Genomic DNA, 70,766 nt, shown 5'->3' with positions numbered 1-70,766 from the left:
GGGCTACAGGGCATAATTCAGATCACATGATAAGTTTTGATACAGTGAATGGGTCATTTGACCAAGAAAATGTTATTTATGGTTCAACTGGACGGGTAAAAATAGGGTCTCGGTGAGATGAAAAGTTAAGAAAAAAAATTCATACAAACCATTATATCTCCTCTTCTTCATTATCTTTTCCCATTTCCCATTACAAACCCATTTTTCTTCATTACCTTCGTCCTCTTCCCCGTCAAAACCAGATCCAAACTTCCTCCGAGTTCTCCACCATCACCATCGACAAACAAGACCATCATTGTCACCACCATAAACACTAACACCACCAAGCTCTCTTGGATTCATCACTGCCACCTTCACCATTACAAATATCAACTGGATTACAGATCGTCACCATCATTATTGAATGAACTCCATCATCGACACAGCCACCTCCATTACCGATTGTGATTTATGTTCTTCTAATTCGCTAATTTGTTGAAACGAATAATATTATGTTGTTATCATCCATCCATTCAAGACGAATACATGTAAGTTTCTTAACCTTAATTCAAGTTTTTGATCTTGATTTTAGGAAAAACATGTTTTTTGATTATGAGATTTAGTTTAACTAGCTTAATTTACAATGAATTGAGATTTTTTGTTGTGCGTTAATTTCATGAAAGATATATGTATTGATATAGTTTATTTTGAAATTGATTTCATCAATGTTTGATAGTAAGATGAAATTGGTTTCATCTGTTATGGATTGACATGAAATTGTTTTTATCCATGTTATACTAGGATGAAACCAATATCATCCTGTTTTGGATTGACCTGAAATTATTTTCATCCATGTTATACTAGGATGAAACTTGTTTCATCTAGTTATAATTGTATTTTCGTCAAGATACTCAGGGTGAAACCAGTTTCATATAGTTTACTCATTAAGAAAACTTAATTTCGTCAAAATACTCAGGATGAAACCAATTTCATCTAGTTATAGAATGTAATATGACTTTATTTTCGTTAAAATATGCAGGAGGATACCAATTTCATCTAGTCATAGACTATGATATAATTGTATTTTTTATCGGAATATGCATGATGAAAATCAGTTTCATCCAGTTTTAAACTGTGAAAGACGGTTAGAATATGTTATTCCATTGCTCCCTGCAGTCCTCTTGTTTAATTCTTTGTTTCAAGCAGTGGTCTTATAACAATGTAATGATGACATTTGCAGATATGTGGTTTCGATAACCATAAGGAATGTGCTTGGTTTTGTGCTTCTTACATTGATCTGGAAATATGAGTTCCCACCTTTCATCTGGTAATAGCTATATTGAACGATGGTAAGGATTCATCCCTGTAGTTCCTGTATACAAAGGAAATTATCTAGTCTTCCCTTGACGTTTGAGTGGATCTGGTTCCTGCTTCAAGGTACCATTATGACGATATCCAAAGACGAGGCGTCATGGGGTTTGAAGAGAAATCAGTTGATTCTGGTATTGTTTGCTCATCGGGTGTAGTCTGAGTTGTAGGTGGACATGATATAAAGGGTGTTGATGTTTGTTTGATGCGGTAGTTGAAGAATTATTGTCTTGCTGTTGTGGTGGGGCTTAAATAGAAGATTGACTTGAGTTTGTTTCAGGTGGGTAATTGAAGTTGCAGGTCATAGTGATATTTATGAAGTTTCAGTCGATGGTAAAAAACAAAGTTCGGTGTTTCAAAATCTATTTCCTTTGTTTAAGGGATATTTTAAACAAACAATTTTTATTTTTTTATTTTATTTTTCTGGGTAGATTGCGCAAATTGGTTAATAGAACAATATTTTTTTTGATTCATGTCCATATAAACAATATCTAATTTTACAAGCCCGTTTCACTCAGGAATTGTTGATTTCGGTTTTTTTAACCAATTTTGTGTTTTTGATAACAAGATAGATTTAGATGGATGACACTATTTTATTTTTATTTTTATTCTTTTTGACGGGTGGAATACTGATTCCTTAAATTATATCCAAACTCGTTCGAATAAAATTTATTTAATAAATATGAGGTTTGAACTCTTACCTCCCTGATTTAAGAGAGTGAAACCATGAGCCCATGAGACTACTTGATGCATGGAAGATTCTAAATCACGAAGTAAATTTTTGCCACCGCGCATATATTTGGCCAAAAGAGTTGACACTAGTAGATTTTGGGTAATTACCTGCAAGCAGATTTTAGATCCAATGATCTTCCCAAAATACCCAAAATAGCAGTAGATTCAGATAAGTGAACAGAATATTTTTACAATCATTTGTCTTAATTAAGCTAACTTACACTTAGATGCAATACCATATTTATTACTATTAAGATAATGAATCTGAGGAATCTAACAGCGAAGTATTAACAAACAATCAATGATTCAACCACAATACAAGGACAATTTCGTCATTCTGGCAACAAATAGTTAGTTATCACTTATCTGCTCAATAATTAGTAGTTAACGTGTTTAATTAATACTTAATTATGTGAATTTGGTCGTCGTCTAGCTAAGCTTCTGTACATGTATATATATCTGCATCACGACTAAGTTCTCCTCATCGTTGATCGATACAAAATTATTCTTTGATCGTCGTCAAAGCGTAAACGAGTCACCAGAGAAGAAATTTACCGGAAAATCGGCCGGAGCGGGAAGAAATTAAATCATGGGCAACAGTTTAAGATGTTGTTTGGCGTGTGTAATTCCTTGTGGAGCTCTAGATGTGATCAGAATTGTTCATTTGAACGGTCAAGTCGAAGAAATTACGCGTACGATCTCAGCCGGTGAAGTTCTTAAAGCGAATCCGAATTACGTATTAAGTAAACCATCGTCTCAAGGCGTTGTTCGTAAAATTTTAATTCTTTCTCCGGAATCCGATCTCAAAAGAGGTAATATCTATTTCTTAATACCATCTTCTTCTGTTCCGGCCGAAAAGAAGAAAAACAACAACACCACCATCAAAACTGTCGCAAACACCAAAACCGTGGTCTCTACCGTCGCCGATGTTAAAAAGCAGTGTGTTGATGATATGAAGAATGTTGTTGTCCATAAAACAGCAACGAATGATCTACATCTACCTATCGTTAATAAAGAAGTCCCTGCAGATTGTAAACAATTTGTAACGGAGAAGATTCAACCGGAAAAGAAAACCACACGACACCGGAGACGGACGAGTGCTAGTCGAGCAAGCCGAGATTGGAGGCCTCATCTTGAGAGCATTTCTGAGGATTCAAGACAATTTTCCATCCCCAATATAATGCAGTAAAAAATTATGCTTATTGAAATTGGATAATTACTTTTTATCCATTCAATTTCTGGGATAATTATTTTATCCCAATATAGGTTCAACTTTTTTTTTTCTTTTCTTCCAATCCAAATTTTATGAGTTTTTTGAATTTGTCATTTATATGTGGATAAAAATAATCAATGTATTCTTTTTTTTCTTTTCAAATTTATAATTTTAGAATATATCCAATTACTATTTGTGGGGATTCTCTAAATTTCTTTTGTGTTGCGTTGCCTAATCTTTTATAATCACGATTTACTTTATTTGGATACTGAGATAAAACTCGCCATTTTACGAGAAATTTTTCGATGGGATGCTTTTTGAAGAGAGCATAGGGACCAATGATATGTTGACATGTGCACTTGATATTAATGAATTATATTTTCCAAAAATATAAAAGAAGCGTATTTTTGGAGAGAAAATTTATTTTTTTAATTGGTGTTGGTATTTTTGGAAACATAATTCATTATATCAAGTGCACGTCTCGACATATCATTGGTCCCCATGCCTCCTTCAAAAAAAGCCCTCATCAAAAATTTTCTGCCATTTTACTCTTAAAAATGCAGAAAAAAATAAAAATACAATCGCATTTGGACGAGTCAAAGCAACTCATACAGTTTTCTAGACAACTTTGAATGTAAAAACAAGTAAGATTTGAACGAATCAGATTCAGAAGAGTCAAATAAAGATGAATCAGTTAAACCAGATCCAAAAGAGTTATTACTCACCAACAGCTGAACACCTTATATTTATTGTTAATCTTTAAAACTAATAATTTCTCCTACTAAATCCAGGCTTTCATTTTACTTTTGTTTATTTAGGAAGACATTGAATCGCACATGGATGAGCATAATTAAATAAATATAACAATGTATTAGTTAAATTACAAAAATTAATTAGGTTAAGAAATATGCATTTAATTTGTCCACTTCTGTCTAGTTAGATAGAAACCAAAATTTGATTAATAATGCAACCCATTGGTTAGATTCCCGTAAACAAAACAACTATTCTCAACACCACCACGCTTGATGTTATGAGAAATTCTGTTGCATAAAAGTTGGATTTTCACATGATTAAGAAATCACTAATCAGGAATTTTGATTGTAAATACTTATGATTATGGTTCAATGTTCCAACATAATCCGATTGCTAAGCTAAACGGTCAGGTGTATAAATATGTGATTAAGTACTTGATTATCCAAATGTTTGGTTAACATAATTTTCAAAACTTAATATTGATCAGAGATTTAATCATTCTAATGAATACTCTACGACGGTGACCGGTTTCCTCGTTGTCATTAATGAGTTTAAAATGAAGAGATATTTTGACTTTGGGTCACATAAAAGTGATCAGATGTGCGTTTGGGTCACAGGAAAATTTTAATTAGAGTTTGGGTCACATGACCACGGTTGACCGCGTTGACGGTTATGATATTGGTTAAGTGAGTAAATGACCAATATAATATTAAAGTTTGATTTATTTACTAACCTATCCCGTTCCTCTTCTATTAGTCCCGGCCGCTTCAATCCTGCCAAACTGTTGGGTCTTCGACTCTTTTTCCATCGATCTTCCTTATACTTCTCCATTTCCAGAGGTACCAGATTCAATTTAGTAGAAACCTTCGGTAATTTTGTTAGGGAACCCCGATGGGAAGCATAACCATAGCTCAAGAAAAACTGAGCAACATGATTTTTTATATATCAACATCATAATTGGAAAAGGAAGACAATGAACGGATGACTCATGTTGGTTTGAATTTAGATGATGGATCAAATTCTGTCAATTTTACGAAAGGGTTTGTGATAATTAATTTGATGCATGTTGGTAACTTAAATTGTTCAATTAAAGTTGTTTTATGTTAATTTGGGGATGATTTCTTCCAAATAGGGTTCTTAAGAAATTTGGTGGTTTTCTCATATTCCATTTCTTTTGTTAATTCATGAAATAGGCTGTTGTTTACTCATCGGTATTGACGACTCCTCAGCCGTAAAATTGAACGGCATCAACCATGTGTTCTTCACTGTGTACGGCAAACAGCAACATGCCTTCACTTATATACTCTTCTTTGTTCTTAGTTTCTATAGTGTTTGTCCTAACCCTACCTTTTCAATGCACCTTTCCATCTTACCAACAAAAAACAATTTCCATAAACATCCAAACATGATCAGAACAAGATCAAATTTTGGAGTTTAGTTGGATTGGAGCAACGATATCTTTCCGTTCTCCGTTCTCCTGATATGTATGTTCTTGAGTTCATGAATGATATATGATTAGGAGTGTTGTATAGTTATGGAATGTTGAAATTTCTCATGGGAAGGAGGTGGAGGAGGGTGGTGGTGGTGTTGCTTCTAGAAGTGAAGGAGGCCGAGGTTGTACCGGTTATGGTGGTGGCGATGATTATGTTAACGGCCACTAACGGAGTTAAATAATTGAAATTGGTTTTAAAAAATAAATAATTAACTAACCGTCAACACAGTCAACTCCCATCGTGTGACCCAAATTTTGATTAAAATTTTTCTGTGAACCAAACCTAAATCTGGTCACTTTTATGTGATCCAAAATCAAAATGCCCTAAAATGAAAATGAAAAGATAATTAAGTTAAGAAATGCAAACATTTAGACAGATAACGAAGACGATCAGAAACAGCATATATTTGTATTTCATGGCCGAACACATACCGTTGATGTTCAAATTATGACATTACATCCGAAACACCGAATGCACTGAGTTATAAACAATTATTAAAAACATTACGAAACTACGTGTTTAAAATTACATTTCATGATTTGTATTATTTTACTTTGTACGTGCAAGTGTTAATGAAAAAAAGAGGATACTTCTCCAGTTTAGATACTTTCTGTGTCTGTTAAAACAGATTCAACAGATCCCAAAATATTATGACATTCAGACCTAAACGTTAACAGTTGTCCTGAAAGGGTATTACGGGATGCCTTTTGGGATTTCCTGCAATAAGTGGTGATAAAAGACGGAAAAATTGACAACAATTCAAGGCTTGGGGGGCTTCCATGCATTAACAAAGTGATCAACAGGTTGAACAAGGTAGCAGGGCTGGAAAAACGAACACATTGTTCTTTCTTATGAATTTGATTTGGCATCAGATTCGGCCTCAGTTATACGTCACATAGTTTATTTTTTTTCCAATTTTTTGATGCTTGACTCGAGGTCTGATTCACAGCATATATATCTGACTCTAGCAATATTCAAAATTGTACTCGACTGGCTGGGTATCTAGGATTCAAAAGTTTTCTATCACCCTTAAAGAATAAATGGACCCTGAAACCAGACTCCACGGACACACTATAAAATGGAGCTTTGATATTGTTTTTCTGGTGCTTGCTTTTTCTCGGTCCGTTGAGAACTGTTGATGACATTCAACAATTTTTGGGTCAAATGTGCGTACTAAACCAGACTCATATGTGATCAGTTAGGAGAACAAACAAAAATCCAAGAAGACCCATATTTTCTCATCTGTTCGTCAAATGTCTTACTCGTGAATGACTCCGAACAACAAGAGTCAGTCGAGTGACATGCAGCCGAGCAAGCAATAAACTAATGTCCTCCAAATTCGATGACTGACTGAAAATGGGTAACTACCAACTACTTTTTACATGTATCTACAAAAATCTAAAAGACTAAACACTAAGAACAGAACTGATGAAAAGAAAAACATTAGCACCACAGCTAGAAATGAAAGCCCTACCAATTCCCCATCAGCTTTGTCGTTGCCATCACAACAAGTGACCATGAGGTCTTGGGATCGAACTTGGTATGTCAATTGGAGAAATGAAAGCCCTATTGTTGCACAACTAGAACTGAAAACTTTCCCGGTGAATTAGAGGTCGCGAAAAGGTCTCCAATAACACCAAGCTCTTTGTACACACACCATTCATCAAGCCCTAATAAGATCCGCGAACTATTATCATGTCTTCTTCCCACCATTATGAAGTCATAGCTGGTTTCAATGGCTTTGAGTTTACAAGCTGTATCGGCACCATCTGTTACCTCTTCTTCTTTGTACATAATATTGTCCACGTCCATGATTTTATCCCACAAATCCTGTATCACGTCATCGTCTTTCTTCGTTTTCTTGACCTATCCATCCGAACTCGAAAGTGTTAATCTAAAAACTGTGAGGTTTACGTTAGAATTCATCGCCATTCTCATACTTAATGTTAGTGCCTCTCGGTCATCAGGCCCTACGATGAAAATCAAGGCCACATTTTCATATTTTATGCCAATATCGAAAATAGATCTCGAACCATTTATGTGGTCAAAGAGGATACCCACTGAACAAGGTGCTTTCTGCAATGCACTCTGGGTGACTAGCCGAAAGGGATGCTCAACTGACTCATGGAAGGGTATGATCACCAGCGCGGCCCTCTTATCCATTATTAGGTGACATACATCATTGTACATACCTGAGAATTGTGAGATTGTTGTGAAGGCTTGTCCTATGAGGAAGCCTGGATTATGTTGTTCAAAGTGGTGGAAGGCTTTAATAATTTTCTCTGACGTATTCCTAGCTCTACTGGAGTATCTATTTTTACGCTGCTTATGGGTGACCAGGACAGATGCTGCACGCCCAACTAGCTCAACGAGGTGCAGAACATAGATGCATAGGGTGCAATCTTGTACTGGATTAATGGCTTCAAGGAAATTAAGTATGCCCGGAACCGTGTCTTCGTCGTAAACACAAGCAACTATGCGGAGCTCTCCCAGGCTTACAAGATCTTGGATGCTTTGCCTCTTGTAACCTGCATACCTCCTTGAAGGATCATACAGACGTTTCACTAATGGTGTGGCTATCATTGATATCCAAGCTTTCGTGAGGATCATAATAGTGTAAGATTCCTTATCAAGCCACTGCATTGCGGAAATGAAAATAACATGGTCAAAAAGATGGCAAGGGTATAAGTTGCTGGCAGAAATTACGTACCTTCATCTCAAGTAAACGAGTCATAAGCAAAAGAGTAAATATGCCATCACAGTTCATGATGAGACTGATAGAGAGAGCGTCCGGAAAACGCATCCCGCAGTAGAGAGAAGGCAGCAATACTGCAATGAGTTTCACAAAGAAACCAATGCAAACTAGCAACTCTATAATTGCAAAATTCCTCATGCGGATGTTGAACACATCTACCGGATAACATGATACAATGAAAAAAGCTGGCAAGAGCACAAGAGTAACGAAGAACTCGAGCTTTCTTTCAATAGCAGCTCCTATAGGTGTCCCAACAGGTACCACCAATCCCATGAGAACGGCTCCAAACAGGGCCTTTTCCCCAATATACTCGGTGTAAAATGCTGCTACCAAGACGAGAAGGAGGATCAAGATGACATAACCCTCCTTCAAATTGTCTCCTTCCGGGGTGTTTCTAATCATCCATAAATATAATGGACGGACAAAAAATAGGACCAAGGAAAATAAAAGAGCTTTACTCATCCATGAAAACATCACTATATGTGGATCTAAAGTATTGAATTCTTTTAATGAGAAGACGGTGAACAGGATTGCCCAACTGCAAAACCCATTGACAAATGAAATGGATAGGGATATACGGCCGATCTCTGAGTTGAGCAGATTTAAGTCGTCTAGGACACAAGAGGTATCATAGAAGGCAGTTAGAGACAATACCAATGCAATGTTCGGGAGGGAATGATGCATTCTTCGGTCCATGTCTATGAACCTCTCCATCAGCAAAGAAACACTTGCATTGACGATTAAAGGAAAGACGAAAGTGAAACAGCCTATGAAAAATGTTTTTCTCTTTGTGCTCAGAAGCATAGCCAGGTCTATTTTGATTCCGACAAGGAACGTAAAATAGACTAACCCGAAAAGTGTAGTAACACCCATGAGTGCTTGTGTTTCATAAACCATAGTTTTGAATGTTCCTCAAAGATTCTAAGGAATTGATTTTATTAATCTCACACACTACAGATTGTTCTACACTAAGTATTTATACAAGTTACAAGGAATGAAAGACCTAACAGATAGAACGAGTTTACAGGGCTTGTTATAATAACTAAAGATGCATAGGACTCGGATTTACAACAGGTTCAATAACCATATTCCTGAAGACTTGGACTATACATGGACTGACGGTGCAGACTATATACACATCTAATACCTCCCCTCAAGTTGGAGGCTGAGGACCATCTGCACGAAGACCCAACTTGCTAGAAAGGCGAAGAAAATGATCCACTCCCAACGGCTTCGTGAAAAGATCGGCTAATTGTAATGCTGACGGTAGATAAGTAGGTTTGATTAGACCAGAAAGGAGTTTGTCACGTACGAAGTAGCAATCTATTTCAATATGTTTAGTTCGTTCGTGAAAAACAGGATTAGCAGAAATATGAATGGCAGCTTGATTATCGCAATAAATGGGAATAGGTTTTCGAATAGTGATACGAAGATCAGTGAAAAGATAATGCAACCATTGCAGTTCAGAAGTAAGTCGTGCAAGAGCACGATATTCTGCTTCAGCAGAAGAAAGAGATATTGTTGGTTGCTTCTTGGACTTCCAAGAAATAGGGCTGTCCCCTAACATCGTAAAATAACCTGTCGTTGATCGACGAGTTGTAGGGCAGCCTGCCCAATCAGAATCGGTGTAACCCGAGAGAGACAAAGAGCTTGAGGAAGATAAAAAAATACCATGACTAACGGTACCTTTAAGATAACGAACAATACGATGTGCAGCAGCCAAATGACCAGAGCATGGTTGTTGCATGAATTGACTTAAATAATTAACAGAAAATGTGATATCAGGACGTGTTACCTGAAGATACAAGAGACGACCTATGAGACGCCGATAAATACTGGGATCAGATAGAGGATCACCAGAGGATGGCAGTAGTTTAAGATGTTGCTCCATTGGAGAAGGAGAAGGCTTAGCTCCCAAAAGACCACAGTCAGTCACAATGTCTATTAGTCCCGGCGGCTTCAATCCTACCAAACTGTTGAGTCTTCGACTCTTTTTCCATTGATCTTCTTTATACTTCTCCATTTCCAGAGGTACCAGATTCAATTTAGTAGAAACCTTCGGTAATTTTGTTAGGGAACCCCGATGGGAAGCATAACCATAGCTCAAGAAAAACTGAGCAACATGATTTTTTATATATCAACATCATAATTGGAAGAAGAAGACAATGAACGGATGACTCATGTTGGTTTGAATTTAGATGATGGATCAAATTCTGTCAATTTTACGAAAGGGTTTGTGATAATTAATTTGATGCATGTTGGTAACTTAAATTGTTCAATTAAAGTTGTTTTATGTTAATTTGGGGATGATTTCTTCTAATTAGGGTTCTTAAGAAATTTGGTGGTTTTCTCATATTCCATTTCTTTTGTTAATTCATGAAATAGGCTGTTGTTTACTCATCGGTATTGACGACTCCTCAGCCGTAAAATTGAACGGCATCAACCATGTGTTCTTCACTGTGTACGGCAAACAGCAACATGCCTTCGCATATATACTCTTCTTTGTTCTTAGTTTCTATAGTGTTTGTCCTAACCCTACCTTTTCAATGCACCTTTCCATCTTACCAACAAAAATCAATTTCCATAAACATCCAAACATGATCAGAACAAGATCAACTTTTGGAGTTTAGTTGGATTGGAGCAACGATATCTTTGTTGGCGCAATGCGGAAATGTGATGGGTTTATGGAAATGAATTTAGGAAGAGAGGTTGGTTAATTGAAAGGTGAGGCTTATATTAATATGAAAATGAAAATGAAAATATTACAAGAGGCTTGTGTAGCAACTTTGGCTTACACTAGTTGTTTACAAAGAGGCACTTTGGCTCTTACTCTAAACTCTAGCTCTCACTCTAACTCTTGTTAACTCACTTGAGTTTTTGATTGTTGTTGGATGATCCCAAATGAATCCATCCTATGCCTATTTATAGGCTTCATGACCAACTACTTACTTCTCTAGATAGTTCTATCTAGACTCTTCCTTACACTCTCAACTTAGATATTACAAGAAAATTCTAGAGAAAAGAATTCTCTAGATAATACTTGATGTAAAGAAGGCCTAGAAGATTCTAGTATTGGGCTTTACTTACTGTAGATGATTATTTGGGCTTTACTTATTGGGTTTTCACAAATTATGTTTTTAACACTCCCTCTTAATTTGTGATGTTAAATTTTTCTCTAAAATGATTGAATTTGTCCAATGTGACTGCTTTTGTGAAGATGTCAGCATTTTGTTCTTGTGTTGGACAAAATTGGAGCTCAATTTCCTTGTTTTCGACCAGCTCTCTGATAAAGTGATGTCGTAGCTCTATGTGCTTCGTCCGTCCGTGAAAGACTGGATTTTTTGTCATTGCAATTGTAGACATATTGTCACAGTAGATAGTCGTCGGCTGCTTTTGCCTTTGTTGTAGGTCGGTCATTATTCTTCTCAACCATACTGCTCACATGCTGCACTTGTTGATGCTATGTACTCTGCTTCGGCTGACGATAGTGCCACCGTACTTTGTTTTTAGAACTCCAAGAGATAACTTTTGTTCCCATACAGAAAACATAGCCTGATGTGCTCTTTCGGTCTTCAATAGAACCTGCCCAATCGCTATCTGTGAAGCCAATTAAATCATTATCTTTTTCTCTTGTATACTTGATGCCAAAATCTTGTTCCCTTGATATACGAAGAATTCTCTTTGCGGCTGCATAGTGTAACTTGCTTGGCTCGCTCATAAACCGAGAAACAATACTGGTTGCATTGACGATGTCTGGCCTTGTATTTGTTAAGTAGATCAGTGAGCCGACTAGACTTCTGAATAAGGTTGGATCAACTTTTGTCGCTCCATCATTTTTTACCAATTTCTCATTGGTACCCATTGGAGTTGCAATTGGTTTGCAATCCATCATGTTGAACCTTTTCAGTAAGTCTTCTGCATATTTTTCTTGGAAATGAATATTTCTTCTGGAGATTGTTTTACTTGAATCCCAAGAAAATATCGCATAAGTCCTAAGTCTGTCATCTCATATTCTTTCATCATCCCTTCTTAAATTTTTCTGCCATCTCTTGTTTTGTACTGGCATAAATTAAATCATCGACATAGAGACAGACGATTAGAAATCTGTACCTTGTTTTTGATGTAGAGTGATGGCTCACTTGGACTTTTCTCAAATCCATTATCTCGGAAATACTTGTCGATTTTGTTGTTCCATGCACGCGGTGCTTGCTTGAGACCATATAGTGCTTTGCGGAGACGATATACCATTTTTTTTTTCCTTTGCGGACATATCCTTGAGGTGTTCGACGTACACCTCTTCTTCAAGTTCTCCGTTTAGGAACGCCGACTTTACATCCAATTGGTAGACCTTCATTTTTAGTTGAGCTGCCAAAGCTAACACCATTCGGATTGTTTCCATGCGAGCGACTGGGGAATGTCTCGTAGTAGTCAATTCCTGGTTGCTGGGAATATCCTTTTGCAACTAGCCTTGCCTTGCTTTTGAATTGAACCATCTTCATTATATTTGTCTTGTAGACCCATTTCAGACCAATTATTTCTTTATCAATTGGCTGATTGACAAGCTCCCATGTCTTATTTTTCTCGATCACTCGCATTTCTTCGTCCATGGCATGTCTCCATTTTTCTTCTTTTGCCGCTTCCTCATATTTTTGAGGTTCTAGTGCTATAAATGCACAATTAGATGTATCATAAATATATCTCTTAGGGAACGCACCTTTCTAGGTGGGGCACTTGCTTCATGAACTTGGACTTTGTTGTGTTGGACTAGGAGATCGCGGGCTTGCTGGTGGAGTACTTTCTTCTTGACGTGGATGATCTGTCGTCTTCGATGAGTAGTGGCAACTCGTGTTGTCTGCTTCATCATTCCAATCCCATGATTTGAATTCATCAAAATAACATCTCTTGAATTACCAGTTCCTTTGTATCTGGCTTTAGAAGTCTATATGCTTTAGACTCTTCGCTGTATCCGATGAATATTAGCTTTTCTCCTTTTTCATCGAACTTTTCTCTATGTTGGGATGGAATATGTGAGTATGCTACGCAACCAAAATTCTGAAAGAAGTTACCTCGGCTTTTTCTTATGCCATTCATATGGAGTTTTGTTGAGAACTGCTTTTTTGGCGAACGATTAAGGATGTAGACCGCCGTGTTGACTGCTTCTGCCCAGTAACTGTTGGGTAGCTTCCTTGCTTTCAACATGTGCGAGCCATTTCCACGATCGTACGATTTTTTCTTTCCGCGACGCCGTTTTGTTGTGGAGTGTATCGGACGGTAAGCTCCTTCTTAATACCGTTTTCTTTGCAGTAGTTGATAAACTCATTTGAGGTAAATTCTCCACCACGGTCTGTACGGAAAACCTTTAGTTGGTGACCACTTTGCTTCTCTGCCACGCCTTGAACTCTAGGAATTTAGGGAATGCCTCGGACTTTTGCTCGAGAATATACACCCACATCATCCTGGTATAATCATCCACGAATAGGAAAATATCTTCTGTTGTTGAGTGAAGTTGTTCTTGTCGGACCGCAGATATCGCGTGCACCAATTCGAGGGGCCTTCTTGCTCTCCACGATTTTTTGTAATGGAAGTCTATGGAACTTCCCAAGAATACAACCTTCACATATTTATCTCCACCGTGATATTGGAAGACCAATTACCATGTTCTTTGATTTTAGAACCTTCAAGGATCTGTAGTTGAGATGCCCGTATCTCATGCCATAGCTTGCATTCATCTATATGATTGGTACTCATTGCACAATTTTCAATTGATGGCATAGATAAGGGAAAGACAAAATTTCCTGACATTTTTACTTTTGCCACCAATTGTTTATTAATTTTATCATAAATTGTGCATTCTCCGTCTTCGAAATATAGTGAGTACCCTTTTCTTATAAGTTGTCCAACACTTAATAAATTTTGAGCTAGGCCGGGAACATAAATAACATCAGATATGTATCGAGTTTTACCTGACCTTGTACGTACGGATGTGACTCCTCTTCCTTCAATATTCTGGAACGTTCCATCTCCGAGCTTGACTGGTGGAATCTCTTGCTCCTCCAATTTTACGAAATATTCTTTGTTTCCTGTCATATGGATGCTGCATCCGCTGTCGACATACCATATACCTTGCGCTTCTTGTTGCGAGGTGAGGCAGGAATAAAATACTTGATTTTGAGAATCATTTTTCTCGAAATAGTTGGCTTCATTATTTTTAAGCCAACAATCTTTTTCCATGTGATTTAAGTTATCACATTTGGTGCACTTGTACTTGCAATTTTCAGTTGCATGGCCAAACCTTTTGCAAACACTGCATCGAAGATTTGAGGAGTAATTTTTTCCGTACCTTTTGTTGTTGTTTCTATAACCTCCTTTTCCTCTTCCACGTCTGCGGTAGAAAGTATTGGGCCCTTGATTTGATGTCGACCCTTTCTCGTGAGGTGATGTTTATGACGATCCCCCTCTGGAGCTTTCTTTTCTGGCTTCCGTATTTTTCTTTTCACTGAAATTTATTTTTGATTGAAACGCCTGATCCAACGGTTGCTCCGCGAACCTATTTATCCTTTTCTCGTGCGCCTCGAGTGAACCCATTAAATCGTGTACCGAGAGAGTCAATAAATCTTTGGACTCTTCAATGGCAGCGACGATGTGATCGAATTTGAACGGTAAGCTCCTTAAAATCTTTTCTACAACTCTTTTATTTTCTATGGTATCTCCATAACTACTAATTTGATTTACTATACCAGTAACTCTTGAAAAGAAATTCTGGATAGTTTCATTTTCTTTCATAAGTAGATTATCAAAATCTCGCCATAAGTTTTGTAGTTTAATGGAGATTTCCTTTTCTGATCCTTGGAATCCTACTTTGAGAATATTCCAGGCCTCCTTCGAAGTTTTCGCCACCGAAATTCGAGGAAAAATAGTTTTGCTTACCCCTTGTTGTACAAATAGTAGTGCTTTAGCATCCTTCTTCTTGTTTTCCTTGTACTCCTTTTTCTCTGCATCCGTCCATGACGATAGAGCTTCTGCCGACTCGGGTACCTTATAACCGTCTTCTACAAAATCCCATAGGTCTTGTGAAATGAATAATGTCTTCATTTGTAGACTCCCATAATCATAACTCTCACCATAAAAAATTGGAATTAGACTTTGGGCATAATTAAAACCTTGAATACTTTGGTTAATTGCCATGGGTAGAGTTTTAGGATTACTGGGTTAGGTTTGCTCTGATACCAAATTTGTTGGCGCAATACGGAAATGTGATGGGTTTATGGAAATGAATTTAGGAAGAGAGGTTGGTTAATTGAAAGGTGGGGCTTATATTAATATGAAAATGAAAATATTACAAGAGGCTTGTGTAGCAACTTCGTCTTACACTAGTTGTTTACAAAGAGACACTTTGGCTCTTACTCTAAACTCTAGCTCTCACTCTAACTCTTGTTTACTCACTTGAGTTTTTGATTGTTGTTGGACGATCCCAAATGAATCCATCCTATGCCTATTTATAGGCTTCATGACCAACTACTTACTTCTCTAGATAGTTCTATCTAGACTCTTCTTTACACTCTCAACTTAGATATTACAAGAAAATTCTAAAGAAAAGAATTCTCTAGATAATACTTGATGTAAAGAAGGCCTAGAAGATTCTAGTATTGGGCTTTACTTAGTGTAGATGATTATTTGGGCTTTACTTATTGGGTTCTCACAAATTATATTTTTAACAATATTTCCGTTCTCCGTTCTCCTGATATGTATGTTCTTGAGTTCATGAATGATATATGATTAGGAGTGTTGTATAGTTATGGAATGTTGAAATTTCTCATGGTAAGGAGGTGGAGGAGGGTGGTGGTGTTGTTGCTTCTAGAAGTGAAGAAGGTCGAGGTTGTACCGGTTATGGTGGTGGCAATGATTATGTTAACGGCGACTAACGGAGTTACATAATTGAAATTGGTTTTAAAAAATAAATAATTAGCTAACCGTCGAGACGGTCAACTCCGATCGTGTGACCCAAATTTTAATTAAAATTTTCTTGTGACCCAGACGCTAATCTGGTCATTTTTATGTGACCCAAAATCAAAATGTCCCTCAAAATGAAAATGAAAAGGTAATTAAGTTAAGAAATGCAAACATTTAGACAGATAACGAAGACGATCAGAAACAACATATATTTGTATTTCATGGCCGAACACACACCGTTGATGTTCAAATTATGACATTACATCCGAAACACCGAATGCACTGAGTTATAAACAATTATTAAAAACATTACGAAACTACGTGTTTAAAATTACATTTCATGATTTGTATTATTTTACTTTGTACGTGCAAGTGTTAATGAAAAAAAGAGGATACTTCTCCAGTTTAGATACTTTATGTGTCTGTTAAAACATATTCAACAGATCCCAAAATATCATGACATTCAGACCTAAACGTTAACAGTTGTCCTGAAAGGGTATTACGGAATGCCTTTTGGGATTTCCTGCAATAAGTGGTGATAAAAGAAGGAAAAATTGACAACAATTCAAGGCTTGGGGGGCTTCCATGTATTAACAAAGTGATCAACAGGTTGAACAAGGTAGCAGGGCTGAAAAACGAACACATTGTTCTTGTGAAAACTACAGCCACACCCATTTTATCACCTTCCACCACTGTCAAACCCACGCGTGTAAAAGTTCACACGCGCACCCAAAATCGACGTATAAATTCTGCCGAAACCCAAAATTTTCAAAATTCAGTTTTCTTTTTATTTTATTTCCAAGTTTAACCTCACTTTATGTTTTGAGATTTTGTATTGAGATTTTTTCTGAGAAATTGAGATAGAGCCGGAGCGAGAGCTAAAGTATTGAATTATCGAGAGTTGCGAAGGAGCTGATTGAGAGATTCAATTTACTCAGCAAAGATAATCTGAAATTCAAGCTCAGGTTCGTCCGTTTTATCTTTGATTCTGATCTTGTTTAACTTTGATTCTGATCTTGTTTAATATTGATTCGATTCTAGGTTTTAGTTTCTTTAAAATTATGATCTATTATTTTAAGTTACCGAGTTTAATTTAGGTTTTCGAATGGATTTTTAGATATTTTAAGCTTGTTTTTGAATTTACGATCAATGCAGATCTTTTCGATTCAATCTTTTAGTTTCGATTTCACAGGGTTCCAACTCCATTGCACTGTACTCATCTCTAAAGTTCTCCTAAAACTGCAACATAATTTAATAACACTCATCAGGGAAGACATAACTTTATATGCATAACAGGTTATGCAGATACTCTAAACAATGCATAACTTGTCATGCAGTCAATGTTGGATCTGCATAAGATGTTATGCAGTTAAACAATGCGTGATGCAGGGTATGCTTAACCAATATAATAAGGTTTTTTATATGCATAACAAGTTATGCAGATACTCTAAATAATGCATAAAAGGTCATGCAGCTATTTTTGGATCTGCATAAGATGTTATGCAGTTAAACAATGTTTGTATTTTAACTGCATAAGCAGTTATGCATAATAAGTTATGCAGTTCACCATGTTTGCTTTTACTGCATAACCAGTTATGCATAATAGCCTACGCAGTTCAGCATAGTTGCTTTTACTGCATAAGCAGTTATGCATAATAAGCTACGCAGTTATGCATAGTTGCTTTTACTGCATAACCAGTTATGCATAGCTGCTCTTACTGCATAAGCAGTTATGCATAACGTTATGCATAGCTGTTTTTACTGCATAACCAGTTATGCATAACAAGTTATGCAGATACTCTAAACAATGCATAACAGGTCATGCAGTTAATTTTGGATCTGCCTAAGATGTTATGCAGGATAGATATGATTTGATTTTTTAAATTTGATCTTTGCTGTTGTTGATTTGATATTTTAATTTTGAGTAAGAATTTTTTTTCTGAAGCAACATGCAGGATAGATATATTTGATTTTTTCTCTTTTTGTGTTTTGCAGGGTGAAATGCCTGTTATTAGTGCACTAGCTGTGATTCACTACTTCTCTGAATTCTTAGCACATCATGTTGATGTCAATTCAACTCTGGAGAATTTGAAGACAGCCGTTTGCCTGAAGTGGACTCGTTTATTACCTCATCATGTCAGTTTTTCTTTTAATGATGGAAGCAAGTTTTTGCGAGTTAATTCTGATTTTATGCTTCAGTGTTTTGTATCTCGTTGCCACTATAAAGGTCAGAAGAGCTTTGATTTACTTGTTGAAGTTGTCTCCAATTCTTTCAATTGTTCCAGCAGTCGTAGTAGAGCTTCATCAAGTATGCATTTAATAGAACCTGAACCAGAACAAGCTATGGTGAATTTCCTTGAAGATGGTTCTGTCCCTGTTAACAAGGTTCTTAGGACTGAGGGTTGGGATAAATTACTTGGTGAAGTTAGTAAAGTTTTTTTTGGAGGTGTAGCATAGGTACGTATTGCAGTGAAGAAATACGAGCTAAAGTCTGGGTATGTTCTTGTATATACTAAGAATGAACCTAGCAGGTTCTATGCAAAATGCTCTAAAGAAAATTGCCCTTGGGAGTATGAGGTTTGTGCTGTTGATGTTGAAAAAAGGATGCTTAAGGTTAAGAAATATTATAGCAGTCATCACTGTGGTGTGGGATGTCAAAGGCTTTTCCACAGGCTCAGAAGTAAATTTGTTTCTAGTCTTATCAAGGAAGAAATCATAAGTGATCCGAGTATTAAAGCTTCTGATTTGAAAAGTTTTTTAAACATAGCTACGGTATCAATATGAAATACTACCAAGCTTACAATGGAAGAGAGAAAGTGTATGAGGATATATTTGGTGATGATGCCATTTCGTATTCGCATCTGGTATGGTATGTAGATGCCATTCGCAGCACAACTCCTGGGAGTTGTATTGATTTTAAAGTTCAAAGGGATGAAACTGAATCGAACAAGGATAGTTTAACTGATTTAGAAGTTGAAGCACCTTCAAATAAGTTTGTGCGTCTTTTTATTGCTTTCTAGTTATGCAGAATAACTTGTTATGCAGTTCAAATTTAACTGCATAACTTATGCAGATAACTTTAGGTTATAATATATTATGCAGAAGTAAAAAAAAACTGAATAACTTGTTATGCAGTTAAAATTAGCTGCATAACTTGTTATGCAGAAGTAAGAATATGCTGAATAACTTGTTATGCAGTTTAAATTTAACTGCATAACTAGTTATGCAGTTCAAATTTAGATGTAGAAAAATAGTTTTAAAAGTTAAAGTGTTGGGAGATGACTTACCCAAGCATCTTCCCTCATGAATGAACACTCCGCATACTGCTGTTGAAAACTCACATTATTCTTTTCATTTTTCTGCTTCTTGAATAACATGTAACTTTAATAGCGTATAACTTGTTCTTTTAGGTATTCATTGTTCATTAGCTGCGTTATTACATCTCTGTGAATCTGAATATCCCATAAGTACGGGTCTTCTCCGTCTCTGATACTCCAAACAGTATTTCTGTAGAAGACACAATTAGTGGCATGGGTTCTTTTATTATGCATGGGTTGTTTTGAAGCATAACTTGTAATGCATTTATTATTTGAACAAGCATAGAGGTAGGTTATATATACTTACAGGCTGTTGGCATGCTCAAAGTATGTCTGCAGTACTTTCATGATGGGTGATTATATTGTATCTTTGTAATCTTTGAAACATGTCATTGTTTCCAGCGGAGGTAATTTACTGAATGGCCTGCCAACAGACGTACAGGATTGTCTTTGTTCTTCTTCTTGAACTTTATTGTCATCAGGCTTGTCTTTGTTCTTCTGCTGCTTCCCTAGTTCACAATCTTTGAGTAGTATACTGGCTGTCCTTTCTTTACTCAATGTCTTTTCCTTGATTCTCCTTACCTTGCTTCCTTGTTGGTTTGTTCCTTCTTTATGTTCATGGTACCCATCCTTTTTTCTCGAGTATTTCTTCATATTTTCCTTCTTCCCAAATTCTGTTCCAGAAAAAAATTCTTCTTCCAGGTCTTCTAAGTACTTCAGTGAAGGTTCCATAATTTCTTCTAGATCTTTATCACATGTTCCCTCATCAATGTCCATCTCAACAGTTGGTTGTTCCGGATTTTTTGTGGATTGATCTTCTGGCATCTCAACAGCGAGATGTTCTGGCTTTTCTGCGATTGTCTCTTCTGGCATCTCAACAGCTTGTTGTTGTTGCCCACCAGCATCATCTCCTTGTGAAATATGGAGATCAAATGTGGGTTGTTCATTTTCTTCAGCTTTCTTCTCAGTTTCTGAAAGAATGTAATCATCATCATCACCATCCAAAAAATCTTTCTCTTGCGCTTCAATTCTTTCCTGAGTTGTTTCAAGATTTGGTGTTGTCTCCAATTCCTCTGGTGTGTCAATTTCCTTGTAGCTGGAGAGATCAACAACTTTTTCCATGTCCATGAACTTGAAAGGTGAAGACTGGAGTCCTTGACTAGCAGTTTGCTCTTGGCTATCAAGTCTGGTAACTTCTGGAAATGCTTCTTGAGTAGGTGGTTCAGTTGAAGATACTACTTCAACATGTGTCTGATTCCTTGGAAAATTTTCACAAAGTGGGACAATAGTATCAGCTGATGATGTATTTAAGCTAGGGCCACCTGACGACTCTTCCTGCACCTCATTTATGCCTGAATCAATGAGCAAAATCTTCACATATTCATACATCTGAGAATTGAAGTCTCCTCCAGTCCGTCTATATGTCTCCTGAGTCTTCTTCATGTCTTTCAGCTTTGCTTGAATAATCTTAAACCTTGCTTCAATACTATCAGGACACTTCTCTTCTTCAATGATTTGTAACGCATATTGAAATGCTTCTTCATACTTGTCCCTGTTCTCTTCAAGATTCATTGAAACGAGTTCCAATATAGCTGACCTTTTTCTTGGTTCTCTTGGTTCACAGAGTTCCAACTCCATTGCATTGTACTCATCTCTAAAGTTCTCTTGAACCTGCAACATGATTTAATAACAATCATCAGAAAATTCATAAATTCTTATACGCATAACTACTTATGCAGATAACCTAAACAATGCATAACAGGTCATTCAGTTAATTTTGGATCTGCATAAGATGTTATGCAGTTAAACAATAAGTGACGCATTGAAGGCGTAAAAAACCTTTTATATGCATAACTACTTATGCAGATAACCTAAACAATGCATAACAGGTCATGCTGTCAATGTTGGATCTGTATAAGATGTTATGCAGTTAAACAATAAGTGACGCAGGGAAGGCGTAAAAAAAAATTTATATGCATAACTACTTATGCAGATAACCTAAACAAGGCATAACTTGTCATGCTGTCAATGTTGGATCTGCATAAGATGTTATGCATTAAAACAATAGTGACGCAGGGAAGGCGTAAAAACCCTTTTATATGCATAACTACTTATGCAGATAACCTAAACAATGCATAACTTGTCATGCTGTCAATGTTGGATCTGCATAAGATGTTATGCATTAAAACAATAAGTGACGCAGGGAATGCTTAACAAAAACAATAACACTTCTTATATGCATAACAAGTTATGCAGATACTCTAAACAATGCATAACAGGTCATGCAGTTATTTTTGGATCTGCATAAGATGTTATGCAGTTAAACAATGTTCGTATTTTATGCAGTTAAACAAGTTATGCATAATAAGTTATGCAGTTCTGCATGTTTGCTTTCATATGCTTGAAATATACATTCATTCTTAAGGTTCATAAACAAGTACCTCTAAGCTTGAAATATGCTTCTTGAGCATTGCTTTCTTCATTGCTGCAAAGTCCCACCTTGCAGCTTTTGGTGTAGCATTGGGATTGACCTTGACAATGTCTGATGATGATATTTCAGCTATGTTAGAGTCCTCAGCCAACCAAAGCTTAAAAAAAAGAAGATATTATGTACATTTATTTTATTTGTAATGCATATTTTGTTATGCACATTTTGTACTGCATAACTTTTTTTTGTACTGCATAACATGTTATGCACATTTTATTTGTACTGTATAGCTAGTTATGCAGTATAAAAATTATATGTTGATCTCTCGAATATAAAGTACTCATGTGCAGTACATTTATTTAGGTTTTAGACTCGTTTCCATCAACCTACCCTGTTTTACCATTTTTGGCAGAATCAGTTTTTTACCCTACTACAAATTGGCGACCACGGTGGGAGATTAATCTCTCGGTTGCAAATTCAATTTATTTCAATTTATGAAAAAATGGTCGATCTTGGGTCGGGTTCAGGTTGAACTACCAACCTTAATATCAATACCAACAGCGTGGCACTCCTAATGCCACTACTCCTTTCTCCAATATTGATATTCCATGTAACAATCCTTTTGTCAACAACAACGAAGGAAACATCAGAAATGCAGGTGATACCCCCTTCACCAACACTAAAATCAATGCTTATGCTATCAACTCACCTCCAATCGAGCTCATCCTACCATAGTCGATCTGATGCAGACGCAAGTCCTTGATAAGAATCAAGGAGGTATGATCACCAGAGTTACTCAATTTTATCAAGCCTATGACCGAGCAATGCTAGGAAGAGCAAGCCAAGAATGCTCAATAATCCACTGATGATCTCGGAAACTTCAAAGCTCCTATCCTAGATGTCGTTGATCGTTCATCATCAAAGGATCAATAAGAAATACAACCAACCTTTGAACTTCTATAAGTACTGAAGTAGCGGAAATCCACCGCCTCAGAGATGCAAAATCTTGCACGTGCATCCCCACCATCCCCAGTTCTGTTTTATTGATGTTTTATGAGAATCTTATCATGTGAAATGCTTTTAATTTGCAAGAGCATAATGTAACTATGGAAAATCCATAGCTACACCCAAAATTTCATTTCTACTTCCTTCCAAAATCTAAACATATTTCAACCACACATAAAAGATAAATGGCTAAAATGAAAAAGGGACACAAGATTTTACATGGCTCGATCCATAATGGGATCCACATCCATGGTTCTTCACTATAAATTGGAGTTTACATAAGACTCCATTAATGAGTTTTGGAGCTCTAGATCTAGGTTTTGAGAAGAAGATAAAGTTAGAGAAAATAAAGTCTGATCCCTTTCTCTCTCTTAGATATTCTCTTAAGTACTAGAGAGTACAAATGAATTTACAAAAATGTCTTTTACTTACAAATTAAGGAAACTAAGTTAAGATACTATGTTGACTATCCTAGGGATGTTATACTACTTCGGCCTTCATTTGGCGCCACATGTCGAGTATGGTATTTGGTATCTACATTTTTCCCTTTTTTTCCTTGAGTATGGCTTGAAGAGCAATCCTTAAGGAAAAATCCGTTTTGGTGTATTTCTTGGAGCGATACGTGTGGTGCTGGAGTGGACATCTTTGATCTTTGATGTTGAAGGAACGAGCGAAAGAATAAAAACTTGAAAAGTATATACTTGCCTCTTATTCTTTTTCGAAGTTCCGAAGCTTCGTTGTGGTACAGAAGCACCATTCCTTGATCTTGTTGTTGTCGATCATGAGTTGTTGTTGGGATCATTCATTTCTTCACTTCGATTTTGCCCTTTTATGCTTGATTGTTGATTCTTCATATTGGCGAGAAGTAGCGAGGTGTCATGTTACACGTAATGAGCTAAAATTGACGAAGTATGTCATGAGCGAGATGTCTTCGTTAACATTATCCCTTTGCTTTAGAGAAAATAATGATGCAATCTCGGGTTTTCATGGTCTACTTCTTGCATATTTATTCATCATCTCTAGCGGCCCCGTCAGTTCTATTTCCTTTTACCTTGCTGAGGCATTGCCTGTTGTTCCACTCAATGTTGACTCGATGCTATCATGTTCAATCCCTGCTTCGTTGGCTTTATACTCTGCATCTGGTGACCTCCGGCTTTATCACCTCGCAGCTTTCGATCTCTTCATAGTTACCCTTCCTGCTTTTGGTCAGTCCGCTTTGGCTTTCCTTTTGGTGTTGTTTCCAACCCTTCATGAGTCAGAGTGGTTGACATGCCCTCCTTCTCCATCCATTGCAACTTATCTTGCCTTTGTGAGTTTCCCATCTGCACCCTCAATCTTCGTAGCTCATGTCAGATTTTCTGATCTACAATCCCTCTTCTTGCTTCGTCAATGCTTCTTTCTCGCTCATTGCGTTTGCTTTCATCCTCGCGCCTTCCTCCTTCTTCGTATCTTAGCCTATGATTTTCATATCTCTCCTCCGCTAGTAGCATTCTTAGATCTCTCTCGGTCATACCTTTATAGCAGCCTTCTCTTTTGCATTCCTCGTCCGTCTTCTACTTCGTGATCTTCATAGGGCCTTACCCTCAATACAGGATCCTTTTTCAGGACGAATCTGTTATCATTGCTGAGTTTGCATCTCCTTCTTGCGAGTTTCCAAACTCCACTTCGTTGCAGCGTTCGTGCTCTTGTTGTGTCATCTGGTCGCCTCGTTTTGCCGTTCCATCTTGATTTTCCAATTGGTACCTTACTTGCCTTTTCTTTCGACGGGGTGTCTTACTTGGTTCCTTCGATGCATGTCCTCATAAACAATATCCTCCTCCACCTCTTCTCGATCCATCCCTTCCGTGATAGCCCCGGCTTTCATGATTCAGACAAGTTCCTTCATGGATTCATCTTCTATGCTCATCTTGTTTCTTCGTCGTCCTACAGTTTCTCATTCTTCATCTATTGTTGATGTCTTTTCTTTCGTTTCTTCTCTCCGGGGCTCCAACCGCTTACTCATTCTTACCATCGTTAGGGATTTCGTTCGTCTTTCTCTTCTCACGCTTAAGATTATGATCAGTCCATTCTTGATCTCTACTTGACACATCTACCAACTTCATAGATATTACGTTCGACGGCTCCCCTTTCTCGTATTTTAAGTCGTCTTCCACAACGTGTACCATTCTTGGTAAGAGCCGAAAATTTCCTTGCTAACTTGCCTATGCTTTTTCTCCAAGACTATGTATTCCTCATGATACTCCCTCAATCCGTTCATTGTTAACGAGATTCAATCGTGTAAGTTCGTTTTGATGATTTTTTTTCCACGCTTCATCTTCTTAGTTCTCATCTTTCCTCGTTGTGGCTTAACGACCTTTGATTCACATGCATTTTCCGTATATGTGTGCCTCTTTTTTCTTTGGTAGATGAAGGAACTTAAGCTATCTGAAGGAAAAGCCATATGATGCTCCTTTCTTGTCTATGTTCTTGTTTTGCTTAACTCCTTACGTTCGTTAAGTCCTGAAGGTATCGTCTCGCCTCGTGTCGTTTTTCGTTCCTCGTTTCATGGTTTTGGTTCTTCGTTCATCCATTGATCTTTGCGTTGTTTTATTCTTGATTCGCGTTGTTTTATTGTTCCTTGCATGCCCATTTTCTTTGCCTCATCGATTTCTCTTTAGTGGGCAGAGGGATCACTACTCCGTAATCCTAAATCAAATGAAATTTGGATTGTATTAAATCATCTTAGGAAATATGAACTTTGATTTCTAGCACAACACCCTAATATTCTTAAATTAGTAACTTAAAATTCTTAAATTAGTAACTCACATGAATTTGACGGGTAACCCGCGGGTTGACCCTAACCCGGCTTGTTTTTACTAGGGCTAGATATGACAACCCTAACCCGGCTTGTTTAGACAACAAGCCAAGCCGAACCGGGTTAAAACAAGCCAAGCTAGGTCCAACCCGCGGGCCGGGTTAGAAATTGACAGCTATAACGAAGCAAATGTATCCACGAAGCAAAAACCCTTCCCGAGGTGAGACACGAACCCGTGTTCTGCATCTCGCAATACAAACCCTTAGCCATCTGTGCCAACTTCTATTCGTGAAAGAAACGAGCGACACCCAACTCTTATTCGCCTTCACCCTTGGCAGTTGAAGGAAAACATGCGAAAAATGATGCACGAAGGAGGAATTGAACTCTTATTCGCCTTCACCCTTCACCCTTCGCGTTGTTTTATTGTTCCTTGCATGCCCATTTTCTTTGCCTCATCGATTTCTCTTTTGCTCCAAGTTCGCTCCATCCACGACTTCATTCAACTTTAGATCTTGCATTGCATCATTTCATTGCCTCCAAGTGTATTACTTGATAATCATATTTCTTCACTTTCATTTTATTTCTTTCTTTTCTTTTTTTTTGTTTGTTTTCTTTCTCTTGCCTCTTGTACATATTTTGTGGTTGTAAATTGTTACGGGTTAGGTTTTGTTGTCTTCTACTTGTATTTATTGGGTCTTACCATCCTGTTGAATAGGACTTAACGTGCCCTCATCTTCTACTTGTATGTGGATATACGAGGTCTTATTGCGCCTCCTAATTAAGGTCTTATTGCGCCCCACCCTGTCATTAAGGGTCTTAATTCGACGAAGTCTCAGGCGCTCGTTATTCTGGAGAATAACAATCCATCAACCTCTCCTTAACATTCTATATCGAGGTCTTACTTCGCAACAATAAGACAGGCCTAGTTATTCCCATGAATAATAGCCCCATGATATTGCCGTCTTTTTTTGTCACGCAGCTCCCTAATCTAGAGGGTGTCGTCCCTTTATGTTCCCCCTGATTTCCCCTTCAAGGAGGGTATCCCTAACATGCATGTTGGTCTCCTCACATCCAGTTATTACGACAGTCAGTTGTTTTCGTGACTTCTTATCCCTTTCACCGATATGGTTATTGGTTACGAAGTCACACCCTAGGTGGGGTTTCTTTGGGACCGAGAGCATCGTATCCAGGACTTGCCATACGGACATGGCCGGTAACGTTCCAGACGTCCCAGGAACCCGCAGCTCAACCGAATACGTCGGCGCCCTGGTCATATTTCTGCACCCTTTACCGAAGTCCATAACCAAAAGGAGGACCCTCGGAGGATAGGTCTTATCATTGCCCTAGCTTATTTCTCTGAGAGTTGTTCACGACGTGCGTTAGGATTTGCCTCTTATACTTTCGTGTGAACTAGGGTGCACGCCGTGGATTCCCAGCCTTCCTAAGAGAAGGGTTTAAGTTTCCCTGGAAACCGTTTTACTTCGTCATAATATTTCTCTTTGTTTATATGTGCCTTATTTTTGCCCTTTGATTTGCTCTTATTGACTCGTAGCTTTCTTCTCTTAATCTTTGCATATCATTCACGCTTGTAGTTTTATGTTGTTGTTGTGCTTTATTGAGCAAAAGATTATCTCGCTACGATGGGAGTTCGCTGCTGGTACATGAGATGTCATCCGCGTATAAGCGACGTCCAAGTTCAGTTCGTGTCACTCGTGCTCTTTCATTCTCTATCTCTCACTCACTTTGCTTTGCTGGACTCGAATTACTTCTTATCGTACTTGTCTTTTCCTTCGTTGTTTTTGCGGATTTATCCTTGAGCTTGTATATATCCGAATTGGATCCTCGTAGCATCGTAGTTCGTATAGTATCCAAGTGAGATACTCCTTTGAGTATGAGTTAGTATGTTCCCTGGGTTGGAGTTGATTTATCTCTTCGTCGATAATTTATCACATCGACGGCTTTGCGTGTTTCCTCTTTGGTACTGCAATCATCCTTTCCTCCACATCGATAGTGTTGCGCATTTCTTCTTTGTACTGCATCATCCTTTCCTCCACTTCGTCGCATCCTTCCTTTTCCTCTTCCTTGTCTTCTTCGGGTCATAACGGAGTTATTAGACGAAGTATAATTACTACCTCATCTTTCTTTGTTTGCACGGATCGTTATTTTTAGTTGATTCCGTCGTCTTCATCGACATTCTCTCCCATCTCTTCGTGAGTTGATTACGTCGTCCTTATCGACATTCTTTCTCATATCTTGGTGAGTTGATTTCTCTTTTACGATAGTCTCAGTGATCTTTATCTAAACTTATTCTCGTTATTACCGCTGCCCTGCCACTGATTCTCGTTGTGCCTTCCTCCCGTAATGGACGTTTCTCCTCTTTCCGTTTTTCCTCCCCTTAGAATATTCATAAATTCCCTCCGTAAGTCGTGATTTGCTTTAGTTCACAAGCTGCTTTACTTTACCGGTTCTGGATTGGTTGTGCGGACAAGGTGAATTGCATGACTCCTTTATGTCGTCGATTCTCCATTTCAATCATCCTTAAGATGAGTGTTGATGCCCCTCACGACATAGCTTCGGTCGTTGAGTTCTACGCTTTTCATCCCTTCCGCCTTTACGTCGTCCATTAATGCCCTTCTAATTATGATTGCTCCATCGTTTGCAATATTACATGCTTCTTTTACTGGCTAGCTGGTTAAGGCTTGCAATCAGTTGCCTTTGGACCTTTGGAATTATGGCGTTCTCCACTGCTCATCGTAGGCTCTCGGCTATAACTTTTCTTCCTTTCTATCGGTTCATTTAGCTCGTCACTGGCGATGTAAATGTGAAACTTCGACTTTATTCCTTCCTTGGAGTTTCTGCACGAAGCAACTCTTCCTCCATTTTCTTTCCATTGCTGGATTGGTTGTACTTCCTTCCCTGCTGCAAGTAAAGTGTAGAAATTCATACCTCCTTTTACGCAATGGTCTGTCTTCTTTCCATTTCAATCTCCTCTTTCCATTTTCCCTATCTCTCGTTTTGTGAACTGATTGATTTCGCTTCCCTTCCATCATATTCTTGTTACTAACGTAGTACGTTTTCCTTTACTTCCTGTTTACTCGTTATATGCAGTAATCACGAGATGGTTGGGGCGCTGGGTTGACGAAGTGAACCTTTGATTGCCTTACCTCGTTGACTTTGGCCTTCCTTCTTTGTTGGCATTGGCTTTGGCCTTCATTCATCGTTGGCTTTGGTATTTCCTTCTTCGTTGGCTTTGGCTCCGCGAAGTAGCTTTAATCCCCGAAGTAGCTTTGATTCCCTGAAGTGGCTTTAATCCTACGAAGTAAATGTGTTCACGAAGCAATCTGTCAACGAAGCATAGAGCTGTCAAACGGGCAAGCTAGGGTCAACCCGGCCCTAGCTTGACAAGCCATGGACGGGTTAGGGTCAGCCCTAACCCTAGTACTATTCATGTACAAGCCAAAAACCCCAACCCTAGCCCTAGACGGGTTGGCTCTAACGGGTTGCGGGTTGGCTTGTTAAATGGGGTGGTTGAAACTAAAATCACTTAAATGTATAAAAAATTTAGTGGGCAGAGGGATCACTACTCCGTAATCCTAAATCAAATGAAATTTGGATTGTATTAAATCATCTTAGGAAATATGAACTTTGATTTCTAGCACAACACCCTAATATTCTTAAATTAGTAACTTAAAATTCTTAAATTAGTAACTCACATGAATTTGACGGGTAACCCGCGGGTTGACCCTAACCCGGCTTGTTTTTACTAGGGCTAGATATGACAACCCTAACCCGGCTTGTTTAGACAACAAGCCAAGCCGAACCGGGTTAAAACAAGCCAAGCTAGGTCCAACCCGCGGGCCGGGTTAGAAATTGACAGCTATAACGAAGCAAATGTATCCACGAAGCAAAAACCCTTCCCGAGGTGAGACACGAACCCGTGTTCTGCATCTCGCAATACAAACCCTTAGCCATCTGTGCCAACTTCTATTCGTGAAAGAAACGAGCGACACCCAACTCTTATTCGCCTTCACCCTTGGCAGTTGAAGGAAAACATGCGAAAAATGATGCACGAAGGAGGAATTGAACTCAAGACTTGCTGCTTGTGTACACCACTTCTCGCCGACTGTTCTTCCTCTAGATTGCAAGATGAACTATGACGCCATAGTATTTATACTGTTGTTCAATCTTCTTGATTAAGTAATGACTTCTCAAAAGTTCGACGAAGTATCACAATGAATTTAATCATTGTTTGCATACTTATGAAATTAAATACCACCATCAAATCTTCTTGAGCCAATGAGGTTGAGCTAGGATAAATCCTTTAAGTCCCTATTTTTAGCGTCAAAATGTAACTACGGAAAATCCATAGCTACATCCAAACTTTCATTTCTACTTCCTTCCAAAATCTAAACATTTTTCAACCACACATAAAAGATTAATTGCTAAAATGAAAAGGAGACACAAGATTTTACATGGTTCGATCCATAATAGGATCTACATCCATGGTTTTTCACTATAAATTGGGGTTTCATAAGACTCCATTAATGAGTTTTGGAGCTCTAGATCTAGTTTATGAAAGAAGATGAAGTTAGAGAAAATAAAGTCTGATCTCTTTCTCTCTCTTTTAGATATTTTTTTAAGTATTAGAGAGTAGAAATGAATTTACAAAAATATCCTTTATTTACAAATTAAGGAAACTAAGTTAAGATACTATATTGACTATCCTGGGGATGTTATACTACTTCGGCCTTCATTTGGCGCCACATGTCATAGTATGGTATTTGGTATCTACACATAATGTTAGATTTGAAAATCAATTTCCAAAAAAACAAAATGATGTTATTTAACGGTATATTTGTTTCGTCTAAGATTCTGCTTTACAATTGCCCAGGTGTCGGACTCTCTCATTCTCGAGGTAAGTCGTTCGAGTGTCCCTGCTAACCATTTCCAACGCAAAAAAAAAAAAAAAGAATTCTACTTCAGGACCTATTGTTGCATTACCAAAATTGAAAATTCTCCATGAGAATTAGATGTAGCTAGAAGATCTCCAATAACTCCAAGCTCTTTGTACACACACCATTCGTCGAGTCCAGACAAGATTGGTGAATTATTGTCATGTCGTCTACCTACTATTATGAAGTCATAAGTGTCTTCCATGGATTTAATTTTAAATGCAGTATCTGCACAATCTGTTATTTCTTCCTCTTTATACATAATATTTCCGCTTGTCATGATCATGCCAAACAATTCATTTATAAGTACTTCATCGTCTTTTTTTCTTTTTTTACTGCCGTATTTCGAGTTTGAATGCGTGAATCTAAAAACTGTGAGATATAAGTCAGGTGTATCTGCTATTTTCATACTATATGCAAGTGCCTCTTGATCGTCAGGTCCTCCTATAAAAATCATAGCAACATTATGGCATCTTGCAAGAACATCCATAACAGGTTTCGACCCGTTTATGTGGTCAAATAGTATCCCGACTGAGCATGGTGCTTTACCCAAAATACTTCGGTTGGCTGCTCGAATGGGGTGTTGGGCTAACTCAAGAAAGGGTATGATGATCATATTTGCCCTCTTGTCGATTGCTATTTGAGCTACATCGGTGTGCATGCTTGCAAACGGTGATACTGCAGTGAAACATTCTCCAATGATGAAACATTGATTCAGTTGTTCAAAATGGTTGAAGGCGCTGATAATTTTTTCTGACGTGTTACGACTACGCGAATGTGTATATGTTTTCTTCTTATACCTTTTATGTTCAACCAGGAGGGAAGCTGCACGGCCTACCAGCTCAATGAGGTGCAATACATATATACATACAGTACCATCTTTCGTTGGATTAGTGGCTTCAAGGAAGTTGAGGATGGTGGGGACACTGTCTTGTTCATAGACACAGGCAAGTATCCGGAGCTCTCCCTTGATAGTAGAATATTGGATACCTTGTCTCTTATAGCCAGAATATTTCCTTGAAGGATCATATAATTTTTTCACTATTGGTGTGGTTATCATTGTTATTGAAGCAATTGTGAAGAGCATGATGGTATAAGTTTCTTGATTGAGCACCTGCACCGATCAAAAGTTCAAAAATGAGAGTGTTATTCTTGCATGGCTAACCCATCCCTACATCGCATGAGTTCGAGTATGAACTACCTAAGTATACCTTTTCTGCATAAAGTGAAGTTAAATACATAAGATGATATATCCCACCACAATTTAAGATGAGACCGAGTGAGAAGGAATCCTGAATTCGCATTTGGCAATAGAAGGAAGCCAATACTACTGCAGTAAGTCTCGCAAATAAAGCAAGGAACAATATTAACTCCACAATCGCAAAGTCCTTCATTCTGACTTGGAATGCATGTACTGGATAACCTACTACAACAAAAAATGCTGGCAAGAGCACGTAAGAAACGAAGCAGTCGAACTTTTTTTGAACAGCAATTCCTACCGGTGTCCCAACAGGTACCAGAAGTCCAATCATAAGCGGTCCAAACATGGCGTGTTGCCCAATGGCCTCGCTATATAATGCAGTTCCCAAGACAGCAAGAAGGATCAACCCAACATACTCCTCCTTTAATGTTTTGCCTTCTGGAGTATTTTTGTTCATCCACGATATCATTGGACGTATAATGAGCAGGACGAACATGACAATGAAACCTTTACTCATCCAAGAAAATATCACCATTACTGCCTTCAATGTAGTGGCTTCGTGCAATGTTTCGAGTGCAAACGTGAATAACCAACTGCACAACCCGGTGATTATCGAAATAGCCAGAGCTAGACGACCAATCTCTGAGTTGAGGAGGTTCAAGTCACCAACTACACAAGCGGTATCGTAGAAGGAAGAGCAAGATAGTATCAGTGTAATGAATTTGAGGGAATCGTACAAATCTTGGTCCATAGAAATATGGTTCATGATGAAAAAACAAACAGCTGCATTAAAGATTAAAGGGATGGTGAAAGTACAAAAGCCTATAACAAAAGTTTTTTTTCTTGCTTTCAGAACCATATCCATGTCTGTTTTCACTCCGACGAGGAATGAGAAGAACATCAACCCAATGGATGAAACAAGTTCTACTAATGAGGTTCCTCCTGATTTTGTGATCATCCATTTAAATGTTTCTGTACCTCCAAGCAATGATGGCCCTACCGCAACACCAGCCTGAAACAATATTACAACACACAAAATTCTAGCATTAGATGATCATCGTTTATAACGTGAAAATAAAATAAATGATCGATAGGAACAAGGAAACCTTACAAGGACTGATGAAATATATCTAGTTTGATTTAATTGGCCAAGAAGGATGTTGAAGGTTCCGGTGAGTAAAATTGCACAGGCGAGCTGCAACGATATAACTGGAAAAGAACCTTTCTCAAATAGTCCTACAATTGTATTCTGACACTCAAAATTTTTATCCAAAGCCATCCTGCTTTTTCTACCCCCAAATAATTTAATATTTTATCATCATTTTCGCAGCAATGATCAATCACCAGTAGTGCAACTAAGACCTGGCTCCTGAGTCCCTGTGCGACCTAGACTCATATCACTTTATAACGGCTGCTTTTTCTTGCGGGTTGAATCAGATAAAAGGAAAGCCAAAGGAAAAAGAAGTTGATTTGCAAAAGAGAAAAAACAAACTACGGTATTGATAAAATGTAGGGATGCATTTGATTAATGCAGGGACTGGAGTTATTTGCGGGGAAGTGAACTGATTACCACAAATGTCCCATGAATGCGGTCTCTAGTTTGTAGCTTTGACCTGTGAACAAAATCTTTTGGACTCTCTAATTAGTGACTAGGCGTGTTTATATAGTCATCTCATTAAAATCTCGTTCTCCCTCTTGATTGCATGGACAGTAATGACAATTAGTTTTGTCTGATGGCTTGGAAACTTACAGTCGAAGTGTACCTTTTAACTTGCAGCTTATCTAGAGCAGCACTCAACGGAATTTCGTGATGAAAAATATCTGTCCTGTTGGATATTTTCAAGTGGATTGTCCATAATTTGATGTCATTTTCATAATTCCGTTAACTAGGAAAGAAGATATAATCATTCAACTGATGTGTCTCAAGTATTAAAAATGAATTTAAACTTTGGTAACTTTCTCTTTCTTGTTTGTAACTACCACAAATTACATGGAGATTTGTATGTTTATATACTCAACTTACATGCGGGTGCATGTATATATATTTCATGCGTTTTTTCAGCTCGAGAATTGCTATTGGGTAAAAAGTTCGCACGAAAATTGTCAAAATCACTTTTTTTTGGTCATGTTTTCTTCATCTTAGGTCAGAAGTAGACAGATGGTGACTCCTTGATCGAGTTGTTACTATGGATATAGGTAATCTTGAAAAATCCCAAAGAAAAAACAGGCTCGTTTATTGTTGGCCAGCGGTGGTGGTATTTCCCAGGTCTTCCTCATTTCGAGTCAGAACCATTAACTGATGGCAAGACATTATTATCTCGACTAATCTACAAAAATCGTCGAGATCTCATGTCATATCATCTTCATTTCAAGTGAGAACTAGATAACGACGGATCGTTGGATAACTTACAATTAACCTCCGAAAACTCCACAAAAATATTAAGCTCATTTTTCATGATTTTCATGGCTATCAAATCCTACAAAAATCGTCAAAATCACATTCTTGATCATATCTAATTCATTATACATTATAGTTGGGCGAATGAGGACTCGTTAGGCAGCTTACAATATGTGGAAATATATTATCTCGAAAAATTCACAAAAATGGGCTCATTGCCCATTTTTTTCACATATTTAAGTGGACTAACTCCAAAACATTGAAATGATCAGCTTCACGGATAGCTTACAATCTATAAAAAAAAAGTACTTTATCTTGAAAAATCCACAATCTATAACAAAACCCATTAAACAATGGTTCTACATGAACCGCCAAAAATAAACAAAAAATAGAGAATAGACAAACTCGCAGCTTACTCTAGGCGTACTTTAATTCCAGGTGCAACAATGTTGGATAAACTTCAATATTAAGCCTAATATAATCTCTAACAAGTTGGTTAGGATAAGAAAAGGCAATTGATGTAATCCTAAGGGAATTAGAAGTCATCTAATTCTAAGAAAAGGAAAGACATATAATAAGATGATAGGACTAGGAAAAGGAATTCATAGTTCTATATATATATGATCACCAAAGTTGTGGTTGATCATATGAGCAAGATTAGAGCTTGTGTTTAGTTTTGAGAGATTTTCTAAACATCAATAAAGAGAGTTGTCTTTATATAAGCTAAGTTTCATCTTGCAGTAGCCATTAATTGGTATCAGTGCTTGTCTACACCGAGCCATGGGAGACGAGAGCACCATCATACGTGCAAAAGATTTTTCACAAGCACAGTTGAAGCTTAAGGGGGAGAATGTTGGATAAACTTCAACATTAAGCTTAAGATAATCTCTAACAAGTTGGTTAGGATAAGAAAAGGCAATTGATGTAATCCTAAGGGAATTAGAAGTCATCTAGTTCTAAGAAAAGGAAAGACATGTAATAAGGTAATAGGACTAGGAAAAGAAATTCATAGTTCTATATATATATATGATCACCAAAGTTGTGGTTGATCATATGAGCAAGATTAGAACTTGTGTTTAGTTTTGAGAGATTTTCTAAACATCAATAAAGAGAATTGTCTTTATATAAGCTAAGTTTCATCTTGCAGTTGTCATTAAACAACTCTTAGGAACTTTCTCTTCATTTTAATCATCACCTGTTTTTGTTTCGTTGGTGATCAATATAATGTTGATAGATATACCAAACGAAACCCCAACAGGATAACAACAACGACACAAGCTTTACCCCGTTGAATTTGTCATGAAAAAATATAACGCCAATAATTGGAACAACAGGTAAACCTACTGTATTGATGACATTGCAAAAGAGTGGAGATGCTTCAAATATCAACCCAAATACACCAACAGAAAATACCTGCCAAAACACTGCAACCCCCACCAAAGTCATCACGTAAGAAACCGGACCATCTCCATATTCGCTCATCTCTTTCTTCAGTCCCTTCCATTCTCCACTGGGGAAAATTCCGACTAAACAAGCAAAAGTAGCAAAGAGTGAAGCATATATTGTCATTTCCAGTACGGCATCAAGGGTTTCTCTTTTTATCACTTTCTGGAAGGAGAGTTGTGTTAGTGAGAGAAACAAAGCGGTTCCAGCTGAGGCAGCAAGTGTGCAAAAGAATCCGATAATATAAACATCTTTAGAGATTGTTGCTGAGACTGGAGCGTCGGTATTGATGGCTAGAAGTGCCACGGCCTTGGTGAGAAGAACCACGGTATTGATTACGAAAGGAGTTAGTTTTTGTGAATTGATAAAGAAGGAGAAAACAGCTGTGAAAACTAGTTGAGTTCCACATACTAACGCGTACGTAGACACCGGGAGAGATACCATTCCGTAGGAGTACAAAATTTGGATTCCTGCCATGAGTAGCCCAAGTGAGAGGTAAATTAGTCCAAGTGTAAATACGGATGGGGAATTTTTGTTGGTTGCAGTGGTGAAACTGGTTGGCTTCGGCGAGTATAGCTTGAGGACAATTAGGGGGATAAAGAGAACTGGATATCCAGCAGATTGTACAAAGGAACCCATCCATTTACTATTCCCTCCCTTTTGATAGTATAACCTTCCCAAAATAGTAGCCACTGTCTGACCAGCTACATCAAAAAACGCGTACATTGACACTCTGAACCACCAGTTTTAGTCGTTATTCGGCGGTGCTTCATTTTTGGAAGCAAAACCAAGTTTCGTCGTGTTTTTTGATACTTCTTTTGATTCTTGATCACCTGTACGTGGATAAGAAATACACATGCACAAGTTATGGAAATATGATAATCACAGTTTAAACATGTTATTTCTAGATAGAGAGTGATGAGCCATAGCAATCAAAGTGGTCGAGTATAACTTGCATCTGGTTTGGGGTTGTACTTCTTTAATTTCTCCCATGAATGAGCTCTCTCTCTTTTTCTTGTACAAATTCTTGTTTCACAACAACTTTAACAAATCTGATACACAAAAATAAGGGCAATCCATAAATAGGGAGTTTGTTTTCTTTTTGACAAGAGGGTAATAATGGCCAAGGACATGAATACGGCCATCGCCAGATATGGGACATGCATGCAGCTTAAAAGAAGACTTGTGGACCATTATCAGAGAATATATGGCACTTTCAAATATTAGAAAGCCTCCTCTATGATCTCATCAACCAAGGATGAAACGAAACGAAACAGCAAACACTTATTCCATGGAAAAATTTGAACACATACAAATGCTTGATAATAATACAAAAAATGGAGACATCATTCACTTACTTCCAAGATGGAGATAATCATCGTCGCTTCCGGAATAATTCATTTCTGCATATATACAACATTAGTTGGCCGATTCAACATGCTCCAACCGGATCATTGAATCGCAATTAATTGTTTAAGATTGAAGACAGGGAGAGAAAGAAGGAAGCAATAGTTTGACCATTCAAGAATGCATTATGTAATCATATAGGAAAATCTGAAAATGCTAGAGCTTATAACATTGCGGAAATTTTCTTGAACATTACAATTTCCGTCTTTCAGAAAGAGGAAAATCAGATCATCTTCATCCGTTTCCTTTGATATGCACATGAAAATACAGGAAGCCCAAAAAAAGGCTCCTAAAGAGGAAAAAGAATAGGACGCTACCTTCTACCTAAACATAGGCAATGCAAACATAACTTCTTGACCACTACGTACCCAATAATGATTAAATTTCTTATAGAATTAAATCTCATGGTAGATGAAGTATTATTAAAAGAAAAATAAAAAGTAATTTTATTTTTGGAAATTCATGGTTGAGATTTCTACGGAATTAGTTCTCATGGTGGATGAAGATTTATTAAGGGCTATTTTGCGTTTCCTTTCCTGCCAAAATCGCTAATTAACGTTTCCTTCCCAAAAATATTGAAATTAGTGTTTCCTTTCATTGTTAAGTTTTCCATCCATTGCTTGGTTAGATGAGTCAGTACCTCTGCACGCGTGGAAAAAATAAACTTTTTTCGTAGTAAACCACCTAAAATAATCTCAGACTTGTAGCGACAGCTCACCATTATTCATCTGAGATCGAATCAACCCAAACACAACATTCCTCAAAAACAACACCAGTTCTTCATAATTCGAATCATACACTATACCATTCATCACCATTTCCTTCATCAAACTGACGGCAACAGGGTCATCTATTTCCTTAATTTCAAAATCAAACCCATAGAAAACACAAGCGCCAGATCCATTCCCTCTAAACAAAACCCGTTCTTAATTTCACATCCATCAATCACCACAGACTCCTCCATTACAGCAACAACAACAACAATCAACTTCAGCAGTGAGTCCCTTTCTTTGTTGTTCAATTTCAAATCAAAACAAAACCCATATCTTCTGCAACTCAACAGACCCATCTGAATCCCCCTCTCGAACTTTTAGTTAGCCATCAATTCCATTAATCTTCAATTTCGACAACCAAAAACCTTAACTAATTCTCAATCTGAAATTTCCTTTTTTTCTTCATCAACTTTCTCCACCCATAACATACGAACATCATCGTCTCTCAGATTCAATCCGAACTGCGATTGGGTTCAATTGAGAAGGTCAGTTAAGCTGTTTGATTTAAATCTCATGGTAGATGAAGAATTATTAAAAGAAAAATAAAAAGTAATTTTATTTTTCTGGAAATTCATGGTTGAGATTTCTTACGGAATTAGTTCTCGAAGATTTATTAAGGGTTATTTTGCGTTTTCTCCCCTGCCAAGATTGCTAATTAGCATTTCCTCCCAAAAAAGTAATTTTATTTTGTTTATACTTTGGAACAAGGAACCGGAATTAGTTCTCATGGTGGATGAAGATCAGTTAAGCTGTGATGATATTGAGTTTATACTTTGGAAATTCATGGACTACGGAAAGAAGTTCGTTTTGGAAATACACTAACCATAAAACAAAGTATAAACTCAATACTTCAATCTATTTTTACGTGTGTCTCATCACAGTTTTGAAGAATGAAGATGCCACAACAAAGAAAAGGAAGTGATGAAAAAAGGATCATCCCAAACCTCCCAGATGATATCATTGTTTACATACTATTAAATGTACATGGAAAATCGTTATGTGGATTCAGGTAGACGAAATATTGAATAGGAATTCTCATCTCATGACGATTGGTGTTTTAGGAGGGTGCCTTTGCATAATGCAATGTCATGGTTTTAATATTGAAGTATGGGTGATGAAGGATAACAGCGTGATAGAATCGTGGACTAAATTGTTTGTTGCCCAGCTCCCAGAAGTTGAAGAACCTATTCTCTGCGTGAAATTGCTTAGGGAGTTCGAGAAAGGTGAAGTTTTATTCGTAACAACCAATGGATGCGAAAAGAATTGTTGTTTAGTTTTATATGATCCGGTGAGTCAAAAATGTGAAGTTACCGAGATTCAGCACATTCCGAGACACAAATGGAACATAGAAGCTTATGTTGAGAGGAGTCTAGTGCCACTTAACTCGATCAATGGGTAGGTACTCAGGTAAAAGACCAAGAACATGCACACAGCAAAAATCAAGAAAATCAGCACATTTGGGCGAATAAACACCAACAAAGATCAAGGAATATCAAGATTTACAGAATTTCTGCCAGGTTTTGTATAGTCATAACTTGGCAAAGTTCTATTGCACCATTTCAGATAAAGTTATTTTTCAATTCTGTTCAATCACTACAATAATCCTGTAGGTATTAAAGAAGTTCATAAATTCTTCTAACTACTCCCTCGGTTTCAAAAAAAAAAAAAATATAGGCTTGTTTCATGTGTAATTTGTATATGAAACCAGCCTGACACGGAGATAGTACTAAATTCTAAGTGAGTTTTCCAAGTACCAACACAAGTTACACAATTCACATGTAAGTTCAACAAAAAGGGCAGCTTTACACGAAAACATATTTTACCACTCTCTTTCCTTGGGGACTTCACTCCCTCCGGGAAAACAAACTAAGTAGCTCTAGTTATAGCTTGATTTAGAAACTCAAATTTTAAAACCTAATGCTAGATACATCTCTATCCATATGCGCCCCCATACCATTAGGTTAAACCGCAAAGTCGATGGAGATGGAACTTACAGTAGTTGCTGACAATCATCCGTTTTACAAATCTTACTTCTATAAAGCTGCACAACATAGTCTCTTTAGGTCACTGTTTCAGATCAGATTAATCAGTCTTCATCTTCCAATTCCTCCCTGCAACACCACACTGTTCAATCAAGAATTTAAACACAACAAGTACACAACCTTCTTAAAAGACAACTAATGCTACTTGCAGGTGAAAATTGCTTCAAGGTCAAACACAACATATACCAGAGGCCATTTGGTAGATCAAAATTATGAATAATCTACCAAACAAAGAAAAAGTACAAAGGAATGAAAATGCAAAGAAATAATAACACCATGGTGTGAATGGAATCGTTAAACTATAAAAATAACAAAGACTACAAAGTAAGACTGAAAATGAGCCAATTGAAAATCTTATGATTAATTAAATTTGCAAATCTATCTGGAACTTCGCAAATCCATGTGGAACCTCAGTGTGCGCAACATTCAAATCATTGATACCAGCATTATCCCTTTTAATCTGATTAATTGATACTTATGCATTCGAAAATATAAAAGTAAAAACCAATACTCTAGAAAGCATTATGACGGAATATGATAATGCTGATCCAGATCAAAAAAATATACACAAACAAGCAAAAGAATTACAAAGAAAAAAAGTTAACAAAATGTTTCAGACATCCAAGGAAGGATTAAAGCAGCACTAGCTATCCGGCGAAAGGCAAAATGTTTCAGCAACTGCGAATGTTCTTGAGAAACAAGCCTGAGATTTATCATCATAAATCATCAATAGCTTACTGAATTTTGAACAAACTAAAAGATTACAAGAAAAACTACTTCTTTCAACTACCATAAAAAAAGAAAGATTAAACTGCGAGTCTGCAACTATCACATAGGCCATATGAAGGCCAGGGAGCTATTTTCTAAAATGAAGAATGGAAAGATCAATCAGAGTACTGGCTTGGAAAACCTCATCTGTTGAGAAGGAGAAAAATAACCCCCTACGCTAGCAGGTGTAAACAAAACGCAAATTATAATCTTAGTCAATCAGCTGGGGAACGACCATCACTTCCATCCATCCTATCAGTCTCCTCAAAAAACAAGAAGCACGACTTAAAAGAGTGACACCATAAAGAAGCTAAATCTCAAAAGATAATCTTCTAAAGAAAATGATAAAATTTGAAGTACTGTGGAGAAAACTAAATATGCCTCAACCCCTTAGTACAAATTGTGTGGTCATTTCTGTAATCATTACAGGTCTCTGTGTAGTCATCACCCGCATTCAATCTTACACTAAATTTTGAGTCAACTATGAACAGCAAAACTGTAGAATATTACTGAACAATAAAAAATTTGATCACGCGTTGCTCGCATTTTTGGTCTAGCAGCATCACAACAACATAACATATGGATGGTTGTGCTGATACTTGCAAAAACACTTATCAGACTCAAATTCTAACATATATCTTTCACCTGTTCCGCAAACTCTTGTTTCCTCTTTGCAGACAGATTTTGAACAAATCAAATAAACTAACAAGTATTAGACATGTATTTAATTTATCTACTAGATTTATGTCTGCTCAGAGTAATGAAATTCTACTTACACGTCATGTTTCCCTAAAACCTCTGAAGTTTGACATGTGAAGTGCTCCCGCATCAAACATATAAGATCAAATTCAATCCTAAGTTCCTAACAGTTTAGACACAAAATAAGATACATCACGCCGATATGTTGCCAAACCTCCAAAAGCAACATAGCAAGCAGCACTGTATAACGAGGCCAACAATTTCTATCATTTCACCATAAAAATATGCAACAAGAATAGAATAGCCTAACTACAAATATGTTCACACAACAAATGAAGCCAACAGACAGCAAATATCAAACACACATGAATCTAAAATATTTAACATGCGGATCCTCTCTTTCCTTAAGCTTAGTCTAGTGGAGACCCAAGATTCAACATTCATAGCCCCTCCACTTCAGCAAAATTCAACATCCAAGACTTATGGGAATTCAAGATTCAAGTCAAAAAGGCCAAATGATATACCGTCAGACGCCAAATGTTGAATCTTGAGTCTCCACTAGACTAAGCCTAATCCTTAAGGTGTTTATTACTGTATTCTAAGAACAATTTGGCTACCGCTAAAGGAAAATTCTTATATTTATCATATTACCGGCATAACCAAGTTGAAAATAGTCAAACCCAAGTAATACAAAAATTTAAACACAAAGCTTACTGAGGCATAAGACAACAATATCTAAATTTTAAGTTTAGATATCGTCAAAAACTTAAAAATGAAAGAGAATGAATTGCATAGTTGAAGCTCAGTGGAAGGAGAGGTCTTGGTTAAAGGCTCACGGCAAAGATTTTCAGGTCTTTCCCACTGCCCTACACGCACTCTCGTGTGCTTCAACTCAAAATCTAGCTTAACTCACTTTTCACTATAATTGAATAAAAATTATTAAAACGCCAATTTCAACCGAAAATGATAGATTGACCGACGCAAAAACCTGATGCAAATCCCGCAAGACACATGTGAGGGGGACCCACCTTTTCCTTTTTCTAATACAAATGTTAAGAGCCGCTTTTCAACCATCAGATCCCTTATCGGGATGAAACGCGGGATAAAAACGCGGGATGAAACGCGGGATAAAAACACGGGAGGTGTAGCATCTCCCAATATCAACTACTCCAAACCAAAACCGCTGCCTCACACAAGATGCTTTTATGGTGGGTCCATTGGCTTTCATGTGAGACCCACCATTCCCAACATAGGTTCTTCATTAATCTTTTTGGGGAATGATGGATCCCAAACGAAAGCCATGAGACGCCCCAAAAAAAAAGTATCCAAAGTAAGACGGTTGTTTCGGGGGAGTTTGAGTTGGGTGTCGGTTAAGAATTTCTAAAAACCACCAAATCAAGAGATAAGTAAACAAATCCCTAATTTTGAGAAAAAATATTCGTAAGCATGTGGAGAGCACCAATGATTTAGGCAAGACAACAAAAGAGTTCTGAAAATAGATCCATAAGACCAGATTTAGGTGTGTGTACTATTCAGATCTGAATTCCAACAAGGTACAAAACTTATCATCATAAGCCCTATCAACGCATGTGCATTCAATATAAGGATCAAGTGAAAACAACAAAATAAAGTAAGAACGCACCATTAATACTCAAAAAAGTAGCATACCAGATTATGATACTGCTGGATTTGCAGATCAATTAGAATAAAAAGAAAGCACGCCATTCCAGAATCTACAAGGGAAAGAATCACAAGGGAAGTTTGTCAAAATGTATCAGAAATCCAAGATATAAAGCAACGTTGGCTCTCAACCTAGCAAAACGCGAAAGCGCCCTTAAATGGCAACTGCGAATGCTCTTGAGCAAACAAGCATTAGATTTATCAATGCACAATCAACATCAAACTGAATGGATTTAGAAAAGATTATACAGAAAAATAATTATATCTTTCAACTTATCAGAAAATGTAGATCAAACTGCAGGAAATTCCAACCATTCTGTAGGCCATATGTGCAAACATGAGGGCCATAAACAAAAACAAAAAAATATTGATACAAAGAAACAAAAGTTTTCTAAAGAGAAAAATAGAAAGATGGATCAGAGTACTGGCTTGGAAAACCACTTCTGTTGAAAAAGAGATTTAAACAAAACAGCACATTATAATCCTAGTCGATCAGCTAGGGAAAGGATCATCACCTCCATCTTATCATTCTCCTCAAAAAACAAGAGGCATAAGGCAGTGACACGGGAAATAAGCAAAATAGAAAAAAGATAATCTTCTAAAACATATAACAAAATTTTAGACACATTGGAGACAACAAAAAACATGTATGTCTCTGCTCAGTCTCTGCTCAGAATATGAAATGCCTTCTCATAGATCTTGTTTCCATAACCTCTGAAGTCTGATATGTGAAATATTCAGAAATCATCCTTGCACGACTTACAAATAAACACAGGAAAATGTAGTTACCCAACATCCAAGTGCAACATAACAAGAAGCACCGGATAGCGAGGGCAACATCTTTTATTGCTTCACCATAAAAATATGCCACTAAAACTGAAAAACCTAGCTACAACAACATTCACAGAATAAAATAAGCCTATCTAAAGCAAATACCAACTAATTATGAAACACCTCCACTGACACCACAAACTCCACATCTGCCATCCTCTCTCAAGGCCAAATTGGCAATCTGAGAAAAGCGTCTAACATGAGGGCCAGTTTGGGGGAATTTAAGTGGCAGTAAGTCAAGAAATTCTGAAAACCCATTATCCAAAATTCTAAACAGCGCCAGTTTCAACAACTACGAAAGAGCCCTCTCACGAGAGATGCTTTTCTGGTGGGACCCATGATTTTCGTGTGAGACCCATCATTCTCAAAAAGGGTTGTTCATACCCTTTTTTGGAAATGGTGAATCTCACACGAAAGCCATGAGACCCACCAAAAACAGTATCTAAAGGAAGAGGGCAGTTTTGGGGATGTTTGAGTTGGCGGAGAGTCAAGAATTACCAAAACAACTTTATCAAAGAAATCATAAACAAATTCCCTGTGTTACAACGACATGGACACAGTGTCTTCTAAAACTAATGATAATTTTTAGGCACACTGGAGACAACTAAAAATATATCTGCTCAGAATAATGAAATGTCTTCTCATATATCTTGTTTCCAAAACCTCTGAAGTCTGACATGTGAAGTAATCATAAAGACTTTTATTAAAAAAAAAACATACGGAAATGTAGTTACCCAACGTCCAAATGCAACATAACAAGAAGCACCGGAAAGCGAGGGCAACAATTTTTATTGCTTCACCAAAAACTATGCCACTAGAATTGAATTAACATAGCTACAACAACAATGTTCAAAGAACAAAAGTCTAAAACCACATGCCTCAGCCCCTTAGATGTTATAATTTTGCGGTCATCTCCGCTATCATTACAGGTCTATGTTTAATCATCATCGGCATTTCAATCAAACAATTTCATAAAATCAAAGAAACAGAAAGATCTACAGTCTTTTATGCTATAAATGTTTTTCTCTCAGAATGCAACAATTGAGCAACGAGATTAGAAACAGATTATCAATAGCAACAAATTATTATTGCTTCAAGGGAACGAGTCAATCAGGTACTGAGAAAAAATCCTGTAGCCCAGATTAAAGAAGCCTAAACAATAAGTTCAAGAAAATCAAGAAAGGATTTTACCTGTTAGTTAAGCCAATGATGAAATAGCTCAATAAAAATGTAAGATATGATCATCCTCTTGAGTACAGATCCAAATCCTAGTTTGAACTGAAGAAAAGGATGATCTTCAAAGGAAAAGATTAAACTGCGAGTCTGCAAGGCCTTTGAAGCACTGGAAAGATGGAGCAGAATACTAAGCTCGGAAAACCTCTTCTGTTGAAAAAGATATTTAAACAAAATGCACATTATAATCTTAGTCGATCAGCTGGGGAAAGGATCATCGCTTCCATCCATCCTATCAGTCTCCTCAAAAAACTTGGAAGCACAACAAAAGAATAACACCAGAAAGAAGCTAAATCTCAAAAGATAATGGTCTAAAGATAATGGTCTCCTCAATAAATCAGACTCAAATTCTAACAAATATCATTCACCTGTTCTGCAAACTCTTGTTTCGTCTTTCCAGTCAGATTTTGAAAAAATCAGTATTAGACATGTAATTATTTAGAAGATTTGTGTCTACTCAGAGTAATGAAATGTCTACACATAGATTGTACCACCCATGCAAGACCAATTTAAATCCTAATAACATATGAAAAAGTTCAGACACAAGACGATACAGCACACCGAGAAGTTACGCGATGTCCAAATGCAACATTCTTGTAGCAAGCAGCACAGGATAACATGGCAACAATTTTTTTCACTTCAGTATAACAATATGACACTAGAATAGAATAACCTAGCTACAACAATGTTCACAGAACAAATGAAGCCCACATACAGCAAATATCAAATACACATAAATCAGTTATATATTTAACTCTTTCCATAAGGTGTTTATTCCCTAAGAAAACCTAATCAAGTTGGTCTTGATGAGAAACAAGATCTACACCTTAAGGAAAGAGGGATTGCGCAGATGATAGATAGATGAACTAATTAAAATGAAAGCGAAGAAATTCTATAGAGATAGTTGAAGCTCAGTGGAGGGAGAAGTCATTTTGGTTAAAGGCTCATGGCAAAGATTTTTAGGTCTTTCCCACTGCACTATACACACTCCCATGTGCTTCAACTCGTTATCGCATCCAAATCTAACTATCTCCCTTTAATTGAATTATAAATTCTTAAAACGCCAATTTCAACTACTTTAAACCCCCCCCCCCCCCCCCCCCCCCCCCCCCCCCCCTCACATGAGATGTTTTTCTGATGGGTCATATGGCTTTCATCTGAGACGCATTGTTCCCAAATAGGCTATTCATTATCCTTTCGGGGAATAGTGGGTCCCATACGAAAGCCATGAGACCCCCAAAAAGAGTATCTAAAGAGAGAGTTGTTTTGGGGGAGTTTCAGTGGGGGTCAGTTAAGAATTTCTAAAAGCCACTTAATCAAAAGATACACAAACAAATACTTAATTTTGAGAAAGACCCTAATCTTAAGCATACAGAGAACACCAACGGCTTAGGCAAGAACAGGAAAAAGATCTGAAAATAAATCCATAAGACCAGATTTAGGCTACTGTGTATTATTCAAGTCATTAATAACATCTAACTGAGATCCACTATGGTATGCAATTTATCATTATTAGCCCTATCAACACATTTGCATTCGGTATAAAGATCAAGTCAATACAACAAAATAAAGTAAGAACATACCATCCTCAACGCTCAAAAGAGAATCATACCAGATTATTATAAAGCTGAATAAAACAAGGCACGTCACAAAAGAATATACAAGGGAAAGAATCACAAGGAAAAGTTTGTCAAAATGTTTCAGACATCCAAGGAAGAAATAAAGTAACATTTGACTCTTTTTGAGAAAAGAATTCATCAACACTAACAATCAACAACAAACAAAAAAATTTAAAGAAAAGATTACACGAAAACAAACTACAGTATATCTTTCAATTTATCAGAAAAAGTAGATCAAACTGCAAGAAAGCCATGGGACCACTATAAAAGGACTGCCAATTTGAAACCTCAATAGTTAACCTTTTGGGGAATGATAGGTCCCACATGAAAGCCATGGGACCAACCATAAAGGAAGTCCCATGTGAGGAAGCAGTTTCGGGAGAGTATAAATTAGAGACATGTTAGAAATTTGTGAAAACTCCTTGATCAAAAGAAACATATGACAGGAATAGGGCACAAACAACAAATAAGTTATCCGAAAGTAGATCCATACAACAAGATTTAGGCTTCGGTGTGTGTAACATTCAGATCATTGATAAGTTCTCACTGAAATCCGCTAAGATATGAAATTTATCATCATCAGCCCTTTTAACTGGATCTTTAATACATGTGCACTGGATATAAAAATCAAATCAAACAACAAAATCAAGAAAGGGCGCACCTCTGAATAACAGTACGTCTGACTGTGATAAAGCTGGATTTGAAGTTCAATTGCAACAAAAAGAAGGTAATAGATATTTAAGAAAACACAACGAAAAGTTTGTCAACATGTTTCAGACATCCAAGGAAGGAAAAGCAGCATTAGCTCTCAAGCCCGGCGAAAGGCGAAAGCTCTTAGTCGGCAACTGCGAATGTTCTTGAGAAACAAGCCTTAGATTTATCATCACAAACAATCAACTAAAAACTAAATTCAGAAAAGGCACAAATTCTGTTTGGTCAATAGAATTGCAATTGTTCAACATCTAGCTGTTTGGCAAACCTCATGAATCTGGAAACATAGTTGCACCAACAAAATCACAGAATATCAGCAATCAAATTTCTGAACCAACCAGAAGAGATTCATAAATTTCATTGTACCAACAATAAAGTTATCTAATTGACTAGAGTCTGCTCGGAATAATGAAAAGCCTTTTCGTAGATCTTGTTTTCAAAACTCTGAAGTCTGACATGTGAAATATTTATAAAAATAAACATACAAAAATGTAGTTACCCAAGGTCCCAAATGCAACATAACAAGAAGCACCAGGGAAACAATGTTAACAGAACAAAATGAAGCCAATAATATACAACAAATTATCAAAACAATCATAAAAACCATATGCCTCAGCCCCTTAGATGTTATGATTTTTGCGGTCATCTCCGCTATCATTACAGGTCTATGTTTGATCATCATCGGCATTTCAATCAAACAATTGCATTAAATCAAATACACAGAAAGATCCAGATTTACAGTCTTTTATGCTATAAATCTTCTCTCAAAATGCAACAATTGAGCAAACGAGATTATAAACAGATTATCTATAGCAACAAATTAGTATTGCTTCAAGGGAACGAGTCAATCAGGTACTGAAAAAAATCCTGTCGACCAGATTAAAGAAGCCTTTACACTAATTTTAAGCAAATCAACAAAGAATTATACCTCTTAGCTGCTAAGCCATTAACAACATGATTATTCTCTGATTTACTAATTTCAGTCTTAGTCGGCTTGTAGAAACTTCCAATCTGATCGTGAAGAACTGAAGAGATTGGTAATTTCTACTCCCCCAGAGGCTACAACTCATTAGATCTACCACCATCCAGAACACTACCACCGCCATCTTCACAGTCACTGACTACCACCGCCGACGCCGCTAGGTTTTTGACGGGGAGACAAGACCAAGGTTTTTTTCAGGGTGTTTCAACTTTCGACGAGTTTTTATAGGTGAAGAAGGGTATTTGACTTAAGTTGACTGCTATTATGAGCATTTTTGTTGACTTAATTTGGAATGGAAGACCACCCACGATAAAATTTCCAGGCGTCATTAGGGACGATCCTGAAAGAATTAGAGGCAACTAATAAGACAAAATAAGATCACCCAAATCTAAAGCCATCCCTTATCTCCGATTTTTTGGAATGGCAAATATACCCTTCACAATCGGTGGTTTAATTTATTAATCGCTAGATGTTAGGATAATCGGAGGGTATTGTGTACATATGTAGTTTGAAAGTTTTGTTATTTGAAATAACCTACAATCAGAGAGTATTTATTTACCATGTCTACCACCGATAATGAAGTTGCCCCAAAATTGAAATTTGAAGAAAAAAAACTCAAAGTTTTTCGAATTTGGGAACTACCATAATCGGTGGACTTGGAGTTAACATGTCTCTCGATTATGAAGTTGCCCCAAAAATGAAATTTGAAAAAATCTCAATTTTTCGAATTTGGGAACTACCATAACCGGTAGCTTATGAAGTTCATCTAACATACCGATTTTAAACCCCACGTTAATCGGTAGACAATGAGAAAATATTGTGTCCGATTATAAGGATTTTTTGGTTCGGAAGAACTGTAAAAATGCAACCACGATAATCGGTAGAAAATGTTAATATTTTTACTTCCGATTGTGGACTTGTCTGACAAATTTTTGAAAAAATCACCAGAATCGGTAGTTAAGGTTGATAACATTACTACCGATTTTGTACATATCTGACAATTTTTTGAAAATTTACCAGAATCGGTAGGTAAGGTTAATATTTATCCTCCGATTATTGTGAAAAATTCAGCAGTTTCAAGTAATAAACATAACTCAAAATACATTCATAATCCATAAACTTAAGAACATATAATCCAAAACAAATATTTAAAACACCATAATCCGAAAAAAAAACAGTTAAAACAACATCATCCATAACATCGAACAACACATTATCACCTATTTCCTAGTTTTCTTCTTAGTATTGTTAGCTAAATTTTTAGAACGCTTAACATGACCCACATTATCACCGGCATCATCTTCATCTCCCTCAATATTTCATTCAGCAAGAGAGCTTGAAGAAGCCTGAGATCTTTTGATCGTCTTTGATGTTTTTTTCTTGGGATGGTTCTTCGTCACTTTCTCCCCAAACTCAGCTGCATACTCTTCATTATCAACATTATCAATCATCTCCCTGTGCTTTTTTATCTTCTCAATTGGCACAGGATGTCAAGCCGTCATGCAATCAGTGCACCATTTGGACAAAAACTTGAACTTATTCACCTGTTTTTTAATTGACAAAACATCAAATGGAGTTCACCTAAAAAATTGAATCGTAATACTAAAGGGAAAAGTCATAACCATACGCACCAGTCTATCATAACCTGGGGGTTTTTCTTTGACGATACATTTGTAAAAGGCTGCCACTGAGGTCGTCTTTGCTTTAAGTTCACAGATTACACGAAGATGTGAATGCTCCCGGTACCACTCCATGTAGCCTGGAGCATTTTCATCACCTCGGTTGACATCTCTCTCAGTGTTCACCAAGTGGTACAGCCTCTTATCCCAATGTTCAGTAACAGATGGTGTACTAGAGTAAACTACCTTGATATATGGTGTCCTGGTTCTATACACGTCCAACTTGAACTTGCCATTTATGTGATGCCATGGTACTGTTTGGCAATAACCATGTTGTCGCATAACCCTGGAACCATTGTACATCACATAACTTTTTAATAATATGCATGCTTCAAAAAAAAATACATCACATAACCTGTGGGGTGCCACAACGGTCCAAAATAATGGGACAACTCGGAACGACCCGCTATATGTCCACTAGATCATTCTTCCTTGTATGATCAAAGCATACCTCTGGGGCCTTAATTGAGTCTAATTTCTCCCTCAAGCTAACCAACTGGTGCTCCTTTTTCCTTGAACGGTTCTTTGTGAACTTGTACTTTGTTCCTCTCGGTGTACCTTTCTCCCACTCTGTGTTCACATCTGCCAATTTCAGACTAGGGTAGTGGTCATAGATCCATTTCTACATAGATATCAAACCAAGTATTAGAAATTGATTCTTAAATTAAAAAAAAAATTATAATAAAAATAACGATCAATGGATTAGTAGAGTTGAGAAAATACCTGGAATAGACTCATATTCCAGGAAATTTGTCTAGTTCTAAGCCTCGACGCATTACTCAACTCTGTCATCAAGAATGCAATGCATGCCATGCCCCAAGAGTAGTCCGCGACCTTATTGAGAGGATGCAATAGTTGTAGAAGGTTGGCGTCTACTCGGTTGCCACTGGCATTGGGGAATATGACACATCCCAATACACACAAGAGATAGGCGGTGGCCACGGCATCCACTTCAGCATCACTTAACGGTCCTTGCTTTTCTTTCTCGGCGGTGCCTTTGAGCATATTGATCAACTTACTCATGTTAAACTGTCTAGTTTTGTAAGAAAAGCACATGTTGAACTCAATGTCTGATGTCTCTTTATCCCAACCAAAACAGTATTTACACAAATCGTAAAGTTTTTCCCAGGTTACCTGCTTTGTGTACTCATACTTGACAGCTACACCATGGTCATTGAGATTAAGAATCTGCTTCGCATCATCTGGAGTAATGATCATATCTCCAAACCGCATATGAAAGGTGTCACTCTCGGGATACAATCTCTCCATAAAAGCCGATACCGCGACCCGATCATGTTCCAACATTGAGTTCTCGGCATCAGTAGATAATCCCGATTTGGCTATAGTTGTCTTGAACCTTTCACATTCACCGGATAAAGGCCAATCTTTCAATACTTTTGATGGTGCGGCAGTGGGTTTGAGTAGACGAATCGCATCGGAATGATACTAACACAACACATTATATAATTAATATAGTATTATTACAAATAAAACGACAATACGTTAGTAAAAAAGAATACGATTATTACCTCGGTTTCGTAGATTTCTCTGACCCATGAGTCTTTGTAGCCAAATAACAATGCTCCTCCATCTCTAGGCAGCTCCGAGATTTCTTCTTCAAAATCCGTCTTCTTCAACTCAATGGGGACAAGGTGTGATGCTTTCTTCGCGATTGGCTACCTTGTAACTCCTTCTTCTCCTTGTATACCACTTGGTTGTCCTTCTTCTTGAGTGATTTCTGGAACACTTTTTCCAACTTCATCTTGAGTGATTTCTGGAGCGCTTGGTTGTACTTCTATTTGAGTTCCTTGTTAAGTGCTTGGTTCTACTTCTTTTTGACTCCTTTCTCTCTGCACTAGCGCTTAGTTTCTTACCCTTTTTGACGAGGCCCTGTAACAGTTGTACCTTGGTCTTTCTTAACTCGCATGTCCCTAAACAATAAAATTGGTTTGTAAGAATTAAACTACAAACTATACAATCGGAAGTCATAATTAAAATATAAACTTCCGATTATGAACAATCCGAAGCACGGGTAAAATCTTTTCTTCCGATTACACACAATTGAAAGTCATATTCTAGTTTTATCTCCCGAACATGCATCAATTTGGGTTCGGAAATTGATAATGTCATGAGACATATATAATCGGAACAAAACAATCTAACATATCCACCGATTGCATATACTCGGAAGTAAATAAAGAGCCTTTGGCTTCCGATTAAAATGTAGCCCCGAAATTGGATTTTGCCAAAATCACAAAATTTTCAAATTTTACAACTTACATAATCGGTAGTGGGTTGAATTCGTCTAACCCGCGGTTACACACAATCATAAGACAAATAATATATAGTATCTTCCGATTCTGGGAACCAATGTGTGTCCATACATGTTCTAATTCTCTGTTAAAATCGTAAGGCAACATATAACCTAGCTACCGATTATGTCACTTTTAGGGTTCAGTGGCAAACAACTATGTATACTCGTAAGTAAGCTATAAAAGTGAACTCCCGATTCTGGTCGATGTAACCGAAAACCCTAGAAAATGAACATAATGGGGAGATAAAATGAAGATCTAGCTACTGATTCTTGGAAATAACCGAAAACCCAAGAACTTATTTTCATGGATTCGTCAAACTGAAGCAACATAAACACATAAAAGGATAGAAACTTACCTAATTGGGGCCATTTGATGGAGAGATTGATTATCAGAATCACCACCACCACCTACATGAGCGGCGTCATCTTCTTCATGTTCTTCGTGTTCGTCGTCTTCTTCGTCGTTTGCAGCAGTTACAATCACTTTGTTATTTTTTTCTCCAATTTTTGGATTGTCACCACGGTAGACATTTTTTACTCGAGCTCCCATGGTTTTATAGAAGAATCGACGATGTTTTTGATTTGGCGATGAACGACGACGATGAATTGAAGTTTGAGAATGAGGGAATATTGTTTTTACTCTCCATAATCGAAAGGGAAGAAGAAGAGGAGAAGAAGAGTTGAAAAGAAAATAAAAGAAAATGAAATTAAAAGTTAGGTTTTGAATGGTTTTAATCGTCAAAAGGTTGTGTCGGCAATTATACAATCGGTAGTCATATGATGTTCATTTGCTACCGATTATAGACGGTTACCCCAAATTCATTTTTTGTAAAACCGATAAAATTGAGTTTACTATTTTAACAATCGGTAGATATGATATGTTATATCCTACCGGTTATGGCAATACCCCATTCTTAAACAAACTTGTAATCGATAGACATAAACTCTACACTAAACTACCGACTATAGAAGGGTATTCTCCGAAAATTTGGACATCCCATAGTCGTGTCTATGGGTTGGGAATAAAAAAGTCGCCCTTATAATTCTTTTAGGGTATCTCCTAATGACTCCAGGTTTTTTTGCTTGAGAAAAAGTATGTAGTGTTGTGAAACCAAAATATATCAGTGAATGACTCACCTACTTTGACTTGGTCAGAGATAAAGATCAGCCAAAGCAACCAGAAATTCCTAACAAACCTGAGAAAAAAAATGGCAAAACCGCACCTATCATGGATCTTTATATGGTGGGCCCAAAAGTCCCCTTGATAACTCCTAAAGGCGTGGGTCCGCTGTCATGTGAGAGGGACGGTTTTATCTTAGTTTTTCTCACGGTCCTTGTAGAACGATTATGCATATGGAAAATATCATATTTTTCCATATATACACCTACTATGGATATCCCAAAGTGTCAAACGTATATGCCTACATGTCAATTATAACATATAGGCATACACACAAACTTTCCAGCGTGAGATAGAGTTGTCATCGCTAGATGGTCTAAATATCACTCGATGGTCATTTCAGCGCTAGTCAGTATGTCGCTCGCTGTTTGGTCATCGCTAATCAGTTTATCATCCAACGGCTACAATTCTTCCCCTCTATAAATACCTAATTTCAATTAATCTTCTTCAAATAACAATCACACCTTCTCTACAATTCTTAATTTCTTGTAATATGGATTCACAATCTCAAATACAAGGCAATGGTAAAGGTAGAAATGTCAAAGTTCGGGGGTGCAAGATACACCATGATAGAAGATGAATGTATTTGTCGTAATTATGTTTTTTTACCCAAGATTGTATCGATGTGCACAATTACATAGTAACACCATGTGGGAAAATATGTTTCGTAAATATGAAGAAGAAACCATGATCATCAATTATCGTGATGCAAAAGGGTTGTCCCATGATAATAAGGATATGAATTAGTAGATTTAATTTGATCATTAATGACAAGTTGAGTATTTTCTTTGAATTTATCATTTCAACTGGAAGAATTTTAGTTAGATTGATTTTGTTCGAAATGACGAATGAGAGTGTGAATTGATTCTTCGAAAGCTCTTGTTGGGTATAATCTGGTTCTGTGTTTTGAGTATTGTAATTGCCAAAAGTAATATCAAATTCACCTATCATCAAATAGGTTTTGAGAAGATTTGGATCTAGATTCTCTCCAGCACTCGATATGTTGTTGAACATAAAATTCTTTATATTAAGATTTTGGGAAGAGGTATATTCCAAGTTATTGGATGGATCAATAGTATTTTCAGTGAAAGATATTAGTTCCGTAGCATTAGGGTTACTTAATTCCTCTCTTCATTGGATCTCACCATTGATGATTATGAAATTTAAGATGGGAATAGAGATAGAGAATTTGGTGAAATATATAGAAGTAGGTGTGAGTAACTTGGAGAAGTACAGGGGAGTATATATAGGAACCAGCAGGAGGGGAATAGTCATTGCAAAATAACTACTGCTCGACAATCTTAATATCGCCAACACTACTATTTATACCGCGCGATGGGATGTATGATGCCAGCGATACTCAAACTCATAATATCGCCACGGTTTGATTTAAATCTTAAGGAATGCAATCTTTACAAACCGTGGCTGTAATGTTCATGATTGATTCAAGTGAATCAAACCGATTTGGTTTCAACTGTGTCTTCTATGCACTTTAACTAGTTTCATTTGAGTCATTTGAACTAGTTATGGTTAAGATGAATAAGGTTAATATGAGAGTAACCATATGGCTAACTTCGGCTGACCATTGTTGAGCCAACATGAGTGTACATGTTTGGGTACGGTTACATAAACCTAAATGAAGGTACATTTCATTTGTGTGTAACAAGAAGTTCTATCTAACAGTTGAAAGATATTAGCTTATTGGTTGAATCAGGTTTCTCATCTAACGGTGATTATTGAATGCATTGTTACCAAGGTAACTTGGATTGCAAACCCTGATTTGAAAATTATATAAAGGAGAACTCTAAAAAATGGGAAACATAATCCTCACACCTCATGTGTGATACTAGTTGTATTGATAGAGTCGACTCTCCTTTAACCTTAGGTTTCTTCTCTAGACCCTATAGGTTAACGACTTGAAGACTTCATTGGGATTGTGAAGCAAGACCGATACCACTTCTCTTGTAGTTGTGTGATCTGATCTTGCTGTTTCTATCGTACGAGTATAATTGTAAAATTGGTTTGAGATTTATTTCTCCGATAGGAAAGATAGAAAAGTAGTCACAAACATCTTCGTCTCATCGTTTGTGATTCCACAACATCTTGTTTCGCTAGTCGATTAAGATTATTGTGAGGTGATTGATAATACTAGGCTGTTCTTCGGGAATATAATTCCGGTTTATCAATTGGTTCCTGTTCACCTTGATTTATCAAAAGATGGAACAAAAACTCTTGGATATTTCTATGGTAGACAGATTTATTCAATCATATATACTTTTCTATGTGAGACATATTTGTTTATCAAGTCTTAAACTTTGGGTCGTAGCAACTCTTGGTTGTGGGTGAGATCAGCTAAGGGAATCAAGTGCGTGGTATTCTTCTAGTATCAAAGACGTAAGGAGCGAAAATGTACCTTGAATCAGTGTGAGATTGATTATGGTTCAACTACAGTCCAGTCTGAAGTTAATTGGTAGTAGGCTAGTGTCTGTAGAAGCTTAATACAGTGTGGTGTTCAAACTGGACTAGGTCCCGGGGTTTTTCTGCATTTGCGGTTTCCTCGTTAACAAAATTCTGGTCTGTGTTATTTCTTTTCCAGATTATATTTTGTTATATAATTGAAATATCACAGGTTGTGCCTTAATATCAATCAATTATAATATCCAACCTTTGGCTGTTCATTTACATTGATTGACACTTGAACATTGGTCTTTGGTTCCGTTCAAGTTAGTCCTGTTATTAAATCGGGCTCGCAGATTTATATTTGCTGATTGCGGATTGAATTAAGAGTTAGAGATATTAAACTCTTTGATATACTTTACTCTAGATTGAATCTGACTGTCTAGTTGATTCTCTAGAAAGTATATTAGAGTAAATCCTCTCATATTTCCAAATGAATTATTGGGTGTGGTTGTTAGACCCCGCATTTTCAGTTGGTATCAGAGCAGGAAAACACATTAAAGACCTTATAAGTCTGTGTTTGTAGCGATCTGATATGGACAGAAGTGATATCTCAATAAATGCACCACCAGATCCAGGGATTTCAGAATTCTCTTCCGTGACAAATTTAATTAAATCTGTAGAAGAAATTCTATCTAAACCTCCACCAGGTTTAAAATCCCTTGAAGTCTTTTCAAGGCTTGAAAAGAAACTTGAAAGATTATCTCTTGATGTTGAGTTATACCTCCAGAAAGAACAAGAATCTCTTAACAAGCTAAATCAAATTATGAGGAATAATATTCATGTTGAAGTTGACATTGATTTACTAATCAGTGAGAGCAATGATACTCCTCTTCATAATTCAATTAATTGTAACAAACTAAACGAATTACAAGAGGATTTTAAATCTCAGTCATCTGAGTATATCACTTCAAAGTATGAATCGATTCATTGCTCAATTCCTGATACTTCATATCAAGATAGTAGTATTGTCTTCTTTTATGAAGAATCTAGGACGTCCATTTTTATCAAAAGAATTTCTCTTCGCAATACTAAAAACTATCTGAAGAAACTGTTTTTATAAGTTGGAAAACAATAAATCAGAAACACGAATCTTTTTGGATTCTCTTGAAGTTCATTGGTAGAATTATAAGAACAGTTCCTTGGGTGTTTCTCAACACTACAAGATGTAAGAGTTGCTGGAAAGAAACTCTTTCTTGGTGTCATGGTGAGCAAGGCATTTTTCACCTCAATACAAATTGATTGTGTTGAAAGTGCATCCTCACCAAGAAATGCTCTGTTATGTGTACGGTGAGGGAAGCACAAGAACTGTGGCACACATATTAAGTTGGGTATGATTTTGAATGTTTGGTAATGCTGTAGAATTAGATCGGATTCTTCTAAAAAGGTATGTATCTAAACTTGAGCAAGTTTTATGATGATCTATGTACCTTGTGTATCGTTCATGTCTACCTAACTCGATTTGTGTTTAAGGTTCTTAAATGTTCCGGTTTGAAAATAGTTGTTCGGGATGTTATGGCCTTCATGGTACACTTCATGTATGTATACATGTTTGAATACCAGTTTACAAATAAGTTTTTATAATAAAATCCAGGGAAATTAGTTTGCATACCAGTTTGCATACTGAAAATCTGGTTGCATACCCGTATGCATACTTTCATGTAGACGTCGATATTCGGTAAACCTGTTTTGGCCGTAACTTCTTCGTCCGAACTCGGAATGACCTCATTATTTTTGCATTATCTTCCTCTTTGAATTATATTCAAAATGAAGACGATAATTCTTAAATTTGGATGAGTTAAGATTGGTATTTGTCCCGTCTCTTATTTTTGAGTGTTTTTCTCCGTTTCGTCGCACTTGTTCCACTTCTCTTGGACTTGGGCACTTGGATTATTTGAGTACCACTCTTCTAAGCTCATTTGTAGCTTTTAAAAGAATGTTGTTAGTGAATCACAAAGAAGGAAGTTCAAGAATGGGCAGTAGTACACATTGTTATGGGATTCTTGAATGTTCACAATCATCTTATGTTAACTACGGTGCATGGTTGTTAATGACTTTGTATGTTCTTCTTTGTTAAGAAATTATTTTTATACGCCTTTGATATATATTATTGGTGTAAATCCGTGCGAAAAAGATTGATTCTACCTTTATTACTAGGGTTTGGAATAGCCGTTATTGTGAGTACACATAGTTATGTCCAACGATTTCATCTTCATGTTTTTAGATTTATTAATTTAAATTCTAAATTTTTGGAAGATGATATTGGCAATTTTAGTCTTTATGGTTTTATTGCTAATTGTTATGGGATATGTGTGTTTGCGTCCGTGAACTATGATTGTTCCATACTTGTTCAAAAATTATCTCTATTATGTTGATATGAATGTATTGATAAAAGATAGAATGAATTTTTGACAGACAAAAGTTAAAACCTTTTATGTCACTAGTTTGATAAGAGAAAGGATAGAACTTTTGTTCACAAGGATTAAGTCTGTTATATGTCATTATGCAAATAGTGATGAAAGATAGAATGAACCCTTGTATATTCCGAAGTATTGGTCGATCTCCGATCCACATCTTTGTGTTGCTTAGTAAGGTTCCTTATGTTTGAGCATGACCAACTAAATTGATCATTCTCTTTTGGTTATTTTAGTTGTTTCTCCGTAAGTTCTCTTATGTCGAGCATAACCAATTGAATTGATCATGTTATGGTTAATTTAGTTGTATAATTCTGATTGAATTAATTATGAGTTTTCTTATGATTAATTTAATTGTGCATTTCGATTGGATTAATCATGAATTCTTTGATGGATAATTCAATTTAATACTTTGGATTCAAATTCATGTTTTCATGTGATTCGATTTTGTCCAAATAAATCCTTATTTTCTTGTAAAATCAAGGTCGCCTTTGTTGTTCCTTTGTGATGACATTTTATGGGGGAGAGTTATTTTGAACTTGTGCTTAATCGCCAAATCTTTGTGGGGAATGCGGGTGTGAAATATTTTAGGGGTTATCTTGTATCTTTATAAACTCCTTGATGAATGCATTTAGCTTCGGCTTTATGATTGCATCTAAGTTTGTTGGTATGTTGTTTTCTTTTGGTCATGAAGTATATCTGTGCAATTTTCATTAGGATCCCACTAATTTTTGTACCTTTGCCAATTTTATTGACAAAAAAAGGGAGAATTAATGTGTAGTTCATACTACAAATACATATGGTTTACGGATCATTATGTAAGGGGGAGTGGTTTAGTATTGTTGTCAAAGTTGTGATACAATTGAACTTTGATACTGTGTAATAATACTATGACATTGTATAACAATGATTGACATCATTTGTTTTCTCATTATTATAAGCTATGGTTCCTCAACAACGATGATGCTAAACTTACAACCTTTGGGATCATTGGAGTACTTGGGAGTGACGAAGATTTCGAGTCGTATTGAAGATGCCAAGGAGATCAAGCATGTGGTTGAGAAGATTCATTTTTTATTTATTTTGTAATCCATATGTATTGATAGTTTTGTCATTAAAATTGACAAAGAGGGAGATTGTTAGAGCATTGCTCGGTCGAACTCGCATGCGTTGCTATCTCAAGCATGTTTGTCAATGTTAGTGATCAAAACTATAAGCCTTGATTTCAAGCCTATTTATAGATGTCTCGGACTAGGATATAGATAGTGCAGTTGAGCTTAGATCTCTCGGCGTTCATCATTTGAATACGAAGAACTACTAAATAAGGGGATCTTGTAGAACTTCATGAACAAAAGGTATGTGAAAAATCGGAGGTCTAACAACCACACCCAATATCTTGTTTAGCAATCTGTATGGACTAACTCCAATATACTTTTAAGAGAATCAACTAGACAGTCAGACTCAATCTTAATAAAAGTATATCAAAATATCTCTCTTTCTTGATTCAATACTTACTCAAGCAAATAGAAATCTGCGAGTCTAATTGAATACAAGAGAAATCACTTGAATGGTACCAAAGACCAATGTTCAAGTATCAATCAATTTCAATCAACAACCAAAGGTTGGATTTCCCAATTGATTGATTTAACACACAACCTGTGATATTTCAATTATATAACAAAATATAATGCGGAAAAGAAATAACACAGACACTAGAAGTTTTGTTAACGAGGAAACCGCAAATGCAGAAAAACCCCGGGACCTAGTAAAGATTGAACACACACTGTATTAAGCCGCTACAAACACTAGCCTACTACAAACTAACTTCGGTCTGGACTGTAGTTGAACCCCGATCAATATCACACTGATCCAAGGTACAGTTGCGCTCCTTACGTCTCTGTTCCCAGCAGGATACTATGCACTTGATTCTCTTAGATGATCTCACCCACAACTAAGAGTTGCTACGAACCAAAGTCGAAGACTTTAGTAAACAAATCTATATCACACAGAAAAATCTATGGTAATAGATAGATCTTTCTCCCACAGAAATACCTACGAGTTTTTGTTTCGTCTTTTGATAAATCAAAGAGAACACGTTGATTACCCGGATTTATATTCCCGAATAACAACCTAGAATTATCAATCACCTCACAACAATCTTAATCGAATAGCGAAAGAATATATTGCGGAATCACAAACGATGATACGAAGATGTTTGTGATTTTTTTTATATCTTGCCTATCGGAGAAATCAATCTCAAGCTAATCTTACGATTGTACTTAGTACGATAGAAGCACCAAGATCAGATCACACAACTATAAGAAAAGTAGTATCGGTCTGGCTTCACAATCCCAATGAAGTCTTCAAGTTGTTAACCTACAGGGTCTCTATAGAAACCTAAGGTTAAAGGAGAATCGACTCTAGTTAATACAACTAGTACACACAGGAGGTGTGGGGATTAGGTTTCCCAGTTGCTAGAGTTCTCCTTTATATAGTCTTTCAAATCAGGGTTTGCAATCTAAGTTACCTTGGTAACAAAGCATTCAATATGCACCGTTAGATGAAAACCTGATTAGAATCAAGCTAATATCTTTCAACCGTTAGATCGAACTTAGCTTGTTACACACAAATGAAATGCACGTTTATTTAGGTTTGTGTAACCGTACCCAAACATGTACACTTAGTTGGTTCAACAGTAGTTAACCAAATGGTTAGCCATATGAGCACTTTCATATCAACCATATTCTTCTTTGCCACAACTAGTTCAAATGACTCAAATGAACTAGTTAGAGAGTTGTTCAATTGCTTATATCTTATAGAAGTATACAAGGTACAATTGAAGCAAAAACAATTTGATTCACTTGAATCAATTCATGAACTTTATAGACACAGTTTGCAAGTATGCATTCCTTAGTTTATATAAGTTTAAGTTCATGAATAATCGTTTTTAGAAACTAACCCATTTAAGTACGCATACTGGTACGCGGATTTAAGTACCCGGAATAAGTTTGTTTTCAGTTCACAAACTCCAACAGAAATTCACGGGATGTGAACTTCCGACAGTGCGCATACTGGTACGCGGACTTCAGTTCCGATTTTCCTGAGCAGCAAAGTACGCATACTTTGGTTCAACGAATAAAGACTTACACACGTATGAGTTATCACACAATGTTTATATCCTTTCAAGGTTATATTCTAAACTCTTATTTAAATCATTGAAACATTCTTAAAGGACGTTATATATAGTTGTTGTTCACAAGTTATTTTTCGTCAAAACGATTTTCAAGTAATGGAAACTAATATGATTTTCGTCACTAGTAAGATGAACTTGGCCAAAGCGAAAGCTTACCAACTCATATTTCGAGAAATAGATAGGCGAGTTAAACTCAGCTCGAAATAGAAAATGTGTATAATGATAGTCTATATAGTAATACAACTTTTGTCTCAAGATAGAAGATAGAGTAGATAGACTTTTGAGTGATATATAAGTTCAAGTCTCCACATACCTTTTAGTCGATGAAGTTCCACCAGTTCCTTGAGTAGTTATTAGTATTTGTATGATGATCGCCATGGAGTCTAGAGCTCAACTACACTTTCTATCCTAGTCTGAGACTTAGCTATTAGTAGACTAGAAATCAAGCCTTATAGTTTTGGCAACTAAACATGACAACAAGCTTGAGATAGCAACGCTTGCGAGTTTGACCGAGCAGTGACTAACAGTATGTGGAGACTTAAACTCATCTATCACTTGGAAAGTCTAGTTATACTCTATCTCCTATATTTAGACATAAATCATGTTACGATATAGTTTTCTATTCACATTTGAGATTTCGAGCTAAGTTTGTATCGCTTATATATTTCTCGAAATATGTGTTGGCAAGCTTTCGCTCTAGCCATGTTCATCTTACATCCGTGAAGAAAGTCCGAATAAGATCATATGAAAATTGCCGAGTTACATCTAATGTGGTTTGTGTGATACAATCATTTTGTGTAACCTTGGAATGTTTCATTATGATAATTTCAATAACTTGAAAATTGCTTTGACGAAAAATAGTTTGTGAACAACAACTATATAACATCCACTAAGAAAGTTTCAATGATTGAAATTAAGAGTTGCTGATATAACCATCTTTGGATATAAGCATATATACTGTGTTCCCACATTAGTGTATAAATCCATAAACCGGGAACCAAGTGTATGCATATGTGTGTATACAAAATTGGTGAAGGGGACAGCATAAGTATGCGTACTTGTACGTATATTGATAGAAGTTTTCGAACCGAAAATATCTGCAGTGTTTAGGAATTACAAACTCCTAAACTAGTCACCTTAAGTATGCGTACCTGTACGCATACTAGAGAGAGTTTTCGAACCGAAAATATCTGCTGAGTTTGGGAATTACAAACTCCTAAACTAGTCACCTTAAGTATGCGTACCCGTACACATACTGGCGGAAGTTTTCGAACCGAGAATTTCTGCTGAGTTTGGAAACTTAACAAACTCAAATCCGGTTGCTTAATTAAGCTGGTTATTTTTTCAAATCGGTCTTTTCATGAACTTAAACATTTAAATCTTAAGGAATGCAATCTTTGCAAACCGTGGCTATAATGTTCATGATTGAATCAAGTGAATCAAACCGATTTGGTTTCAATTGTGTCTTCTATTCAATTGAACAACTCTTTAACTAGTTTGATTTGAGTCATTTGAACTAGTTATGGTTCAGATGAATAAGGTTAATATGAGAGTAAACATATGCCTAACCTCGGTTAACTATTTGAGCCAAAATGAGTGTACATGTTCGGGTATGGTTACATAAACCTAAATGAGGGTGCATTTCATTTGTATGTAACAAGATAAGTTTGATCTAACGGTTGAAAGGTATTAGCTTGGTTGAATCAGGTTTTTCATCTAACGGTGATTCTTGAATGCTTTGTTACCAAGGTAACTTGGATTGCAAACCCTGATTTGAAAACTATATAAAGGAGAACTCTAACAACTGGGAAACCTGATCCCCACACCTCCTGTGTGATACTAGTTGTATTGCTAAAGTCGATTCTCCTTTAACCTTAGGTTTCTTCTCGAGACCCTATAGGTTGACGACTTGAAGAATTTATTGGGAATGTGAAGCCAGACCGATACTACTTCTCTTGTAGTTGTGGGATCTGATCTTTCTGTTTCTATCATACGAGTACAATTGTAAAATTGTCTTGAGATTTATTTCTCCGATAGGCAAGATAGAAAAGTAGTCACAAACATCTTCGTCTCATAGTTTGTGATTCCACAATATTTTTGTTTCGCTAGTCGATTAAGATTATTGTGAGGTGATTGATAATACTAGCTTGTTCTTCGGGAATATAATTCTGATTTATCAATTGGTTCATGTTCACCTTGATTTATCAAAAGACAGAACAAAAACTCTCGGGTATTTCTGTGGGAGATAGATTTATTCATCCTATAGACTTTTCTGTGTGAGACAGATTTGCTTATCAAGTCGACTTTGGGTCGTAGCAACTCTTGATTTTGGGTGAGATAAGCTAAGGGAATCAAGTGCGTAGTATCCTGCTGGGATCAGAGAAGTAAGGAGCGCAACTGTACCTTGAATCAGTGTGAGATTGATTAGGTTTCAACTACAGTCCAGTCCTAAGTTAATTGGTAGTAGGTGATTAAAGTTTTTTTCGTGGTTGTAGTAATGAGGTTCAAACTCTCGGACTTGTGAAGGATGATTTTTTTAGACTTAATAAATAATTATACAAAATATTAAAAATTTGGGCGAGAGGTAACCAAGACACTAGATTCCACTACTACGCAAAATTATGATAAATATTTCAAAACTCTATTCAATTCTTAAGTCCTCTTTTATCTTTAATTCACTATCAATCATACAAATTCTCAAACATTATTTGTAAACCTTAAGCATAGATTATCAAGAGATTAAACCAAGCATAACCTATCAAACTGAATAACAAATAATTAAGACAATCATTCAAACAATTTAAAACTCCGCAAAAGCAGCGATTAGGTGAATTATATAATTAAATGAAATAGTTACCCATTTATGTTGCGTGAATAGCTTCCTCCATTTCCTTGGTTACGAGGGAATTAGCTCATCATAGTATAAATGCTCTCAAAATAATTTATTATGGCTCAAAAATGATTTACAAATGATGAGAAGAAGAGAAAATGGTGTAAACTGTAATCTGCGACGCACAAAAAGCGTCTCAGAATGAACGATAAATGACAAGTGCTGCTACTGTTTAGACTGTGCTGCGACCCACGCTTGCGAGTCGTTTCACTTTTGATAAACGACTGCTTCTGCTAGTCCGTTCTTCATGTTCTTCCTCTTCATCAATGGCAGCAGCAGCAGCAGAGAAAAATGGTGATTCTCCCTCTGCAGCCTTCTCTCCTCTCCTCCCAACTCTCGACACCCCTTCTAGTCGACCCATAGAGCCTATTTATACCCAACAACCTTCAAAATATCCTTGATTTAATCCCGAATATCTTCCAATATTCTTCACATCCATATTCGATGTTTCTTTCCCTGTGGACTCTGTTCACGCATTAATGGCAGATATTTCGTTTTTCCCTGTGGACTCTGTACCATATATTCCCTCTTTACTCGAGTATCTTCCACAAACCCAACAGAGAATTCGATATTCTCTCTCTGTTTCCAAAAATATTCTTATCCCCTGTTTGGACTTTGATCTTCTCTCCCGGTCATTTCAGCCCAACTTGATCGCTAAAATCATTTGCATTCGGCCTGTTTAGCCTTAACAGGCTTAACCCAATAATTTCCAGTGATTGAATCTCGCTAGAATTCCTCCAACAATCCGACCAAACTTCAACAGCGTCTGCATGTTTTCTTCCCGCCAAATTCATTTTTTTGAATCGTGAATATGGTGTCCCCTTAGCAAACAGTGGTGTCCCCTTAGCAATTTGGGTGGAAATATCATTTTTGGGGTGTAAATAGCCATGGGGTGCCCTTATCCAACCAAAGGGGTGCCTTTAGCAATTCTTCCGGGATATTTTCCACACTTTTTCGGGGTTCCTCCGGGACATTTCCATGATACTTCCGGTACACCTCAATGGAGCTCCGGACGCCGCATCTTTAGCCAATTTCGCCACAAAACTTTATTTTTCCAAAAACTCCTACAAATAAATAAAACAACATAATAAGTACAAAAATGGGTACTAACAATGTATACAATTGGGCTATATTAGACACATAAATGCGTCTATCAAATACCCCCAAACTTATTATTTGCTAGTCCTCGAGCAAATTTTATTCTTGAAAAGTGACCGAGTTAATCTCGGGTGGGTTTATCAGAGGTGTACCCACAAAAACCAATACTCCAGACCCTAGCTATCTACGAAAAATCTTGGAAAGCACTAAAGAACCTCCTTGGTTGGCATACTTATTAATTACAGGAGGAAGTACCCTGACGCGAAATTCCAATTGATGTATACGAGTTTGCACTCAAGCATACTAAAATTCATATAAGTGACAGAGCTCTACTAAGATAGTTTCACGATGGACATCATACTCGGAGTCAGACTAATCACATGAAAAGATTAAGAAGATGGAAAAAGAAAAATGTAGATGGTTGAAAAGTGAACGGTGTTTTCCATATCTGTCTGAAGGCCTCTGCCAAGGTGAACCTAACCTAAATGACTGAGATACCGGTCTGACTAATATTAACACACTGGCATATACAAGGGAACCAGTGGTCAATAACTTAAATCTAGATCAACAAACTGGCAAATACAAGGGAACCAGTGGTCGACTTTATTGAAATTTATTCCGTTTGGTCAAATGGTCTGGTCTAAAACTTCTTTTTTTTTCATTTTTTTTTTCATAACTTTTTTTTTTTTTTTCATACTCAGTCAATCTATTTTACCCTAGAAGTGGTAACAACTTGAATCGTGTGCCCCACCAAATCACTTGAAATAAAAGAAAACTAAAAATAGAAAGTGAAAAGGACTCGACGAGATATGGCGAAACTATCATGTTAATTCTAACACCTGAGCTCTGTGCTTTTATGAATAGACTCTATAGATGTTTTCATCTAGTCAGATTGGTTCCTCAGCTCCTAAAACAAAAATGTTTCCATCCACTTAGATTGGTTAGTGCTATCCTTAATAGGCGTAAATTTCTAGGCTCTGGAGTTTATTTATTGCAACTAAAAAGTTTCTCCCATACCCCCAAACTTAAATCTAACATTGTCCTCAATGTTCTAAAGATGAAACTAAAAGCATGAACGAGGAGAAACTGTTACCACTTAAAGCAAAAGAGATAAGGAAGGATATTACCGTGTCGCAAGAATATTGGGTTACCTCCCAAGAAGTGCTAAGTTTAAATTCTTCAGCCAGACTTAGGAAAGGATTAGTCAACTCGAACCATAAAGTAACAGTCGAAATAACTGTGGGTCTTCAAAACGAAAAAGAGCTGACCAAAGGAAACTACAATAACCCAAGAAAGTGAACAAGAATAACATGCCCTTATCTAGTTTCCTGATTAAGATATTTATATCTAATTGTGGTTCAGGTTCAAGTTCTATGAAAGGGTCTAAATAAAATATTTTCCTCGGATGCATTTCCTCATAGGTTGGATCCAAATTATTAGGTCCTAGAGTCTGGAAAGACTCAAATATGATCATAGAAGCGCACAATAATAAGCTAAATAACTGAGGATCCTCTAAGTCAATAAGATTTGACTTACAAATTTGACCACAATGAGAGTAGTGGTCATTCTTAAGAAAATGTGTCGATTCTAATTTCCTAAAGCATTTAGGTCTAGTCTCACAACTTAATATTCGACACATTTGGAATATAAACGTTCCCACAGTTGGAAGAAAACTATTTGGTGGGAAAACAAAGTCAATCTGGGGATCATAGCCCGGGCAAACCACATAAACCAGAGGATAGGTTTCTAACGACTGAACTCCTTCATGGACATCATTAGGCTCGGGAAAACGAGTATGAAGGTAATCTTGTAAAATGGTCGAGGCACAGATATCAAGTCCTAAGTGTAGGGACTTTATGAGAGTTAAAGGTAAGGCACTAGGGAAGTGATAATCACCCCCAAACTTAGAGTTTTCAGTGTCTCTAGATAGACCTCTAATTATTTCTTGAATTTCCGTATCTTCAGAGTCCTTAAAATATTCAAGAGATTCTTCTAAGTTATAATCAGGTAGTGCATATTTACTCATCTCTACGGGTCTATCTTCTTCTTCCAAGACTATTTTTTCTAAGTCGCTAAACTCTAAAACAGTATTTTCGAAATGAACCCGTTCCTCTAAACCACTATCGGCTTCGTAATCAAAAGGAAAAACTACATCGTCTAAAACGGTGGTATCCCTAATCAAATCCTCGTCCTTTTGAATAGGTGAATAATCATAAAAATTATTGGGATTTGAACTAGAAATAATATAATCAATATACAACTCAATTGGATTACTAGACTCATGATCACTATGCCTACATATTTCGGATTCTTCATTACTGCTATCCTCATCATCATAGTACGAAAATGATTTGAACCTTATCTAAATAAGTAGTGTCTTTTATTCTAACCTCGTCCTCTAAATTAAGCAAATATTCACTATTTACATCAAGGGTAAAATTGGAAGCACCATTTTGGAAATTTAGATCTTTTAGAGAAGTTCTATTCTGGGTCTCTAACAAAAGCTTTTGGGCCGACTCACACGAATTCCTGACGTAATCTAGGAAATCATGTAAAGAAAGTTCACTCATTGCATTATTTTCGTCCATAACTAAGTTATTCATTTCAGCGAACTTACGTGTTGTCTCAGCTAACTTACGTGTCGACTCAAGTAAAGAGGAATTAGCATAATTTTTCTCGTATGACTGATGGTTGTGAGGATAGTGATTGGGCTCACCATGGTATGAACCATAACCTTGAAGAGTTTGGCATTCCCAACCACTATTCCCACCATGGTAATAAAACTGATGATGTCCATATTCAAATTCGGGTCGATATTCATTGTATTGGCTTCTATCATACCAGCTCGACATTCTTAATTGCAAGGGAATTCTACACAATCACAAACAAGGCCGACTCGACTCCACCAAAACAAACCTAAAGATTTCTAGCAAACAAAAAGCATGATGGATCCACTTAGATTTTTTTCTAGACCAGCTTCTATTCCTTCGAAAAGGAATTCGTTACAATTTGAGCACACCCCTATGGAATCAATCCGAGTCAAAGTAAGTTGAATTGAGGCGAGGGAAGCTCAGTGGATCTTTGATACCCAAGGCCTCACCGCTATCACAAGGCGGCGCAGTCACGCATTCAACTCAGATAAACCATCATGAACTTTGGAGTGTGCTTAAAGAGCAACCAATATTTTTCGAACGAGTTTCCTATTAAGCTCGTTACCCTATCAGTCTCGTTCTATTCCAAATTTTAAGCTTGGGTTCGCGTTAGGTTTCGTTTTTCTAAGGCGGGCAAGAAGGGAGCGGTGATGAAATCCGAACCCTTATCTTGTTTAGGCCAGGCCTTGCCCTTTACTAGGAAAATAAAGACAGTCTGGTTCGTCCTCAAACAATTAGCACCTTAAGGAGTACAGTAACTCGCTTGCAGGGGATTCGCGAGTGTTTCGATTGGACTTACCTCCCGTACCAGACGGGGGATGAACCGTTGTCGTCGACTCGGGACACGACTACTATGACGTGTGCGAACCCGAGGGGCCGAGGTGATATTGTAATCACCGTCCTTCCCTGCACACAATTTATATAATATATTTTTTTAATTATATAACCCTTCCGTAGGGTTTAAAAAAATGTTCAATGTCCGGAAAAAAAATGTCCAAAAATAAAAGATTACAAAAATAAAAACTTTAATTACAGTTTCTAAAAAAAAAAAATTAAAAAAAATATCTAAAAAAAATAATAATAAAAAAAAAGTCTTTCATCTTCTTTCCGTTCTTTTTGCTTTAAGCTTTGCTCCTAGTCTTTATGAAATCGCCAAAAATCTTTGACAACTTCTTCTTCTTTTTTTTTTTTCAATCCAAGCCTCAAAACCTGTATCACATAGACAAATACCCAAAGAACGTAAAAAAGAACAAAGAAAAATAAATCTAAAAAAATTCTACCTAAACACAATTCCGCGTCGTCGGCGCCAAGCTCCGGACGCCGCATCTTTAGCCAATTTCGCCACAAAACTTTATTTTTCCAAAAACTCCTACAAATAAATAAAACAACATAATAAGTACAAAAATGGGTACTAACAATGTATACAATTGGGCTATATTAGACACATAAATGCGTCTATCAGTAGGCTGGTGTCTGTAGCGGATTAATACAGTTTGGTGTTCAAACTGGACTGGGTCCCGGGGTTTTTATGCATTTGTGGTTTCCTCGTTAACAAAATTCTGGTGTCTGTGTTATTTCTTTTTCGCATTGTATTTTGTTATATAATTGAAATATCACAGGTTGTGCGTTAAGATCAATCAATTAGAATATCCAACCTTTGGTTGTTCATTTACATTGATTGACACTTGAACATTGGTCTTTGGTATCGTTCAAGTTACTCATCTTATTCAATCGGGCTCGCAGATTTCTATTTGCTGATTTCTGATTGCGAATTGAATTAAGAGTTAGAGATGTTAAACTCTTTGTTATACTTTATTCTAGATTGAGTATGATTGTATAGTTGATTCTCTAGAAATTATACTGGAGTAAGTCTTCTCAGATTTCCAAACGAATTTTTAGGTGTGGTTCTTAGACCCCCGCATTTTCAATTTGAACTAGTTATAAAACGTTATCAGCATGAATTGCTCTATGGTAATCGGCATGAGAGCTGACGGTACGAAAAAGGATAATTCTTTTCAACCTTTGCATATCTAATTTAACTATTGTTAAGTAGTTTTATGCATATAAATTTTGTAATGTATAATTTTGTTTCCTATAATTTGATTAGGACTTGTTAAAGAGGAAGTTTGATATCTTATTATGTCTTGTATGTGTTATTTAGAGCACAGACAATTATACGACATATGAAAAGAAATTCAAAATAGGTACGTATTAGCAATGACTCATATTTGTGATGATATTCTATTTCCGAATTTAGCCAAATATTTGAGTTTTGTAGATTTTTGCTATTTTACTCTTTAGTCAACCAACTGAAAGTTTTTCCATGCCCTTTTGGATAACATAGAGAATGAAATTACCTTTGTT

At 36.7% G+C, this 70,766-nt stretch overlaps 5 protein-coding genes, 1 long non-coding RNA gene and 13 other non-coding genes across 23 annotated transcripts; 1 reads left to right on the top strand and 18 right to left on the bottom strand.

The window, feature by feature from the left end:
• The first annotated feature begins 2,582 nt into the window (after positions 1-2,582).
• LOC113329260 lies at positions 2,583-3,498 on the top strand. The gene has a single exon (XM_026576217.1). It carries the CDS (start codon positions 2,669-2,671, stop codon positions 3,266-3,268), a length of 600 nt encoding a protein of 199 aa, XP_026432002.1. The 5' UTR covers positions 2,583-2,668; the 3' UTR covers positions 3,269-3,498.
• Positions 3,499-7,104: 3,606 nt separating this feature from the next.
• On the bottom strand, positions 7,105-9,190 carry LOC113329066 (cation/H(+) antiporter 15-like). Its single transcript, XM_026576036.1, has 3 exons — positions 8,249-9,190; positions 7,453-8,175; positions 7,105-7,404 (listed from the first exon to the last, which is right to left on the bottom strand). The coding sequence occupies exons 1-3, from the start codon at positions 9,188-9,190 to the stop codon at positions 7,105-7,107; spliced, it is 1,965 nt and encodes a 654-aa protein (XP_026431821.1).
• Positions 9,191-30,621: 21,431 nt separating this feature from the next.
• On the bottom strand, positions 30,622-33,360 carry LOC113329253 (cation/H(+) antiporter 15-like). Its single transcript, XM_026576213.1, has 3 exons — positions 33,052-33,360; positions 31,951-32,952; positions 30,622-31,853 (listed from the first exon to the last, which is right to left on the bottom strand). Exons 1-3 carry the CDS (start codon positions 33,217-33,219, stop codon positions 30,774-30,776), a joined length of 2,250 nt encoding a protein of 749 aa, XP_026431998.1. The 5' UTR covers positions 33,220-33,360; the 3' UTR covers positions 30,622-30,773.
• A 2,030-nt stretch (positions 33,361-35,390) lies between these two features.
• Positions 35,391-37,654, bottom strand: LOC113329272 (probable purine permease 10). Of its 3 annotated transcripts, none has more exons than XM_026576232.1 (3): positions 37,140-37,654; positions 36,738-36,833; positions 35,391-36,614 (listed from the first exon to the last, which is right to left on the bottom strand). In XM_026576232.1, exon 3 carries the CDS (start codon positions 36,505-36,507, stop codon positions 35,530-35,532), a length of 978 nt encoding a protein of 325 aa, XP_026432017.1. In that variant the 5' UTR covers positions 36,508-36,614; positions 36,738-36,833; positions 37,140-37,654; the 3' UTR covers positions 35,391-35,529. The 3 variants fall into 3 exon arrangements, with proteins under 3 accessions (XP_026432017.1, XP_026432019.1, XP_026432018.1); XM_026576234.1 differs by having other exon boundaries at positions 36,757-36,833; XM_026576233.1 differs by lacking the exon at positions 36,738-36,833.
• A 2,028-nt stretch (positions 37,655-39,682) lies between these two features.
• LOC113329011 lies at positions 39,683-48,693 on the bottom strand. 3 transcript variants are annotated; one of them, XR_003349696.1, is made up of 4 exons: positions 48,473-48,693; positions 45,173-45,364; positions 43,139-43,203; positions 39,683-40,085 (listed from the first exon to the last, which is right to left on the bottom strand). It is a non-coding gene; the product is annotated as an uncharacterized LOC113329011 (long non-coding RNA). The 3 variants fall into 3 exon arrangements; XR_003349697.1 differs by having other exon boundaries at positions 39,683-40,072; XR_003349698.1 differs by lacking the exon at positions 45,173-45,364.
• On the bottom strand, positions 42,268-42,377 carry LOC113329332. Its single transcript, XR_003349838.1, has one exon. It is a non-coding gene; the product is annotated as a small nucleolar RNA Z152/R70/R12 (small nucleolar RNA).
• LOC113329312 lies at positions 43,562-43,671 on the bottom strand. Its single transcript, XR_003349823.1, has one exon. It is a non-coding gene; the product is annotated as a small nucleolar RNA Z103 (small nucleolar RNA).
• LOC113329321 lies at positions 43,814-43,908 on the bottom strand. Its single transcript, XR_003349829.1, has one exon. It is a non-coding gene; the product is annotated as a small nucleolar RNA R64/Z200 family (small nucleolar RNA).
• LOC113329293 lies at positions 43,928-44,069 on the bottom strand. The gene has a single exon (XR_003349809.1). It is a non-coding gene; the product is annotated as a small nucleolar RNA snoR136 (small nucleolar RNA).
• On the bottom strand, positions 44,595-44,693 carry LOC113329322. Its single transcript, XR_003349830.1, has one exon. It is a non-coding gene; the product is annotated as a small nucleolar RNA R64/Z200 family (small nucleolar RNA).
• On the bottom strand, positions 44,704-44,840 carry LOC113329292. The gene has a single exon (XR_003349808.1). It is a non-coding gene; the product is annotated as a small nucleolar RNA snoR136 (small nucleolar RNA).
• On the bottom strand, positions 44,855-44,936 carry LOC113329303. The gene has a single exon (XR_003349816.1). It is a non-coding gene; the product is annotated as a small nucleolar RNA SNORD25 (small nucleolar RNA).
• LOC113329313 lies at positions 45,332-45,441 on the bottom strand. Its single transcript, XR_003349824.1, has one exon. It is a non-coding gene; the product is annotated as a small nucleolar RNA Z103 (small nucleolar RNA).
• LOC113329330 lies at positions 46,121-46,231 on the bottom strand. The gene has a single exon (XR_003349836.1). It is a non-coding gene; the product is annotated as a small nucleolar RNA Z152/R70/R12 (small nucleolar RNA).
• On the bottom strand, positions 47,337-47,419 carry LOC113329327. Its single transcript, XR_003349834.1, has one exon. It is a non-coding gene; the product is annotated as a small nucleolar RNA R11/Z151 (small nucleolar RNA).
• Positions 47,603-47,725, bottom strand: LOC113329307. Its single transcript, XR_003349819.1, has one exon. It is a non-coding gene; the product is annotated as a small nucleolar RNA SNORD14 (small nucleolar RNA).
• Positions 47,938-48,035, bottom strand: LOC113329323. Its single transcript, XR_003349831.1, has one exon. It is a non-coding gene; the product is annotated as a small nucleolar RNA R64/Z200 family (small nucleolar RNA).
• Positions 48,151-48,233, bottom strand: LOC113329302. The gene has a single exon (XR_003349815.1). It is a non-coding gene; the product is annotated as a small nucleolar RNA SNORD25 (small nucleolar RNA).
• Positions 48,694-49,845: 1,152 nt separating the features above from the next.
• On the bottom strand, positions 49,846-53,069 carry LOC113329065. The gene is made up of 6 exons (XM_026576035.1): positions 52,876-53,069; positions 52,684-52,738; positions 50,929-51,651; positions 50,703-50,827; positions 50,158-50,491; positions 49,846-49,995 (listed from the first exon to the last, which is right to left on the bottom strand). Exons 1-6 carry the CDS (start codon positions 53,067-53,069, stop codon positions 49,846-49,848), a joined length of 1,581 nt encoding a protein of 526 aa, XP_026431820.1.
• Between the last annotated feature and the right edge of the window lie 17,697 nt (positions 53,070-70,766).

This window comes from Papaver somniferum, unplaced genomic scaffold (genome assembly GCF_003573695.1).
Source record: "Papaver somniferum cultivar HN1 unplaced genomic scaffold, ASM357369v1 unplaced-scaffold_115, whole genome shotgun sequence".
Lineage (NCBI taxonomy): Eukaryota > Viridiplantae > Streptophyta > Magnoliopsida > Ranunculales > Papaveraceae > Papaver > Papaver somniferum.
The sequence above is the reverse complement of the archived record's forward strand: the minus strand, read 5'-3'. Positions and strand labels throughout refer to the sequence as shown.

Bases quoted from the DNA above. Each gene is read 5' to 3' on its own strand.
- LOC113329272 (XM_026576232.1), bottom strand. From the start codon at position 36,507: ATGTACGCGTTTTTTGATGTAGCTGGTCAGACAGTGGCTACTATTTTG.
- LOC113329065 (XM_026576035.1), bottom strand. From the start codon at position 53,069: ATGGGAGCTCGAGTAAAAAATGTCTACCGTGGTGACAATCCAAAAATT. The intron at 50,828-50,928 runs GTATTTTCTCAA...ATATCTATGTAG, and splicing joins GGAATATGAGTCTATTCCAG to AAATGGATCTATGACCACTA. The intron at 49,996-50,157 runs GTGCGTATGGTT...CCAATTGAGAAG, and splicing joins CCCCAGGTTATGATAGACTG to ATAAAAAAGCACAGGGAGAT.
- LOC113329066 (XM_026576036.1), bottom strand. From the start codon at position 9,190: ATGGTTTATGAAACACAAGCACTCATGGGTGTTACTACACTTTTCGGG. The intron at 8,176-8,248 runs GTACGTAATTTC...TCCGCAATGCAG, and splicing joins CTCGTTTACTTGAGATGAAG to TGGCTTGATAAGGAATCTTA. The intron at 7,405-7,452 runs GTAAACCTCACA...TCGGATGGATAG, and splicing joins GAATGGCGATGAATTCTAAC to GTCAAGAAAACGAAGAAAGA.
- LOC113329253 (XM_026576213.1), bottom strand. From the start codon at position 33,219: ATGGCTTTGGATAAAAATTTTGAGTGTCAGAATACAATTGTAGGACTA. The intron at 32,953-33,051 runs GTAAGGTTTCCT...ATATTGTTTCAG, and splicing joins GATATATTTCATCAGTCCTT to GCTGGTGTTGCGGTAGGGCC. The intron at 31,854-31,950 runs GTATACTTAGGT...TGATCGGTGCAG, and splicing joins CTTCACTTTATGCAGAAAAG to GTGCTCAATCAAGAAACTTA.
- LOC113329260 (XM_026576217.1), top strand. From the start codon at position 2,669: ATGGGCAACAGTTTAAGATGTTGTTTGGCGTGTGTAATTCCTTGTGGA.